This window comes from Anomaloglossus baeobatrachus, chromosome 1 (assembly GCF_048569485.1).
Source record: "Anomaloglossus baeobatrachus isolate aAnoBae1 chromosome 1, aAnoBae1.hap1, whole genome shotgun sequence".
NCBI lineage: Eukaryota > Metazoa > Chordata > Amphibia > Anura > Aromobatidae > Anomaloglossus > Anomaloglossus baeobatrachus.
The window spans coordinates 915,349,062-915,421,150 of NC_134353.1; positions in this window are offsets into that span (position 1 = coordinate 915,349,062).

Consider the following 72,089-nt stretch of genomic DNA (forward strand, 5'->3'; position numbering starts at 1 on the left):
CTACATATGTGTGTAAAAAGGTGAAAGTCTAGGACTAATAGCAGCAGTCTACAATTAGACCTTTGATTGTAGTTCCATGAAAAAAAAATATTATAATGGCTTTCTGGATTTTGAAGGTTTCTGGATTATCGACGGCCAACGGAGGGGGGCGGCAAATTTGACGACTGCCCCGGGCGGCAAAAGCAGTACCTACGCCACTGCCAGCACTCCTCCCATTTGGCACAAATGTAGACTGGAGGAGCAGAAGGAGGCATTAGGCTGTGTGCGCACGTACATGCTGAAATTTCTGCAGTGATTTTGTCAGCAAATGTGCACTTCAAATCGATGCAGAAACAGTGCGTAATGGATGCATTGTTTCAGCAGAATAGATGTCGATTTCGTATGCTCTGGATGCTCCCTCTCCCATAGACAGAGTGGGAGCAGCATCTAAAGCGCACAAAAGAAGTGACATGCTGCATTTTTGAATGCACCGATTTGGATCAAAATTTCAGCATAAAACTTGCTGCGTTCAAAAAGCAACGTGCGCAAGGATTTTGCCCAATCTGATGCAGGGGATCCCTGTGCAGGGGACGCAGGATGCATGCATTTACACTGCAGTGCTAGACGCAGCGTAAATGCATGCAATACGCACACGTGCGCACACAGCCTTACTGCGCTGCCCGTGACAGGAAAAATACAAAAAAAATGTTCTTGTAAAATAAAAGGAGTGATTTTATTTCTACGTGTTTCAGGAGTCTGAGCCCCCTTCCTCAGGAAATGAATCATTGTGATGCATATCAGAGTGATTCCATTCCAGAAGAAGGGGGATCAGACTCCTGAAACATGTAGAAATAAAATCACCCCTTTTATTTTACAAAAAAATTGTTTGTATTTTTCCTGTATGAGCATGCTTTGCTTAAGGCTGCTTTACACGCAGTGACATCACTAGCAATGTGGCTAGCGAAAGCAACCGCCCCCGTCGTTTGTGCGTCATGGGCAAATCGATGCCTGTGGTGAACAATATCGCTAGGACGCGTAAAACGGACTTACCTTCCTAGCGACGTCGCTGTGAGTAGTGAACAACCTCTTTTTTAAGGGGGAAGTTCGTGCTCCGTCACAGCGACGTCACACAGCAGCCTGCCAATAGAAGCGGAGGGGCGGAGAGCAGCCGCATTAACGACACGACCACCTCGTTGCCAAAGGATGCAGGAACGCTGTTGTTCGTCGTTCCCGGTGTGTCACACATAGCGATGTGTGCGGCCTCAGGAACGACCAACAGCCTGCGTTAAGCACCAGCAATGAAATTTTGAAAATGAACGACGTGTCAAAGATTAGGTGAGTATTTTTGATCGTTAGTGATCGCTCATAGGTGTCACACGCAATGACGTCGCTAACGAGGCCGGATGTGCGTTACGAATTCCGTAACCCCAGCGATATATCGTTAGCAATGTCTCTGCGTGTAATGGGGCCTTTATTTCTACTCTGGTTTGTTCAAGGATAAGACCCTATTGCGCCTTTTGTTTTCCAGCTTTTTCCTCTTCAGAATTCCCATTTGACACAGGTATTTTAAATTAATTCTCTATCTCTGTGTCAGTCTACTCTGTGCCTCTGGGATTCTATTCTTTCTCTTCCTCTCTCTCTCGGAATTGGATAATCTGCATAAAAATGGTCAAAATACTAACTCCCTAATAATTGTGTACACTACTATATTACTGGTCATATTTACAATACAATATCGCTATAATATTGCTTTCCTAGGTATAAAGCAATAACTTTTGTAACATTGCTGCTTGATACTGTACTTTACAATAATATATCATCTATATAATTCTCAAATTTATGAGTATGTAGAATACTTTACCAACAATAATACAAATCGCTATGTAAAAGATTTGGTGGACATGGAAAATAGAACTTGTTCATTAGATTATATATTTTTTCCGCTGTTTATCCCCGAGCTTGATCAGTTTTTTCTAAGCGCTGCACATTTTTCGATGAAATCTTTATCTTCTTTCCCAGTCTCTAGTAATGGTGAACTTATCACAAAAATCATACATACCATTTTTAAAATTAACTGAAGTAAAAATGCTTTTTGTTCTTAGCAATACTAAAAATAACTAATCTGAACCCGAGTTCATGCGGCAGGGTGTTAAAAAAATCTATTCAGCGTCTCTGCCTGTGCTCATGAAATACTATTCAATAAGCACAGTACAAGGCGTCAGCCTCACAATCTATAGCATTATTTTCATGAAATTAGGTGTATTTGTCTTGATGTTTATTTGAGAACATTGCATTTTGCTGGCTGTTTTGGCAACCTACGTGCCATTCCTTTAATATTCAGTGACATAACTGCATTGAGGTATTCGCTCCAGTCACTGCACTATATGACTTGTTCTTATCATAGAAGATTAAGGTTTGTAAAAATGTTGATAACAGCAGAAAATCATATGTTCCCAGACACCTCCAGCCATAGTAATTCTGGGTTGTTTTAAAAGTCTGTATTATTTCTTTAGCATGGTCAATTGTACTGGGTATATGGTGTCCATGAGATGTAAAATTGGAAATGCAATACTTCAATATTACTTATTTCCAATTTATACTGTGGCTTTATTATATCAACATTATTCTACATTATTTCTGCAGCTCTGGTACTGCTATATTTGTTGCGTCTATCTATCTATAGCAAAAAAGAAGGTTGCTGGGATGTGGCTGCTGGACATGTATTACAATGGCCATTTTAATATGCTAAAGACCTTAAAAAACTGTTCACTAAGTCATATTTGTGCCATAATATTTGTGCGACTGTTTTTTTCTCTTTATCTATCTTTCGCAAAAAAGTAGGTTGCCGTGACGTGGCTGCTGGGCATGTATTACAATGGCCATTTTAATATGCTAAAGACCTAAAAAAAACTGTTTACTAAGTCATATTTGTGCCATATTATTTGTGCGACTGTTTTTTTCTCTTTTTTTATCTTTATCTATCTTTCACCAAAGAGAAGGTTGCTGTGACGTGGGTGCTGGGCATGTATTACAATGGCCATTTTAATATGCTAAAGACCATAAAAAAAAAGTTTTTAGGAAGTCTTGTTTCTGCAATAATAGTGTGTGACTGTTTTATTCTCTATTTTTTAACGTTATCTATCTATATATCTATCTATCTATCGCTAAAAGAAGGTTGCCGTGACGTGGCTGCTGGGCATGTATTACAATGGCCATTTTAATATGCTAAAGACCTAAAAACAACTGTTTACTAAGTCATATTTGTGCCATAATATTTGTGCGACTGTTTTATTCTCTTTATCTATCTTTCGCAAAAAAGTAGGTTGCTGTGACGTGGCTGCTGGGCATGTATTACAATGGCCATTTTAATATGCTAAAGACCTAAAAAAAACTGTTTACTAAGTCATATTTGTGCCATATTATTTGTGCGACTGTTTTTTTCTCTTTTTTTATCTTTATCTATCTTTCACCAAAGAGAAGGTTGCTGTGACGTGGGTGCTGGGCATGTATTACAATGGCCATTTTAATATGCTAAAGACCATAAAAAAAATTTTTTAGGAAGTCTTGTTTCTGCAATAATAGTGTGTGACTGTTTTATTCTCTATTTTTTAACGTTATCTATCTATATATCTATCTATCGCTAAAAGAAGGTTGCCGTGACGTGGCTGCTGGGCATGTATTACAATGGCCATTTTAATATGCTAAAGACCTAAAAACAACTGTTTACTAAGTCATATTTGTGCCATAGTATTTGTGCGACTGTTTTTTTTCTCCTTTTTTATCTTTATCTATCTTTCACCAAAAAGAAGGTTGCCGTGACGTGGGTGCTGGGCATGTATTACAATGGCCATTTTAATATGCTAAAGACCATAAAAAAAAACTTTTTAGGAAGTCTTGTTTCTGCCATTATAGTGTTTGACTGTTTTATCCCCTATTTTTTAACGCTATCTATCTATCTATCTATCTATCTATCTATCTATCGCTAAAAGAAGGTTGCCGTGACGTGGCTGCTGGGCATGTATTACAATGGCCACTTTAATATGCTAAAGACCTCAAAAAACTTTTTAGCAAATCATGTTTCTGCCATAATTGTGTGCAACTGGTTTTTTTCCTCTTTTTTTTTCCTCTTTATCTATCTATCTAAAAGCCAAGTAATATATCAGCACACTCCATCAATTAAGATCTATACAAAGGTTCAATATGTGAAATATAAACTACATTGCTGCCATATAGACTAGACTTTTAAAATTAACCTATTTACCACAAAGTGGCCTATTTGTGAGAGCCCACCAACCACAACAAGACAATCTTACTGTAATGGCACCCTGATTTCATATTTATGAAACATGCCTTGAAGGGACTAAAAGCCTATCAATTTTAAGAGCATGCTGTGATGCGTTGTTCTACGTTACACTCGCTATGTGTTATTGCGGCGTCGGACTCTGTTCACACTGCAGAGACCGATAACCTGCCTGGGATTCATTAGTTGCACGGCTATCATGGGCATTGGCTGCTTCTGGCTTCACTGCTCTCCAGCACTGTGGGAGTTAATTTCTGCTGGCCTGTGATCAGCTACTGGGAGCTCAGGCTACTGGTCACCATTTCCAGCCTTTATAAGGTTCTGCAGAATGGGGCTCTATGCAGGATGTAGCTTATTACTTCCTGGTAACTTTTGCTATCCAGTCCTATGGTGATCATCAGTTTGCAGTTCAGCGTGGTGTGTGAGTCCTCAAGTTGTGTATTTATTTCCTACCCCTTTTGCATTACTCCTCACTCAGTTCACATACTATCCCCTTTCATGTTTGAGTGTGGTGTGCACAAGTTTTCATTTACCCTTGTCTGTGATTATTTATGGGGTTTTGGTTACTGGGTTTCCGGTCTGCTCACTGGGTGAGGGGAAGTAGTATCAGGGCTTGGACAGGAGACAGGGTCATGATGGAGGCTCAACCCTGACTACCATCATGTCTACCTTAAGGATACAGAACAGCACAGGGGTCCCAGTCTTAATGTCAATCTGGGATCCCCTGTTCCATCCATACACCCCTGTGAAACATGTAGGATTAAGCAATAATTGAAAACAGCAACTTGACCAAACCTTCAGGTATGCCATACATGGTGGCTTGATAGACCCTACCAGAAGCAGGGTCTAGAAAGTGCAACACTGACACATATAATGCATTGCAATGTATTACACCAGTGATCAGAGTTATAAAAGTTAAAGTTCTGTAAAAGGCCTAAGTACAAAAGGAAAAGAAAAAAAATGTAAAACTGTTTTTTAAATATCACTAAAAAATGAAAAATATTCCAATAAATATGTATATTTATGTTAAACCGATAAAAAGTACATATTTTTGTTGTTAGCTTGTCCAGAAAGACCTAATCTATAAAACTGTTACACTATTTAATCAATTACGTGAGCACTGGAAAAAAATAAAAATAAAAACCCTGCAAAATGCTATGCTTTTTCATCATATCAAAGAAAAAAGTGGAATAAAAAGCAATCAAAAAGTTGAACAAAAATTAAAATGGTATTGATTAAAATGACATATTGACCCGCAAAAAAACAAGACACATATAGCTTTGCCAGAGGAGATATATAAAAGTTACAGCTCTCAGAATATAGCAAAGGAAAAAAACAATTATTTTTCTATAAAATTGTTTTTATTATGTAATAGTGGCAAAAGATAAAAAATCTATATAAATATGGTATCGTTGTTAACTGCTAACCTAAAGAATAAAGCTATCTTATCAAGTTTCCCACACGGTGAATGGCATAGAAATAAACAACAAAATAGTCCTAAATTGTTGGGTTTTGTTCATTCTCCCTCCCAAAAATTGGAATAGAAAGTGATCAAAAAATGTGATGTGCCTGAAAATGGTATCAATAAAAAAAATCAACTTATCTCTCTGAAATATAAATATAGAAAAATGATAGCTCTGAAAATATGTTGAGGAAAAAACTTTGTTTTTTTAAAAAAAAAGAAAACATTTTTAGTTTGTGTTAATATAACCTTAACAAATCCTATAAATCTGGTATCACTGTAATCACACCGACCCCAAGAATAAAGCCGTCTAATCAATAGGACTCAAATCACATTTATCCTGCGCTCTATGCTAAGCACTTACATTGGGGTTTACGTGTAAATCTTTAAAATATGTCATCCAAATAGAATCCCCAACAAAACATTCCTTATAATGAAGCAGATGGAGACACTTTGAATTTTGAATGTCTTAAGATCTGGCAGTGTTTGTCTTTTTAAGCTTGCATAAAAGTGCGGTCGAGCACACTTTTGTGCACTTAAGAAAAGAAGGACACTACTGAAAAGATACCAGACAGAGTCCAGAGTAACTCTGCTGCCTCATTATAGTGAACGGAAACCTTGAGGGTTTCATTTTGAATCTGAGTCATTCGGAGATTTAGAAGGAAAACTCTGAACATAGTAGAGCACAGAATAAATGTGATGCAAAATTATATGTAAAATGTCTCCCATAAAAGCTTCAATTCATTCCACACAATAACCAAGTCCCCACTCTGGTCTGTCATTTGATAATGGTAGTGTAAAAGCTCTGGAAAAGTGTTGTGGTTCCTTGCCCCTTAAAAGAAATGCGTCACTCTGCGCCTAAACCACATTTAGTACACAACAATACAATAGGATAAATAGTTGCACACAAGTCACAATGTATATAGGAACGATGAAAAGCAAAAAACTGCTATGGGAATACTAGACTGAAAAATACAATGAACTATCTGAAAAAGTGAAAAAATTGATCAATACAATGGCTAAAACATCTCTCATTCCTATTATTCATAGCAGTTATGCATATACCATTTTCATGTTTTTCATTTTTTCAGATAGTCCATTGCATTTTTCAGTCTAGTATTCCCATAGCAGTTCTGCTTTTCATCGTTCCTATATACATTGTGACTGGTGTGCAACTCCTTATCCTATTGCACAGTTATGGTTTTTGAGTCTTGCATTGGTGTTCCAGACATACATTTTTTAGTTAAACCACATTTATTTTCCACCCGTTTGGAATTACTGTAGTGAGGAGAGCCCATTTATTTACTGGGTATTTGTTTTCAGAACAAGCTGGGCACAATGTACTGGGCACAACAATGGTTGATTTGCAATTTTCACTTAGCAACATCCATTGATTATTTCTGGAAAACACTCATGGAGTTAAAATTGTCACTACCCCTGTAGATAAATATCCAGAGGAGCATAATTTCCAAAAAAAGGGAAATTCTGCTCTTTTGTCAATTAGGAGATTTGTATATGGAGCCTGCAAACTATTCCATGAAAATCTGTCCTCCAAAAGTCAAATAGCGCGCCTTCAATCCTTAGGCGGGCTTTGCACGCTGCGACATCGGTAACAATGTGTTACCGATGCTGCAGCGATAGTCCCGCCCCCGTCGCACGTGCAATATCTAGTGAAAGCTGCCGTAGCGATTATTATCGCTACGGCAGTTTCACACGGAAATACCTGCCGTGCGACGTCCCTCTGGCCGGCGACCCGCCTCTTTCCTAAGGGGGCGGGTTGTGCGGCGTCACAGCGACGTCACACGGCAGGCGGCCAATTGAAGTGGAGGGGCGGAGATGAGCAGGATGTAAACATCCCGCCCACCTCCGTCCTTCTCATTGCAGCCGGCGGCAGGCAAGGTGAAGTTCCTCGCTCCTGCGGCTTCATACACAGCGATGTGTGCTGCCGCAGGAGCGAGGAACAACATCGTACCTGTCGCTGCACCGGCATTATGGAAATGTCGGAGGCTGCAGCGATAATACGATAACGACGCTTTTGCGCTCGTTCATCGTATCAAAAAGGATTTGCCCGTTGCGATATCGACTGCGACGCCGGATGTGCGTCACTTTCGATTTGACCCCATCGACATCGCACGTGCAATGTCGCAACGTGCAAAGCCGCCCTTAGTCTTTCCATGAGGCTAAACAGTAGTATAGAGTCACATATTGGGTATTTTCACTTTTAGGAAAAATTGTGTGACAAATTTTAATGCCATTTTTACCCACTTCCCTATTTGAAAATGTAAAATCTGAGGTGTAAATGTAAAATTTGTGATAATTACTTTTCCTTCACTTCCAAATGGTCTAACATTCTGTGACACATGTGTGGTCTCAAAATGCTCACTGCGGCCCTATATGAATTCATTGAGAAGTGTAGTTTGTAAAATGAGGTCACGTATGGGGATTTTTTTCTGTCATGGCACCTCAGGGGCTCTGCCAATGGTACATGGCACCCACATACCATAGCAGCAAAATCTGTGCTAGAATGTGTTCCCTTCTGAGCCTGAAATCTAGTTTGTCATTATCTATAGGGTATTGGCACATTTGGGAAAAATTGCTCAGCAAATTAAGCAGTCTTTTTTTTCCTATTAGCCATTAAAAAAAATAAAAACTTTAGGTTAAAACAAAATTTAAGAAGAAAAACTTTAATTATGTTTTCTTCACCATGGTATATAAGACTGTGAATCACATGTGGTGTCAACATGCTCACTTCACCCTAACTTAATTTGTTGAGGAGTGCAGTTTGTAAAATGGGGTCATGTATAGGGAGTATGTTTTTCTGGCATGTCAAGGGCTCTTCAAATGTGACTTGGTGCCCTCAACCTATTGTAGCCAAAATGTCCCTCCTTCCAATCTAAGCCATGCTGTGTACCCAAACAGTAGTTTTTTTTATCCCTTATTGGGTATTGTCATACTGAGGAGAAATTGCACAATACTCTTTTGGGTCCATTGTTTCCTGGTACATTTATGAAAATGAAAATTTTGGGCAGAAACATTATTTTTGTGAAAACAGTGTGCTTTTTCATTTTTACGGATCAACGTTAAAAAATTATTTAACAACACTTGTAGATAAATTCTTTGAGAGGTTTAGTTTCAAAAATGGTGTCACTTGTTTTGGGTTTCCACTGTTTAGGCACAGCAGGGTCTCTGAAAATGCAACATGGCATCTACTATCTATTCCTGCCTATTCCTTCCCTTTTGAGCCCTGCTGTGAGCCCAAGCAGTAGTTTTCCACCATATATAGGGTATTAGGGGTGCTTCACACACAGCAAGCTCGCTGCCGAGATCGCTGCTGAGTCACGTTTTTTGTGACGCAGCAGTGACCTCATTAGCGATCTCGCTGTGTGTGACACTGAGCAGCGATCTGGCCCCTGCTGCGAGATCGCTGCTCGTTACACACAGCCCTGGTTCGTTTTCTTCAAAGGCGCTCTCCCACTGTGACACACAGATCGCTGTGTGTGACAGCGAGAGAGCAACGAAATGAAGCGAGCAGGGAGCAGGAGCCGGCATCTGGCAGCTGCGGTAAGCTGTAACCAAGATAAACATCGGGTAACCAAGGTGGTTACCCGATATTTACCTTAGTTACCAGCCTCCACAGCTCTCATGCTGCCTGTGCTGCCGGCTCCGGCTCTCTGCACATGTAGCTGCATTACACATCGGGTTAATTAACCCGATGTGTACTGTAGCTAGGAGAGCAAGGAGCCAGCGCTAAGCAGTGTGCGCGGCTCCCTGCTCTCTGCACATGTAGCTGCATTACACATCGGGTTAATTAACCCAATGTGTACTGTAGCTAGGAGAGCAAAGCTAAGCGGTGTGCGCTGGTAACTAATGTAAACATCGGGTAACCATACCCGATGTTTACCTTAGTTACCAGTGTCTGCAGCTTCCAGACGCCGGCTCCGTGCAAGCGCAGCGTCACTTGCACGTCGCTGCTGGCTGGGGGCTGGTCACTGCTGCATCGCTACATGGTCGCTGGTGAGCTGTCAAACAGGCAGATCTCACCAGCGACCATGTAGCGATGCAGCAGCGATCCTGACCAGGTCAGATCGCTGGTCGGATCGCTGCTGCATCGCTAAAGTGTGAAGGTACCCTTAGTGTACTCAAGATAAATTGCACAACAAACTGTATGGTTCACTTTATCTTGTTATCCTTGTGAAAATTAAAAATTTGGTGTTAAAGGGACATTTTTGTGGGATTTTTTTTCTTTTAGCGCTCAATATTAAAAAAGATCAGTAAAGAACCTGTAGGTTCAATATGCTCACCACATGACAAGATACATTTCTTAAGGAGTAGAGATTCCAAAATGGGGTCACTTGTAGGGGTTTCAACTTTGGGAAGACCCCATGCAAAAGTCAGATGACACTCATTTTCCTGTCCTGACATGTGATCAAACATTAGTTTTTCACCACATATAGGGTATCAGTGTACTCAAGAGAAATTGCACAACAAATTTGTGGGTCTATTTTCTCCTTTAACCCTAGTAAAAAAATTTGTGGAAAAATTTAAATATTTTTTCCTTCCATCTTGCTTTAATTCTTGTAAAGCACATAAAGGGTTAATAAACTTATTGTATATGCTTTTAACTAATTTGAGGGGTACAGTTTTTAAAATGGTGTCATGTTTATATTTTTCTGTTGCATAGGCCCCTCAAAGTCCTTTTAGACGTGAAGTGGTCCATACAAAATTTACCAATCCAAATTTTACCAAAATTTGGTTTGGTAAATTTTGTAGGAAAAATAAAAACAGATAAACTTTTAACCCTTTTTACTTGCTTACAAAAAAAAATGTTTAAAAGTTATGCTGATGCAAAGTAGATATGTACTGAATGTTATTTATTGTCTATTTTGCATGGAATAAATCTGGTTTAAGGCCATAAAAATTAAAAGTTTGAAAACTGATAAAATTTTCACATTTTTTGTATTTTTTAAAATTTTCATAAACACAAATCATATTGACCAAAATTTACCTCTAATAGGAAGTATATGTCAAGGAAAAACAATCTAAATCATTGGGATATCCTGAAGCAATTCCCACGCTTCGGCGCCAATGGCCACCGTCTCCCCCATCACCTTCCCGGGGCCCGTTCCACTTGTGGGGAGCAGAACCACCCTTGCTGCAACACCATCAGCCCCAGAGGACATCACCCACAGCGGCGGCTAATCCCTTGCCGCGTACCACAGGTGGCGTCACGAGAAAAACATCAAATCCTTCACCATCATCACCCCCAACCTTTCTTTATTGCACATCTCGGGGCCACAAAACGGCAAACGGGCTACCCGTGACATCCCCAGACCCGACATTACCAGACCCGGAAATGAGTATTTAACCCCTTGCCCCGTGGGTGCTACATTTGCAGTATATTTGCTTCCTTCCTTTGTTTTTCTGACTCTTTTTCCCTACTTAATTATTTCCTTTAACCCTCTTTTCTTCCATTTTTTTAACCCTTCCTCCGTCCCTCCATTCATTCCTCTCTTTTTCCCAGGATTCCACCTCATTTACACAACTCACCCTGCTCCCTCACTTCAACCTATCCTCCTTCCCTTCCTCCCACTATTCATTGTTCTCTCCTTCCATTTTTTTCCTTCCTTACTCATTATTTTTTGTTGCTTTCTCCCACCCACCTTTACTTCTTTCATCCCTCCCTTCCTATCTGCCTCTTACTTTCCCTCTCTTTTCTTTCTTTCTTGCCTTTTTTCTTTCTCTTTCTTTCTTGCCTCTTTCCTCTTTCTTTCTTTCTTTCTTACCTCTTTCTTTCTTGTCTCTTTCTTTCTTTCTTTCTTGCCTCTTTCCTCTTTCTTTCTTTCTTACCTCTTTCTTTCTTGTCTCTTTCTTTCTTTCTTCTTGCCTCTTTCCTCTTTCTTTCTTTCTTACCTTCTTTCTTTCTTGTCTCTTTCTTTCTTTCTTCTTGCCTCTCTTTCCTTCGTTCTTTCTTTCTTTCTTTCTTTCTTTCTCTTTTCACAATTACTGCTATTGAAATGGTTAAATACAACTAATATCTTCAGTATGATTCATTTTGAAACTATCACTTCTTGCTGTAGACATAAGAAATGAAATACACAGTCATTGATTTCAGTTTCAATATGTTGATAAATATTCTTCTTAACTTAACGTTTTTCTTTGTTTCCTTCTTTTGTGTTATTATTTTGTATTATTTATGAAAAGGCTTTTTATATAATATATTCTGTAATGTACTTTATTTCCTTGCTTAGATAACAGCTGTGTCATGTATAATAAACACTTTTCTACCTCTCCCGATTGACGTTTGCATATTTTTTTCCCTCAAGTTTAAGTAATTGAGCTTAGGGTAGTGTCCATAAGATTGGATTTATGGAGCTGCCTGAAATAAGTTACCTTCTCTGGGGACACTCTAAGTTTTCAGTGTTCTGTTTTTTCCCAGTGAAATCATTTTTCCCATATGAAAGCTTTCTGTACTTCCCTATGAAAAATCACATTGCGAGCCCTCATTTATAGAAGGAAATTCTGTAAAAGCATTACAGATTATAGAATGATATGTAGAGCCATTAGGAAGTGAATTATTGAGCTTCAGCTAAATCCTTCTACCAACGAGGCAACTGTACTTGAAGGGGACAGTGGGATATGACAGGGTGATATTCAAGACATCGTTTTGTACAGATTGGCAAAAAATAAATAAAATAAATAATGAGAATATTTCAACCAGTAGAATGTCAATTTTAAGGATATTGTTGATCACGACCTACAATCCAAAATTGGGCTGGTCTAGTCACTGAATTATACATAATAATTTACAAAAATAATTTTTAATGGTCAATATGTTTTAAAACATTGTCCCATAAAGGTAAACAATGTCCAGATTAGACACAGATAAGACACAGATATGTCTAGGTAAGGTCCACTATTTCAGTGAGATTTAGTTTGCTCATAGTTTCTGCCCGATTTGATAGAGTTTTTAGCTACTGGGCACATGGATGGTGAGATGCTCTCTCAGTGGTGCAGGCTTCAAAGACATGGCACCCGGAGTTGGTGCATACGCAAATTAAGCTATCAGCTCAATGACAAACCGAGATCTCATCTACACATGTGCTACCTCAGGGCGCTATTTTCCTTAAGTCTGCTGACGGGAGATCAATGGGCCAGAGGTGGTGTGGGTGCAGAGGAGATCTTGAGCCGAGAGATCCATCTGCGCATGCGCCGACTCCGGTAGCCATTATTTGAAGCCTGCACTGCCGACAGAGCATCTCACATGCCGCACCGCCCTGCTCCACACAGCCCTCACTGCAGTCAGCGCAGCCTTGTACCACCGACAAGGCATCCCACCCGCCAAACCACCCTGCTCTTTAAAGCCCCCACTGCAGCTAGCACAGCTCCCACCACAACCAGCCCAGTCCCTACCACAGCCAGCACAGCCCCTACCACAGCCAGCACAGCGCTCATTCTGCACTTGCTATATGCGCATTATGACACACCCCTCAGCTTCCTCCCAAATTTTTGGATGGAAAAATGCGTCTTATAATCCAAAAAATATATGGTACCATTTTTCCATACATTATAGGATTCTATGTAGGATATGTAGAAGATATATGGATTTAGTTTCAATAATTAGTTTTGCAACATATTTATTTTCATAAAATGTTGAAACTATATACCGTATTTTTCAGAATATAAAATGCACCGGACCATAAGACGCACCCTGGTTTTAGAGGAGGAAAATAGGAAAATAAAATTTTAAGCAAAAAATGTGGTCATGACACATTGTTATGGGGCGAGGATCTGCTGCTGACACTGTTATGGGGGTAATGTCCCCAAATTCTCTACTGTTACCCCATCCTGATAATGATCCTCCTGCCTTTTATATGATCCCCATCCTTGTATATATGTCCCTCATCTTGGTATATACCCCCATCCTGCTATATACCGCCATCCTGGTATATGCCCTTATCCTGCTATATACTGCCATCCTGCTATATACCCCCTCCTGCTATATACTGCTATCCTGGAATATGCCCCCATCATGCTATATACTCCCATCCATCATGCTATATACCCTCATCCATAATGCTATATACCCCCATCCATCCTGCTATATACCCCATCGATCCTGCTATATACCCCCATCCAGCCTACTATATACCCTCATCCTGCTATATACCCCATCCATCCTGCTATATACCCTCATCGTGCTATATACCCCATCTATTCGGCTATATACCCCATCCATCCTGCTATATACTCCCATCTTGCTGTATACCCCATCCATCCTGCTATATACCCCCATCCTGCTATATAACCCATCCATCCTGCTATATACCCCATCCATCCTGCTATATACTGCCATCTTGCTATATACCTCATCCATCCTGCTATATAACCCCATCCTGCTATATACCCCATCCATCCTGCTATATACTCCCATCTTGCTATATACCCCCATCCATCCTGCTACTGCCATCCATCCTGCTATATACTCCCATCTTGCTATATTACCCCATCCATTATCCTATATACTGCCATCCATCCTGCTATATACTCTCATGTTGCTGTATACCCCGATCCATCCTGCTATATACTGCAATCCATCCTGCTATATGACCGGCTACATGTGGCACACAAAAAAAAATAAACGTTCATACTCACCTTTCCTCGCTCCATGCAGCACCGCTCCTCCACCGTCAGTGCCGCTGGAGTGTGCAGCCGTCCCCGTTGCCCTGAAGCATTGCAATCTCCTCCTGTCTGTCTGTCAGCTGTCCTGTGTGGAGAGTAGACTAGCGGTGCGCACAGCAATGACGTCATCGCTGTGCTCACCGCTTCTACACAGATCAGTTGGCCAGCAGACAGGAGGAGATCGCGATGCTGCAGGGAACGGGGACAGCTCTACACTCCAGCGGCGCTGACAGGAGGAGGAGCGGTGCTGCAGGGGAATTGTGACGGGTGAGTGTACTGATTCATTGCACCCCGCGCTGATGATGATGCACGGGGGGCAGTGAATACAGCCGCACATGATCATTCCAGGCTCTAGTTGTTAGGGGTGATCATGCGGGCCAATCTTTATATGCGCGCACCCCCCGCCCATCATTCCGCCCACTAGTCACCACTGGCTTCAGCACTGAGAGATGATGGGCGGGAGGATGGGCGTGCATATTAAATGAGCAGGCCTACATGGTCATGGCAGGCGCTGCTACAGCCTGCTCGTGCACCCGATGACCTGCGCCACCGCAGCACCCTCATTCCCCGCATCATGCCCTACATTCAGATTATAAGACGCACCCCCCACTTTTCCCCAATATTTGGGGGGGAAAAGTGTGTCTTATAGTCTGAAAAATACGGTAAATACAATTATTATTATTATTATTTGGAAAGTTGAACTTATGAATGACGTTAACTACAGACAAGCATGCAAAAAATTGCATATTAATTGATTGATAGGAAGTTTGGTAATGCAGTGTTAATGTTTTATATTTTTTCCTATTGAATAATATTATATTATTATTATTATACATACTTTAGAACCCAGGTAGCACAGCAGATCATTACATATGAGTAGATCTTTGGATATTGAAATTCCCTGTCTTCACAAAAAAAAAGATTTTTTACAAAATTTAATTTGAATACATTTGAGCAAATCTCACCACTGTAAAGCTGATTAGAAGAACATACACTCTACAGGAGAGAAAGAGGGAATACTCCACTGACCATAAGACCCAGTGAACCATCTCAGTAGGTATTGCTACTATAAGTGCCTGCTAAAAGTTTACCAGTTAACCATCGTAATAGATATTGGTAATTTTTATTGCCCGCTAAAAAATTGCCAGTGAACCATCTAAATGGGGATTGCTACTTTTAAGTGCCTGCTATTTTTTTCCCAGTGGACCAGCTCAATAAATATTGTTTCTGTTTAATGCCTGCTAAAAATTTGGCTGTATCCATCTCAATAGGTATTGCTACTTTTAAGTGCCTGCTAAAAATTTACCAGTGAACTCTCTGAATAGATATTGGTACTTTTTAATGCCCGCGAAAAATTTGCTGGTGAACCATCTAAATAGGCATTGCTAATTTTAAGTGCCTGCTAAAAATTTGCCAGTGAACCATCTCAATAGGTATTGCTGTATTGCTACTTCTTATTGTCTGCTATTTTTTTTCCAGTAAACCATCTTAATAGGTATTGATACTTTTTAGTGTCTGCTAAAAATTTAGCAGTGAACCATCTCAATAGGTAGTGCTACATTTTAGTGTCTGTTAAAAAATTGGCAGTGAACCATCTCAATAGGTATTGGTACTTTTTAATGCCTGTTAAAAATTTGGCAGTAAACCATCTCAATAGGTATTGCTACTTTTTGTTGTCTGCTAAAAATTTACCAGTGAACCATTTAACTAGGTATTGGTACTTCTGTGGGACATGCCAGTATTGCCAAATCAGCCAAGAAATACAGAATTATACTTTTGTGTCAGGTGTCTGACAGTTGTGTGCCTCGGGTTGTAAAATATCTGTTGTAAAGGGGAAGGGTACATCAAACATGAGTGGTAAATCACAAGGTCATGGTGGAAGAGGGAATAGGCAGGTTGTTCAAGCTTTACATGGGGGAGGTTCTTATGTTAGTCAAAGCTCTACTGAGCAAACACCGGCTAATCCTATCCCATGAGAACTGAGGACAATGTCCATTACTGTTAGGCTATGTGTCCACGGTAGAATGTACCTGCGGACTTTTCTGCCTGAAAATCCGCGACTTTCGCGGCAAATCCGCACCCGGATTTACCACGGATTTGCCGCGGATTTTGATGCGGATTTTTTTTTTTTTTCCCATTCTATACCCAAATCTGCACCAAAATCCGCAACAAACAATTGACATGCTGCAGATTTTTCCGGATCAAAATCCGCGGCAAATCCGCAGCGGAAAAATCCGCAGCATGTACACAGCATTTCCAAAATGCCATTGAAATGGCTTCTAGAGATAAGGAAACAAAAGGCGCAAATAGGGTCTTACCCGGCAAAAACCGTTTAGAAAAACACGAGTAAAAACACTCACCTGATGCGGTTGTGCCAGTCACAACCCCTTGTACAGCATGTGAGTGTCAGCGTGGTTCCAAGCAGCGGCCCCGTCATGATCGTGGTAAAGATTTTTATATATGTATATACATATATGAGAAACGGGTTTGTGCCGCGCTAAAGAATCACTGTATCCAAGGAATTTACTTTAGATCTCTTTTTTTATTACAGTTCCAACGCGTTTCAGAGACATATACCGTCTCCTTCTTCAGGGAAAAGAGAAAATGTACACACAGTATGCAGACCAGATGGTTATATAGGAGTCCATTAAAGACACGTTGATCTCAGTGACGTCAATGCTCTCATGGTAACAGAGTGACTCATGAGCACGTGGAGACTGCAGAAGAACTGTGTTAGCATTTAAAAAAAAAAATTTTTTATATATACAAGCATCTGAACTTTTTTAAACCATAAATGACTGAAAAATAAAATAAAGAATAATGAATAAAAGTGATAAATAAAAATTTTCATTTATATACCGTATATTTAAAAATGTTTGGTTTATTTCTCAAAGCGTATAAATGTGATGATGGACATAAAACTGTTAAATGTGGTACTAGAACCCCAAAGGGAGGAGCATTTCCTTGAGTTCTGACTCAGAGTGGCTTGCAATCATCCATTGCTCCATGGCTGGCTGCTTCTTGGAGATGGCAAATCAAACAGCTACTAAACGACCCCGCAGTAAGGGGAATCAAAAAGGTGTAAAATCATAACGTGCAAATGCGCTGATGTAAAAAGATGTGTATGTAGATGCCAAAAATATTAATGTGTAAATAAAAATAAAAATAAAATGTGTCGGTTTAATGAAAGAATGTGCATTTGAAATTGATACGTAAATGACTAGTGTGTCAATTTGATAAAGGAATGTGCATTTGAAAACAGAACATGTGTATATAGATACTGGTGAAACAAGAGACTTCCGAGAGATTCCTAGAAAGCAGAAGCCGTGAACTTAAGGTGAAAGAAGAGCACCTGCGCAGAGACACTAAGCTAGTTCTCAATGAAACCAGGGTGAAATGAGTTCAACCCGTGGGAAAAAAGAGACAGCGCATGCGTGAAAAATACAATGAAGATAACTCGGGTGCAAATGCCGCACCAACATTCTGAGTGCGAAAAAACAGGCGTGCAACACATATTGAGAAAGTGGATATATGAATAGAATGGAAAATATAGTGCAAAGATTATTGCTCAACAGATATATATATAAATAAATAGATATGAATAAATAAATATGTATAAATAAATAAATAAGCACCTCGTGTAGTTACAGATGACTTGAATGAAAGATATATACATCATAATAAATATACATATTTATATGAAATATATATATAGACATATATAGATGTAAAATATATGTAAAGGATATAAAACTATAAAAAAAAAATTTTCTATATAAAAAACTTTTTTATATCAAAAAATTTTTTTTCTGGATTCAATCATGTAATAATTTATAATTAATAATTAGTGAAGACTGACGTTTAAATGAAGGAGAATAAGTCCGTATGACATGGAAACGCGCTGGGATATAAACTCCAATAAAAAAACAAAAACAAACATTCAATAAAATTCAAGTGATTATACTTGAAATGCATAAATAATATTCATATCACATCAAATATAAAAACATATAAATATATAAAAAATTCATGAGAAAAAAGGAGAAATTAATGCTGATCTCCTTAAGAATCATATTAAAAAACATATGGGGAATATATTTGCCCGTTAATGAGAAGAGCAATAAAAACCACAAATGGAGAAATATATAAAACTCAAAATTAAAATATAAAGGTTGGTGTTAGCTAAAGAGGATGAATGATGGTGTTATTGCCCATAAAACCTGATATCTAGCAGTTAATAAAACAAATCTACAACTTCATTCAATCCAAAGGGGGTTAGCGTGTTTAGTTTGTGGATCCAAAAGGTCTCCTTGCGACTAAGCATCTCTGATCTATTATGAATCAGGGGACTGATCTGCTCAATTGGGGTGATCGTAAAATCCAGATTTCTGTTGTGCTGGACTGTGCAGTAAATTCCTTGGATACAGTGATTCTTTAGCGCGGCACAAACCCGTTTCTCATATATGTATATACACATATTGAAATGGCTTGGAAGTGCCGCTGCTGCAGATTTTCGGCAAATCCGCGGTAAATCTGCAGCGTGGGCACATAGCCTTACACTCCATTTTTTTGGCAGCAGCACATCACTCCAACTTGTAACTGAGGGCCAGAAAGAGCATGTACTCGAGTGGATGACAAGCGCTGCATCAAAGTGGCCTCTCCTCCTCTTTCTGCACATCAACATCACACACAATTCATTCCTCAGAGATGCCACCCCAATTACACTTGTTTACCCCTGCGTCACAACTCTCCAACTACCCAACTGACTGTGGGGAACCACACATGGGCGAGTCTGCAGAGCTTTTCATACATTCTTTCCCATGGGCATCACAGGTCTACTCCAAAGATTACTGACTGAAAAGGAAGAAAGCATCTGCACTGATGTCCAAAATTTTTGTCAGTTGGATTCGAGCCCGGATGAAGTCGAGTCCGAGCAGGATCCAGACCCTCATCAGACGTTAACTCAATGGGTGGAAGTGATGATGATGAGACTGAGATACCTGAGCCAAATGCATACTGTAATGTGTCAGGTCAGGAAGAGGAGGAGGGTGACTGTCAGGGTGAGGAGTGGGACAACAGAGAGGATCATGATGAAGTTGTAGATCCCACTTGTTGTGAACACAGAGAAATGCTGCTGAGTAGCTCAGCAGAAAACTTGGAGGAGGAGGAAGGCAAGGTGCTTCTTGCACAGACACAGTGATACCACCAGTACAACCACTGCATCCTCAGCCACAACTCTGGCTGTGTCCGGCATCAGTGGCAGGTCTACATTTTGCATGGGTGGCAAGGGTTGCCTAGCTTGGGCCTATTTTGCAACCAGAATGGATGACCCAACTCATGTTCTTTACAAACTTTGTTTAAAACGACGTGTTAGTCTCGAAATCTTACTGTGCAAACATGTAACCTAGCAGGAAATCCAAACCACGCGACACTCTGTTGACCAAATCGGATGCTTCTTCCTCTTCCTACACCATCAAAACTGTTCTCACCCAGGTCTCAGCCTGCAGAACCTCCTCTTCTTATTAACTACAGTCACGGTGAGTGAAAGCCCATCAGTTGTTATGGAAATTGACATGCCTGTGGATTTTGACCACTGTCACAGACCAAACATACCACATGCTTCAAAATCCATCATAACATCTCTGCATGCTCCTCCCTCGAAATCCACCAGATTGACATATAGAATCTACTCCGCCCTCTCTTAGCACACCAGCCAGCCCTTGGTCCCACAGTTGTGGTCATGGAAAAGACTATTTTCTCTTGCACATGCCAAAGGTAAGAGCTTGAACTTCACCATATCCAGTCTGTTGACAACGGAAATGCTGCCTTTCTACCAAGTGGATACAGAGGGTTTCCAAAAGCTGGAGGCCATGGCAGTCCTCCAGAACCAGTTGCTCAGTCACCATTACTTCTCTAGTAAATCTGTGCCTGTGCTACACAATCATGTGGCAGACATTATCTTTTCCTTGAAAAACTGTTTGTCTCCCATGGTGCACGACTGACACCTGGACAATCAAGCATAGCCAGGGGTGTTACATCTCACTGACTGAGCACTAGGTTACGCTAAGGGCTGCGAGGGCAGGTTAGGAAGGGGCTGCTTCCTAAGTCTTGAAATCTCCAAGGCTTGCGGGACAAACCTCTAGATCTACTGCTTCCTCAACTGTATCTACTTCCTTAACCTCCTCTAGGGCCTCCACCTGTGCCCTCAATATTTTCCTTAATGTAACACATGTTCCAACGGTACAGAGTGAATCACCCCACTTCCGTAAAGCTCAGCCAAGGCTCAATGCAATCAGGCAGTGCTGAAATAAATATGCATTGGAGAATGCAGTCAAACAGCTGCAGAGTTGTGGACCCCTATCAAGGCCGAGTTTGATTAATGCCTGTCTCCACAGAACCTGGAGCCAAGGAAGGACGTGTGCGATAATGGTAAAATCCTAGTGGCGGCACTATGCCTGGATGACATCACATGGCATTGCATGGATCACAAGTTCAACCTGGATGTACAGAAATTTCTAGGGCACTATTACGGCCTGGATGTGCTGCTGCAGAAAACATGGTTGTTGTATGCTCACTTTTTAAAATGGAAATGTCAGGCCACATCCTGTGTGTTGCATGGACCAAAGTTCTCTGCTATGCAAACACATTATTGGGAAATGGGGGGCAATTGATGTCACTGTCCTGCTGTCTGCCTTAAAGGTTTTGAATCTCAAGACTCCAATATGGGTCTCCAAATTGTTTTTTGTATGTATTGCCAGGGTTCTCTGGGCAAGACGCCTACACCTGTCACTCATGCACCTATTTATTTTTAAAAATTTAAAAGCCAGTCCACATCCTATGTGTTGCATGGACCATACGTCTCTGCTGTGCCAACACATTATGGGAAAATGGGGGGGAAATTGATGCCATTGTGCTGTCTGCCTAAAAGGTTTTTAATCTCAAGTCTCCAAGATGAGTCTTAAAATTCTTTGTCTGCATTGCCAGGGTTCTGGGAGCAAGTGGCCTAGGCCATGTGCGATAACGGTGCAAACCTTGTGGTGGCCCTACGTCTGGAAAATGGCTCACGTCCTCAACATGGTTGTACAGAAATTTCTAGGCCACTATCCTGGCCTGGATGCACTATTGCAGAAGGCACGGTCGCTGTGTGCTCACTTCCACCATTCATCCCCCACGACTAATCAATTTCCATCACTACAAAGGTCTTTTGGCCTACAAGTTAAAGGGAAACTTGTTGGGTGCATTATGCATCTAAAACCACTAGCAGTTCTGAGTGCATACTCATAATCCCTGCCTAACTGTCCCTGTATCTAGTAGCATAGATGAAGAGATCTATAGAAAAAGTATTTCTAATGATCTTTTAGGATATGCTAATTAGTGGAGGGACTAGTCTCAAGGGTGTTCGTTCCTGCGCTCATTCCACCCTCTTAGCATAGTAGCACGCCCACAGGGGTGTGCTTACATGCTATTCATTGCCCATTGCCCAGCGTCATTATCAACAGTGATGTGCGTTCCTGTGCCTATTGCACCGCCTCATATTGCTGGTCATAGGGTTAGTGCACATGATCAGAAGTTCCCGGGACTTTCTTTCATTTGCATTACACCAGTTTGAAGCTGGGACACATACACCTGGCTTCATAGTGCGTATGACCAGAAGTCCGGGAATCATGCGCAGTGAGGCGAAATCCAGCACCGGGTGCAGTGGCAGCAGAGGTTAATGTGACCATGACTCTGCGCAATCATTAGCTTGTTAGCTTGCCCACAGGGATGTGCTTACATGCTAAGGGGGATGACTTGCCAAGGGAACTAATGCACTTGCGGCTAGTGGCTGGCCTCATTAGCATATCATAGAATATCTTCAGAAGTACTTTTTCTAAAGATCTCTTTATGTATTCTACTAAATTCAGGGACAGTTAGACAGGTACTGCTCGTGGTTCTGGGTGCATATTGCACCTGACAGGTTCCCTTTAACCGGTTGATATGTGATGTGCCGACACAGTGGAATTACTCTGCACATGCTGTAGCAAATGTGGCAGCAGCAGTGAGCCCTGGTGCACTAAGTCATGATGCATAGCCTGGGACACCGCAGTCAGAATGTGGGGCTAATCATGATTCTGGAGTGGGTACATATAGAAACAGACAAACTGGTAGTGAAGGTGCAGGAGCCGAGAAACAAATGGAGGAGGATGAGCTGATGGGTGCAGAAAACCCAGGAGATGAAGATATTGATTCCATCTCTTTTATTCGTGGTTGGTGGGAGAGGATGAAGGAGTCAATCTTGAGCATTCCCCCGCCACCAACACAACATGGACTTGGACCTCGTGAAAAGTCCAACACATGAGCGCCTCCTTACTGCACTATCTGCAACATGTTTTTCTGTATTGTTAGAATTAGAAATCGTGCTGATTACTGAGTCACCACTCTGTTAGATCTGTCATGGTGCATGACTAAATTTAGCAAGATGCTTCCCCCCTGGAAAGTGATGCATGGATGCTGGAGTACTGAGACACACTTGTAGTCCATCTTAACAGTAATTTCCCTAAAGACAGCAGTGAGGCACACAGTGTGCATTGTACTTCTAGAATTCCAACCACGGGAATATCGCCTCATCATCACAGAAACATTATCAGCAGCAGCAGTTCAAGTGGCAGAAGCAATTTCTGTGTGGCTTTGCACACATTTTTATACCATCACATGCCACTAACAGAAGAGAGTAGAAGTCTGACACTCGGTGAACGACTGGACAGCATGCTGCAGGAGTATCTACAGCTCAATATTGATGCCATAAGGGTGATTGGACCCTTTTGCATTTTGGACTTAGCTCACCAGTAACGTCTTGGAAGTTTTGGCCTGCCTAGTACCCAGTGTTCTCTCAGAATTTGTCTTCAGCGCAGATAGATAGGTGCACCCGACTGTCCCCTGAAAGTGCAGACTGCCTAAGTTTCATAAAGATGAACAAGTTGAGGATGTCCAAGTTGAGGATGTCCAATGACTCTACCACCCGAGTCCCAGACTGTGAAGTCTAGGAGATGGTGTAGTGCCAGGGGTCTGTCATCTTGCTGTCTCTGGTGCAGGTTGAAATGCTGATTCCGGCCTTTTTATAGAGCTGTTCCCACACATCCATGTTGTGGCGTTTGACTATTTGTAGTCTGTGCCAATTGTTGCCACTTTTTGTGTTGTCTGACCTTCATTTTTGGAAATGTGTAGACTCCAAATAGCGTCTCTAAATTGTCTTTGGCCAGGGGTCTGCGAGCACCAGCCTATGCTTGTCTGTCATCTCTGGTGAAGGAAGAAACACTGTTTCAGACCTTGTTACAGTGCTGGTCCAGTGCATCTATATTTCTTTTTTGGACTATTTGTAATCTGTGCCAATTGTTGCTACTTTTCCTGTTGTCTGACTTTAATTTTTAAAAATCTGGAGACTCCAAGTAGGGTCTCCAAATTGTATTTTTCCTGTACTGGCAGGGGTGTGAGAGCAAGAGGCCTACGCCTGTCACTCATCCACCTCTGGATTTTAAAGCTGAAAATACCAGGCCACATCCTGTTTGTTGCATGGACCATACCTGACTGCTGTGCAAAGACACTATGGAACAATGGACGGGGGCCTAATTGATGCTACTGTCCTGCTGTCTGCCTGAAATGGTTTTAAAAATCAAGACTCAAAGAGAGAGTGAGAGAGTGAGAGAGTGAGAGAGTGAGAGAGTGTGAGAGTGTGTGAGAGTGTGTGAGAGTGTGTGAGAGAGTGTGAGAGTGTGTGAGAGTGTGTGAGAGTGTGTGAGAGAGTGTGAGAGAGTGTGAGAGAGTGTGAGAGTGTGAGAGAGTGTGTGAGAGTGTGTGAGAGTGTGTGAGAGAGTGTGAGAGAGTGTGAGAGAGTGTGAGAGAGTGTGAGAGTGTGAGAGTAAGAGAATGAGAGAGAGAACCCTGCTGACCATCAGAGCTTACACTCTACAGGGGAAGGAGAGGAGGTAATCCGCTAGATGTCATATCTACAAGGCATTATGGGGAGACCAAGCGGCAATGCAAAATTACATTATCCCGCTTTAATGCTTCAACAGTATGAGAAATGGTACGGGGGAAGTTTTTAATCTTTTGATTGCGAACCATGAACCAAATGTCAAAATACTTGAATTTGCAGAATCAGCAAATTTCAGGAAATTCGACTTGAATTTAATCCTCCGCAGATTCATTTCTACAGATTACACACAAATGATCATCTGTTTCCGAGGAGAAGAGTAGAATTATAAATGCAGCTCTCGATACTTTTTGGGAAAAATCTGGTGACAAGACTTCAATATCCTGGCATTGCCACCATCAAAGATTAGTCTGCAATGCTTTAACCATCAAGAGAGAAAGCCATCTCCAGCTGCACTCTATTGTGGCTAATAGACAAGCGTCCTGAATGGGAACTTCCCTTTCTAAAATCAGAATCAATGGATAATTCATACATCAAGACGGGCATTAAAGATCCCAATAGTCACTACATTTTGATACCAGCGATACATTCCGGTGTTATGTAAATATATGAAAGTACATCAGTCTATCTGACTTCACTAAAGCTACAAACTCTTATTAACATAGAAGCTTTTTATTTTCTTAGGATTTTTTTTTTGTCTGTCTTTTTACTTGATGAGTTCATTATAGTCAATGATGCAATTTAAATTTTGGAAGGAAAGAATGAAAATCAGTCCTAGGAGTCATATGGTACAACAGCTGGAAGATACAATTATTTGGGATGCTAGGTAAAAAAAAAATGGGTAATGTGTAAAATAAGCACATTAGGGAGAGCTGTAATACCTCTGCTTCATGCTGTGTTTGCCCTTATACTGAGAAAAGGCTGTAAATCAAGAAATAAACGATATCTGCATAGTCTGGAAGTGACCTAGAATACGATAAGCAGCTACATTTCTAATATTTACATAATGATAATTTTTATAGTTATATATCATTCATAAATTAATAATATATTTGACTGGAAATGAACTTGAATATTATAAGAATCTGTATTTATCTTTTTTTTCCTTTTCAATTCGCTTCCATATAGATTTAGTAAAATGGCGGTAGCTGGCCAGTACTTTTTTTGGTGTTATAGGTCATCAAAAGTTTAGAAAAAAAGAAAAACAAAATATTGCATATTCTGATTTGTAAGACGTACTTTTTTCCCCCAAAACTGGTGGAAAATTGGGTGTGCGAGTTGAAAACCGCATATAGCTTACCGGGGTGGCACAGGGTCAGCGATAATGCAGGCTAGTGGGGTGTCACAGCGGCAGGCACCATTGATCTGCCGATGGGCTCGGAGGTGAGGGTGTTGCAGTTCAAGAGGGTCAGTGTGCGGCAGTGGGGGGTCGGTGATACTGTGGGCTCATGGGGTGTTGTGGCAGCAGGCGACATTGATCCGCGGAGTGCTTTGAATCGCCTGCAGTTGACAAGGTGGACTTCAAGAAAATGGCCGCGCATGCACAGATATGACTCCGAGGGCATTTTATTGAAGTCCATTGCATCAATCTGGCCATGTGCCGCATCGGTGGCCATTATCTTGAAGTCTGACGGTGATTAAATGGAGCCCTTAAATGGAGCCCGCAGTCCACTGGCAGATCAATGGTGCTTGACGCAACGACACTCCTTGAGCCCACAGTTATGCCAGCCCTCCGCTGCTGCACACTGACCGTCTTGAGTTGCAACACCCCTTCTCTGAGCCCGCTGGCAGATGAATGGCGACCGCGACCGTGATATTCCACAAGCCCACGGTATTGCCGATCCTCCACGCACTGACCCTCTTGAGCCATGACACCCCCTCCTTTGTGCCTACAACATTGCCTACCCTGCCTCCTGTGACCTTCCTGAGCCGCTTCACCACCGTCGCTCCCCCTGATGAGTTGATATAAGAGGCACTAGGATTATAAGCAACAATGGAGAAAGGGAAAAATGGACCCAGCACTGATTCCAAAAATATAATAAAAAAATTTCTTTATTGATACATGGTTAAAAATTTATATGAAGACCATGATGGAAAGTGTGATACATAGCATTTAACGTGTTTCGGACTCCATAAATTAAAAGCAAAAAAACTAGTCCTTAATCATAAAAATGGATCACTTATGACTAACGACTAGTTTTTTTGCTTTTAATTATATGGAGTCCGAAACGTGTTAAGTGCTATGTACCACACTTTCCATCATGGTCTTTATATAAATTTTTAACCATGTATCAATAAAGACATTTTTTTATTATATTTTTGGAATCGGTGCTGGGTCCATTTTTCCCTTTCTCCGTTGTTGCCTGCCAACTGGCTTGGACTTACCAGCAGACCACGTGCATTGCTGTGATTTTGCGGCTTTGGGTGTCAGGTGAGCTGAAAACTTTTTCTTTTTCCACTAGGATTATAAGACATACCCTCATTTTCACAGAAAATATTTTTTTCATATTTTCCTCCTTCACATTTGGGGTGCGTCTTATAATCCAGTGCTTCTTATACTCACCTTACTGGTGACCTATCCGGCACCTACACTGCTCAATGTCTCCCGACTAGAGTTGAGCGAGGTTCGAGGTTCGCCAATTTCATGTTCGAGTGATTTTGGGGGTGATCGAGATCGAACTCGAACGCAAGCTTTTTGCTAAAAGCTCGAGAGCTTGAGTTACGTTCGAGAACGGTTCGATCAGCAAAAAGCCTAGCTAGTTACTAGATGGCTTTTCACTGTAATAGTGTGAGTCACTCTGTGATTCACACTATTATCAAATTTCAGCGTATAGTGTGCGGGGGGCACGTTTAGATCAGTGTTGCTGGGATAATGGCGACCGCCATTTTTTTTTCTTTTTTTTCCCTAAGCGCGCGTGCAGTGGGGCAGGCCAGCTAAGTGGACTTTTTTGCCAGACAAGCAAGGGCATGTGTCATAGGCTGTGAATGTCACGTGTCCTTGCATTATAAATACGGCCATTTTCCCTCACGGCGCCATTATCTGCTTTCTGCACACAGCGCTGTACAGATTAGGGACAGAAGTTTATTTCAGCCCTTTTCAGGGCTGATTTCCTGGGGCTCAGAACCATAGGTGACAGACAGGTCCGTGGAAACGCTGTATACAGCTTCAGATAACAGCGTCTGTGTACCTAAGCTGAGGGAATTCATTGCTGCATTTCCCCATTAGGAGGGATAGAAAGTGAGGCTTCCTTTCCTGTCCACTGACCCAGAGAACCCAGCCACTGTACCTACCTACCCACTTTTGCCACGCTATTTTTATAGCAAACAGTGCTGAAACTTAGTGGCATCCAAAAAGTGGCTGCTATACTCCATTGTTGTTCCACTGGTGCCAAACAAGTTCCAGCACCTCTGCATTCAACCCTCTTGCACATTTTGCTACGCTATTCTTATAGCAAACAATGCTGAACATAAGTGGCATCCAAAAAGTGTCTACTATACTAATTTTGTGTCCCACTTGTGCCAAGCAAGTCCCACCACCTCTGCATTCAACCATCATGCACATTTTGCTATGCTATTTTCATAGCAAACAGTGCTGAAAATTCGTGGCATCCACAAAGTGTCTGCTATACTAATTTAGTGTCCCACTGGTGACAAGCAAGTCCCAGCACCTCAGCATTCTACCCTCAGGCACATTTTGCTACGATATTCTTATAGCAAACAGTGCTGAAAATTAGTGGCATCCACAAAGTGTCTGCTATACTAATTTTGTGTCCCACTTGTGCAAAGCAAATCCCACCACCTCTGCATTCAACCCTCATGCACATTTTGCTACGCTATTTTTATAGCAAACAGTGCTGAAAATATGTGGCATCCACAAAGTGTCTGCTATACTAATTTAGTGTCCCACTGGTGCCAAGCAAGTTCCAGCACCTCTGCATTCAACTCTCATGCACATTTTGCTGCACTATTCTTATAGCAAACACTGCAGAACATAAGTGGCATCCAAAAAGTGTCTGCTATACTAATTTTGTGTCCCACTTGTGCCAAACAAGTCCCACCACCTCTGCATTCTACCTTCATTTGCTACGCTATTCTTTTAGCAAACAGTGCTGAACATAAGTGGCATCCAAAAAGTGCCTGCTATACTAATTTTGTGTCCCACTTGTGCCAAGCAAGTCCCACCACCTCTGCTTTCTACCCTCCTGCACATTTTGCTATGCTATTTTTTTTATAGCAAACAGTGCTGCAAGTTTTAGGGCCATAGTTGCATTGTCAGGGATAGTCAGTGTTGGTTCTTCAGCTGTCAATAAAGCTAGACCACCTCTGCAATCTATATCACCTCTCAATTTTTGCTACCACATTTTAAGTGATTAATCTTGTTGCTAACAAAATGAGTGGCAAAAGGACAGATGCTGGTGGAAAGGGGAACAGGCGTGTTGGAAAAGGAAAAAAAGTTTGTGTCCGTGGGGAAGGTGGCAACATTAACATCTGCTGAAGATAAACCATCTTCCAGCAAAAGTAAGATGTCTACTACTTTCCGTGGACAATCCGATGTGCTCCCTTTTTTACGGACCTAAACAACTGTAAGAAAGGTAGATGATGCACAAAAAAAGAACATGCTTGAATGGATCGCAAGTGCTCCAACAAGTGCCCTCTCCTCCGCCTCAACTACCACATAAAAAAAAAACAGTCCTCTGAGTTGTCATCCCAATCACACTTGCTTTCTCCCAGCTCTGAAGTCTCCACCCGGCCTGCACAGTATGGTGTAACAGAGATGGCTGATTCTGCAGAGCTGTTCAGTCACACTATAGCCTGGGAATCAGAGGTCTGCTCCCAAGCTACAGTGAGTACAGACCAGGAAATGGTCTGCAGTGATGCCCAGATGCTTTGTGACTCAGATTCAGGCCCTGATGACCAAGTTTATGAGCATAATGTAGACCTTCATTCACAAACTGTAACACCTGTTGGTGTAGACAATGAGGAACATACTAAAGACGATGAGCTGCACATACCAGATTGGGATGACAACTTAAATATTTGGTCAGGGCAGGAAGAGGCTAGGTCTGAGGGCGAGGGGAGTGCAAACGCAACGCTTGATGATGAAGTTCTAGATCCCACTTACTGTCAACCCACAGTTAGGCACTTGAGGAGGTCAACAGAGGCGGTGGAGGAGGATGCAACTGACGACGAAGTTACCTTGCGCTTTGCTGGACCGTGTCGGAGTACTGGTAGCACGTCTACAACTGCATCCTCAGCCACCACTCTGCCACTGAGCAAAAGTCGGGGTGGCTCTGCAGGTCGCATGTCCTCTAAGCCTTGCCTAGCCTGGTCCTTTCTTGACCTTGCAAAGGATCTCCCAAATCATGTGACACGTAAAATTTGTCGGGAATCTATAAGTACAAGCAAAAAGCTCACCAGTTTGACAATTTCTTCCATGAATCGTCACATGAATACCAAGCAAAATTCCCAGTGGGAAGCTCACTGTGCTGAAATGTGGCCTAGCGTAGCGGGCCAACCACCGCCTGCCCCTTCCAGTGCATCCGCGCGCTCTTCATCTTCTATGACTGTGGGGACAGCTGTCACACCTGGTTTTCCACGCACACCTTTCAGCACTGTACCCGCAAAAGGCAGTTTGCTTGGTAGTTCGTCAGTTAGTTTGGAAGGGGAAACAAGTGCGGGTGTACAGCTCTCTCAGACATCGATAGCACCAACGTTGGATGAAGGCAACATCATGTCTCCGCCTGCACTTTCCTCACAAACCTGCATTTTTCCAGGGACACCCTACTCACTACCTTCTACACACAGCAGCCAGATCTCTGTCCCTCAGATTTGGACAAATAAAAGGCCATTTCCTACGACCCATGACAAAGCTAAGAGGTTGACTTTATCCCTCTGTAAGCTCTTGTCTACCAAAATGCTGCCTTTCCGCCTGGTGGACACACAGGATTTTAGAGAACTTATGTCCGTCGCTGTGCCCCAGTACCATATGCCCAGTCGCCACTACTTCTCTAAGAAAGGTGTGCCTGCGCTACACCAGCATGTCGCACACAACATCACCGCTTCCTTGAGAAACTCTGTGTGTAAACGGGTGCATTTCACCACAGATACTTGGACCAGTAAGCATGGACAGGGGCATTACATGTTGCTGACTGGGCACTGGGTAACTATGGTGATAGATGGAGAAGGGTCTGCTGAACAAGTCTTGCCGTCCCCACGACTTGTGCGTCAATCCTCTGTATGTATAAGTTCCTCCAACGCTTCTGCCTCCTCAACCTCGTCTGGGTCCTCCACCTCCGCCCCAAGCCTGCCTGGTCAGGCCACTAGCGTTGTAACTGCGCACAAGGAATCACACACACCTCCTTACTATGCTGGCAGCAGAGCGCAACGGCATCAGGTGGTCTTTAGTTTCATAAATGGTTGTCTCCACTCAACCTGCAGCCAGGTAAAGCCGTGTGCGACAATGCTGCAAACCTGGGTGTGGCCCTTCGCCTGGGCAAGGTGACACACGTGCCTTGTATGGCTCACGTGTTGAACCTTGTTGTCCAGCAATTTTTAACACACTATCCCGGCCTAGATGGCCTTCTGCATTGGGCACGGAAACTGTCTGCTCACTTCCGCCGTTCAACTGCCGCAGCTGACCGACTTGCATCGCTCCAGAAGTCATTCAGCCTGCCGGTTCATCACCTGAAATGCGATGTGCCGACACGCTGGAATTCGACTCTCCACATGTTACAGCGACTGTGGCAGCACCGCCGAGCACTAGTGCAATACGTCATGACGAATAGCCTGGGCCAACGAGATGCAGAGGTGGGGAAGATCACCCTGATGGAGTGGTCTCAGATCAAGGATCTATGCACCCTTCTGCACAGTTTCGACATGGCAACGAATATGTTTAGCGCTGACAATGCCATTATCAGCATGACAAATCCAGTCATTTTCATGCTGGAGCACACGCTAAACACTATTTGGTGTCAGGGGATGGTTTAACAGGAAGGGGAGGAAGTACAGGAGGATTCATATGCGCAAGGGATAACAACATCACGAACGTCCAGACGTTCATCATCACCAAGGCGGCAGGCATGGGATGATGGGGGAGAGAGATTAACAAGGGCGCATGGTAGCAGGCGAAATGTTGAGGATGGTGCAGGAGAACATGAAGAAATGGAGGACGAACTGTCCATGGACATGGAAGACTCAGCGGATGAGGGAGACCTTGGTCATAATTCAGTTGAAAGGGGTTGAGGGGAGATGTCAGAGGAAGAAAGAACGGTTAGCACCTCTATGCCACAAACACAGCAAGGACTTGGTCCGCATGGCTGCGCATTACACATGAGTGCCTTCTTGCTGTACTACCTACAACATGACCCTCAGATTGTCAAAATTAGAAGTGATTAGGACTACTTGGTTGTCACACTATTAGATCCCCGGTACAAGTTCAAATTTTGTGAAATAATTCCAGCCATAGAAAGGGACGCACGTATGCAGGAGTATCAGCAAAAGCAGTTACTCGATCTTAGCTTGGCTTTTCCCCCAATCACCTGTGGTGCACAGAGTGAATCTCCCAGTTGTAACTTGACAAACATGGGACGGTCTCGTCATCAACAGTCTAACCGTACCAGCAGCACCGTATCTGGTGCTGGTAACAGCAATTTTATTGAATCGTTTCATAATTTTTTTAGACCTTCCTTTGCAAGGCCAACAGAGACAAGAAGTCTGACACATAGTCAACGGCTGCAGAGGATGATACAGGAGTATCTCCAAATGAACATCGATGCCATGACTTTGCAACTGGAGCCTTGCTCATTTTGGGCTTCAAATCTTGAAAAATTGCCTGAGCTCTCCACTTACGCCTTGGAGATCTTGTCGTGTCCAGCTGCCAGCGTTGTCTCTGAACGTGTCTTCAGTGCTGCTGGGTGTGTGCTGACAGATAAGCGCAAGCGTCTGTCCAGTGACAATGTGGACAGACTAACGTTCATCAAGATGAACAAGTCATGGATCCGCAAGGACTTTACTACCCCTGTGTCATCCTGGGGAGAATAAAGGCTTGTGGATTTGGAATGTGCTTGATGCAAATGTACCTGTCAAGTTTGCAACTGGGGCACAAGTGCTGCCACTGAAGGGGTGTCTGTGTGGCCCAATTTTTGGAATAAAAAGGGAGACTCTGCTTGGAGTCCTTCTGCTGTGTTTTTAAAAATGAGCCAAGATGAACAAGTCATGGTTCAGCAAAGACTTTGCTACCTACCCCGATGTCATCCTGGGGCAGTTAAGGCTGGCGTATTTTTGAATGTGCTTGATGCAAATCTACCTGTGAAGTGTACAACAGGGGCACAAGTGCTGCCACTGAAGTGGTGTCTGCGTGGCCCAATTTTTGGAACAAAGGGAGACTCTGCTTAGAGTCCCCTTGCTGTGTTTTTAAAAATGAGCCAAGATGAACTAGTCATGGTTCAGCAAAGACTTTGCTAGACCTATCCCGGTGTCATCCTGGGGATAGTTAAGGCTGGCGTAATTTGAAATGTGCTTGATGCAAATCTACTTATCAAGTTTGCAACTGGGGAACAAGTGATGCCACTAAAGGGGTGTCTGTGTGGCCCAATTTTTGGAATATAAGGGGAGATTCTGCTTGGAGTCCCCCTGCTGTGTTTTTAAAAATGAGCCAAGATGAACAAGTCATGGTTCAGCAAAGACTTTGCTACCTATCCCTGTGTCATCCTGGGGACAGCTAAGGATGGCGTATTTTTGAATGTGCTTGATGCAAATTTACCTGTGAAGTGGTAAACAGGGGCACAAGTGCTGCCACTGAAGTGGTGTCTGTGTGGCCCAATTTTTGGAAAAAAGTTAGACTCTGCTTGGAGTAACCCTTGCTGTGTTTTTAAAATGATCCAAGATGAACAGATCTAGGATAAGCATAGACTTTGCTAGACCTTCCCTGGAGTCATCCTGGGGACAGTTAAGGCTGGTGTATTTTTGAATGTGCTTGATGCAAATCAAAACATCCTGTCTGCAACTAGGGCACAAGTGCTGCCACTGAAGTGGTGTCTGTGTGGCCCAATTTTTCGAACAAAGGGAGACTCTGCTTGAGAGTCCCCTTTCTGTGTTTTTAAAAATCAGCCAAGATGAACTAGTCATGGTTCAGCAAAGACTTTGCTAGACCTACCCCGGTGTCATCCTGGGGACAGTTAAGGCTGGCATATTTTGGAATCTGCTTGATGCAAATGAAAACATCCAGTTTGAAACTAGGGCACAAGTGATGCCACTGAAGTGGTGTCTGTGGGGCCCAATTTTTGGAAAAAAAGGGAGACTCTGCTTGGGATCCCCTTGCAGTGTTTTTTAAAAACGAGCCAAGATGAACAAGTCATGGTTCAGCAAAGACTTTGCTACCTACCCCGGTGTCATCCTGGGGACAGTTAAGGCTGGTGTATTTTGGAATGTGCTTGATGCAAATCTACCTGTCAAGTTTGCAACTGGGGCACAAGTGATGCCACTGAAGGGGTGTTTTTATGGCCCAATTTTGGGAAAAAAGGGAGAGTCTGCTTGGAGTCTCCTTGCTGTGTTTTACATGACTTTAGAAGGGCATGCCATGCCTATATCTGTGTCTCCTCCTCTTTTTCCTCGTACAGCTGTTTAGTTTTTGCATGCATATTTGTCCTTGTCACTTTCCCATGTGTTTCTTTTGTCTTGGGAGTTGTTTGTCACCTTTTGGACACCTTTGAGGGTGTTTTCCAGGTGTTTTTAGGTGTTTGGGATTGCCTCCCATTGTTTTCAATGGGGTTCGAGAGGTTCGTCGAATGGTTCGTCGAACAGGGCACCGTTCGACGAACCGAACTTGAACTCTAGGGGGGTGGCTCATCTCTACTTCCGACCGGTCCGTGTCTCATCTTCTTATCTGCGCCACAAACACTGAATTCCCTGGCAACTCATGCAAGTTTGCGACTTCCAGCTCTTTTGAGCCCACGATGGGTCTTTAAATTCATGTGCAAGATCATGTTGCACATTATGACTACATAATGTTTTAATCTGACGCGCACTTGGGCAGAACCTCCTCGTTCGTATCAGTGATAAGAAGATGTGGTGATGGCCAGAAAGAGGATGATGAGAGGCAGAGGAGCTGGAGAGGTCTGCTGTGAGTATAAGTAGTTTTTATATTTTTTTACATCTTACATTTATTATGTTGTGTGGGTCTATGGAGATCTGACGGCATAATAAGGGATATGAATTTAGCAGAAAAGTTTTCTCTCATATGAATTTTCTAGGAATATCCGACTAACAGGAGCATTTAAATTTTGCCTGACCCTCTTATCTCTACAATTTTGCCTTGTTTAATCACTGCCATATGAATTTCTTATGAGATTGTTTTCTAGCTCTCCCCTGACCACAGCACTGTGCCTAGGAGGAAATTAATGAAGCTGCTGGTATCAAAAAGATTGCAGCAAAGTTCTCAAGTGGTTTGCATTGTATCTTTGTAGCACTGTGCCTCTGGGCTTGAATCCAAACAAGAATGATTTCTACAGAAGGTTTGCTTGTTCATCCAGTGCTCAATTTTCCATTTTCCTTCTAAAATTGGTTCATGTATATGCCGGACAAAGTGTCTGGTCTCGCATTCTAAGTTTTGGCGCTTACAAATGTAGCCAAGCACAATATTGTAACCCAATAAAGTGTGGTACCTTCAAGCTGTATTGTCTGTGTAGTATTCTGCCAACAGGGAAGGAATCGGGATGTTTAGTGGGATCAGTCCTGGTCCGTGCAGTCTTTTTAAAGACAACCAGCCCATGAATAAGAGCACCCATTGACCCTCATGCCTCCACAAATAAACTCTTAAACTTAAACTCTTATGCTTGACATATGTGAGTACCACTGAGTAGAGATGAGCGGTTCCATTGAGGCTCAGTTTGCAGGCAGCAAACTAGCCTAGCTCCACAGGCTCAAGCTTGACCCGCTCCCCAGATCAAATCACTGATTGGCAGTTTGAGTCTCCGCCTACATACAGCCAGCCATAAGCAGATCACTTCCGGGGGAGGGAGGAAGGGCGGGATTTTTCAAACTTTTTTTTTTATTGCACACTACATCCGAGCATGTTGTTATTATCTCCAGTGTGTGCCGTTCAAACACTGTACGCGGCTCGAACAAGGCTGAGCACCAAAGCACCAAGCATACCTAAGCACAGGATTGCTTGCATGTTTTTTTTCACACGTACAGCTTCCAATCCATGAACTCGAACCATGATTTTAAAATTTGGTGTTCAGTTCGAAAACCAAAACTCAGGTTCGCTCATCTGTACCACTGAAGACAAGATTGAGTGATAGCAATCTATCTACATTTCTTCAGACTATGCTGATGATATTTAGACAATGGAAATAAAAAAGATGTGTCCAATACTCTAATGGGCATTAAAAATTATGCAAAGGTGTTTTTTGGTCATTTTTTTCCACTGATGTAGCAAATACCTCTCATGCCCAAGTGTTGCAAAAATCAAATTATTTTTTCTAAGTTGGTCATTTCATTCTACACATTTCATGATTTCTTTAGCAAGAAGAAAGTTGAGTAAGGACACATCTGTAAATCTGTGTTCTCTCAATGATTGATGGGAAAAAGGAACAATTGACATGGAGGGGTATCATAGAAAGATTGAGAAGAAATGCTGGTTTTGTAATGCAGTGGTCATCTTGGAGACAATGATTTAGGAAATAATGTGCAGCAAAGATCAAAACCAAGGTTAATTTAAGGGAGAAGACACTCTTTGAGTTTTCAAACCTCAGTTTACCTTACACCTGTTGATGTTATAAAGGGTATAATCCCCATGTGTATAAAGGTTGCCATAAGCAAAGGGGTTCAGACAATCACTTCTCAATTACTCCCCAATAAAATTGCAACAGCCTATACGCACCAAGTGTAATCACCATTCTAGCAAAGCCAGTTCTTGTTCTCCCAGGGCTCGTGTGACATTGTTACGTCTAGATCACAAGGCCTTTCACCACTGTGACAAGTGGTGGAGCTAAGGACCAGGCTATCCCTCCCTAAAGGAGGCCCACCACCTCGCTTGATAAATAAATAGGTGAAAAAAAACAGTGGGAGATAATAAATTGGATTCCTTATTTTTTGGACACTCGTGTTTCTTTCTCGCCTTCTCTCTACTGTAGGACCTTATCTGAATAACTCAAGACAATCTTTTTACACTTGTGCGATTGCTCCTTTTTATATCTTATGGTGATATCTACTGTACATACCAACTGCTTAGTTTTTGGGAACAAATATATCTTTTTGATATAGAGTCATATCTTTAAACATCTATGAGTTGACTATATGCTATGAAATGAGCTATTTACACATTTATTTATTTTCTTAGGTTTTTTTGTGGGTTCTATTTTGTGTCCCTAACCAGGGTGTTTTATGCAAATATATTAAAAGTTTATATTTATTCCTGCTCTTTTGTTAGTTATACTGATAAACAGTGAGACTGCTATTATTGCTTTGTACATATTGTGCTGATTTGGGACTTTGTTTTCCCATGTGAGCCTTAAAAACTATAAAAAGATGATTTTCTCTCACTTTCTTCAGATGCTGCTGCTCTGACTTCCCTAGAATGCTGATTAGCTACAGGCATCTCATGGCATAACAATGCCACTGGAGCAATGATGGAACGGCGGCATTGGCATAGGCTGTTGTTACCTTACACAGGAGAATATAGTATTCAGAAGAGGTTGTTTGAATAGGGAACAGCCCTATTAAGTGTCTACTGGCCTTCCAACACTCTTCTAAAAAATAATGTGTGAGGAGTAAAAAGATCTGACATTTTTAAGTACAACTCCCAATTCTTTTGTTTTGAGGAAAAATGAAACACCGCCAGTGGTAGGTTTCCCGTTTTCCAGTAAAAATAATTAATGCTTAGGCAAACTGAATGCGCATGTGTCACGCACATGACTAGCTGGGTTTACCTAGTATCAGGTAAAGCCCCAGAAGATGTTACAGCACACAGGGTACACACGCGTACCGTTACAACTGTATTCCTTGCTGCTAGGGAGAGGGGTGAGGGGACACCTCCTGAAATCACCTCAAGCTGACTACTGAGCTCCCCAGCATCCCTATACAGATTATTTCAACCTGTCGCCGAGCCGGATACCTTAGACCCTCTGCTAGCCCTACACTCATCCTGGCTAGTGCGTAGGCCGATGAGATCACTAGACTCGCCACTACAATACAGAAACAAAAGGGAAGGAATACAGACAGGGGAAATAGACATGCAGGGAAAAGACACTCCAGGCGGCATCAGTGCAGCAAACACCACTGCTGCACACAACACGACAGACTTCTTCCAGGGCAGACTCCTTCTAAAGTGGATCACATAGAAATGAGGATTCGGTTTCTATCACAGGCATCAAATGGCTCGATCACATGACTTAAATAGGGAAGGGAAGTGATACCAAAGAGCCACACTTGAGATTGGCAGCTACAGCCAGCAGCGAGGAAGGAAAGAGTGCTTAACCCTTACAGCACTATAAGCAAGGAGATGTAATCAAATACCAGTAGTAAACCTATCAGCAGCAAGGTGCTCTTACCTTCTAACACCAGATTCACTTGGTGTCTCCTCCGAGCGAGATACAGTCATGACAGCATGTTTATGGAGGAGTTAGGATGAAACAACTGAAGGTGAAGAAGCACCTTTACAATGGATAAACATTGAGGTCAGTATCATAAGGAAGAATCTTTAGTCAACAATCAGAATGGGGTAGACCAACCAAGTGTAAGTAGTATTAAAGGGGTATTCCACCAAGATGATAATTTTACATTGGTGTTGGTCACATAACTGTGGCCTCCACTCATCATTAGACTGGTGGATTGGTTTCTCCTTTTCTAGCCTAGTTCCTTCTTGGCCAAAATTAAAAAGAAATTAATAAAGCAGCTGGTCTTGCATTTTCATTCCATCATACTGACAAAGAAAACTAAAACTGGACTATCTCCAAATCTTCAGTGCCATATACTGAAGCCCCCAAGAAAGGGGCAGCAAGATGTTCCTTCCAACTGCTCCTGTCTGCTGAATTGGTGCCATGGGGGAACCATGTGAAAATGGGATATAGCAGTGGGATCCACACTGATCCAACCCTTAAAGGGAACCTTACAACACTTTTTGGACTATAAGCTGTGGCCATCACCACCGGGCTTTTATATACAGCCTTCTAACATACTGTATATAAGAGCCCAGGCCGCAGTGACAACATAAAAAACACTTTATACTACTTACCTAACGGTCGCTCTGCGGTGGAATAGGGCCTAATTGGCGTCTCCGTTTCCGCTGCCGAAGCCATCTTTTTCGGCCATCTTTGATCTCCTTCTCAAGACGGGTCCGACGTCATCCACACTCGCCGGCATTCTGGTCCTGAGCAGGCGCACTTTGATCTGCCCTGATCAGAGCAGATCAAAGTATTGTAGTGCGACTGCGCAGGACCGGCGAGTGTGTATGACGTAGCCGCGTCATGTACAGAGGCTTCAGAAAGAGAACGAAGATGGCCGAAAGGGGAAGCGCCCGCACCGGACAACGGAGATGCCCATTAGGCCCTATTCCACCGCAGAGCAACCGTTAGGTAAGTATTATAAAGTGTTTTTTATGTTGCCACAGCGGCCTGGGCTCTTATATACAGCGTTCTAACATGCTGTATATAAGAGCCTGGTTGTGGTGGCCGCAGCTTATAGTCCAAAAAAGTGGTAACAGGTTCCCTTTAACTCCTATCTGGGGGGTAGGTAATCATTTACGTAAACCAGAATTCACCGATAAGATGTTTAGGTTAGAGGGGGTAGTGCTCCATTAGGATATGGAAGATAGCAAAACTACCAAACTTTGAAAAACTAATCTTCAGCAGATTCAATAGAAGAAATAAGAAGACTTATGTTACTGTAGATTTTACAGTATCCATCTTACTTAGCATAAAACAGGGGAAATATATTCCTTTCTGAATATAAGCAGCTGGATCATGGCTGAGAGGATGAAAATGAAGAACAGCCTGAAAATTTACATATGGTATAGTCATTTGTCCATATAATTTGTATTAATTTTATCTGAGAATTGCCTGGTTCAAAATTGTCCAAACACCACTGAATAAAAATGATAACACCGGGCTGGGAAATTATTCATACATATGTTCAAATCTATTAGTTTGTTTTGTATTTTCATCTTCTAACTGCGCTAATTTTACTTTCAGAACGCAGCGGCTGCATCCTAAGCAGTAAATTATAGAGCGCGAGGCTTTACGACGCCACACACCTGCTTTATTTATCTAGACCAAAGATGAATATGGGCTTCAAATTTGCAATGGGGGAGGCTAAACGGAGAAATTAAAATACTATATCTGGCTGTAAATGAAACATTTTTATTTTTTATAAGTAGAAGCAAAAGCAAGCTCCCCGTTATATTGGTTTATATTTGGTTTAATGTGGCGTGCTGAAATGAAATAGCTTGTCTAATCAAACACCTCTACATTTCTAGGTCCTAACTGTTAAGTGGATTTCGCTGCAGCTTCAGCTGATTCGTCTATTTGGGACCTAAAGCGCTTAGGCATATTTAGTTAGTGTTCATAACACATGAACTGTTTTTGACCCTTTTTGATGCATGGGTGGGTGGTAATTGGAAGCTGCAAATGAGTTGATATAAGGATGGTTGTGAGAAGAACAAGGCACTGTGATGGTGCACCGAGGGCAAGCAGTGAGGTTAGGAACCAAATGCAAACCACATGAAACTCCGTGTGCGCTTTTTGCTGATGAAAGGGATTTTCTTTATAAAATAGAGAAATGTTAGCTAGTGTTACTTGCAGATAATCATAGTGTCACAATCCTCTTATGGCTCTGCTGTGCAGAGCCATTCTTTGTGTTTTATTAGCTGCATTTCTCTAGGGTTAGGTCCTGTGGGAAGAGCCTATTCCATCGGGACTTGTCCTGGGGTCACACTGCCTTTATCTGGGAGCTGCTTCACTCTGTGCGCTGCCAGTGATAGTTTCTGCTCTGCAGCGTGTTCCTCTGGTATTTTGTTGCTCTGATCCAGCCCACTACCCTATACTCCATTTACTGTCTTCCATCCCTCCTGCTCTACCTGACCTCCATGTCTCCCTGACTTTCTTCCTGCCTTACTGTCCCGTCTCTGCTCCCTCCTCCCCTCCCACATGTACTCCCAGCTCCTGACCTCGACTTGCTCTCTGACTACAGCTCGGCTCTCCTCTGGCTCCTGAAGATACCTCCTGGCTTCCGACCTCGGCTTGCTTTCTGAGTGTGGCTCTGTTCATTCCTTTGTACTTCCGTTACCTTCTGGCACTAACCTTGGTTTGTCTGACAACTCCATTATGGCTCCACACAGATGCTAATGACCTTTAGTGCGTAAGCGTCTAACTACACTGTAAGTCATAACATCCCTCCACAGCGTTAGTGCCTCCTGTGGTATATCACACATAGGTTATTGACCTCTGAAAGATAATTTTTTATATTATATTTATATCATTATTCCCTATGTTTCCAAGCTGAAAATTAATTGACCTCCACCTTGCTATGCACCCCAATTTGGGATGTATTCCATCTGTCTAGATTTTGGTGGTTGGTGGCTGTTCACATTGGGTCATCAGGCTTTGTCCACAGGCTATTTACTTCATGCAGCATTTGCTTGGACCTGTCCCGCCCACAGCCATGACTCAGTCATGGTTATGGGATTGAAATAGACCAGGTGAGTGCTGCTAAGAGCAGTTCTACTATTCATATGTGAGGCCGTATGGCACATTTTATAAAAATATTTTAGTGTAGGACTGCCTCAAATGAGATTTGCCGTGACGTGGCGAGGTAGCTAAAGAAATTGCAATTTTTTGCCAAAAATCTCAAATTTTTTTATAATAAGTACAGTTTGGAATGTTTAGTGCTGAAGTGCACATTTGGTGCTGGCTTTTTGTTTTTTTTCTTCATTGAATTGGTCGGTGGTTGACCTCCACCTTGCTATGCACCCCAATTTGGGATGTATTCCATCTGTCTAGATTTTGGCGGTTGGTGACTGTTCACATTGGGTCCCCATATCCCCATACAGAGTAGTTGTAAAAAATGCTCCCCTCAGATGCACTCTAATGGGTGAGAGGGAGTACACAGGTAGCTGTCAAAAATCCGTTACCCAGTGCAGATGACCAACTGCATTAAAGTGGACCTGTAAGAATTAAATCCCAGTAGGGTAAACTTATCTTGCTGGAGAACAACCTCACAGAAGATTCCCGACGCGTTTCCCCCACTTTGTTCGGGGTTCATCAGGGGATGTTACCATCTCATGACAATGCACATAATCCAGGTCACCTTTAAGTTTTCAGTGTCCTGCCAAAGGATCCCTCAGAGAACGTTAAATGGTAGTCGGATGGTCCTCCTGTCAATGCAGAATGGACCTCAGCACCTCACCCTGTCAGTATCGGGCTGAATAGGATCCGGCAATCCGTCGGGAATCTTCTGGGAGGTTGTTCTCCAGCAAGATAAGTTTACCCTACTGGGATTTAATTCTTACAGGTCCACTTTAATGCAGTTGGTCATCTGCACTGGGTAACGGATTTTTGACAGCTACCTGTGTACTCCCTCTCACCCATTAGAGTGCATCTGAGGGGAGCATTTTTTACAACTACTCTGTATGGGGATTTCCCCTATGACCAACTAATATATTTAATACTAATTAGCATATTGACTATGCACCTAGTGTGATTGAATAATCCTGACTTCAGCACTAACCACACTTTCTGGGCTTTAGGTCAATTATTGACACACAGGCAGTTCTAGGGCCTACTAGGGATAGCCGACGAGGAGCGGGGGCGCCCGAAACATTATGGTGTTTACCTCCACGGCCAGGAAGGTGAAGGACTAGGGATCTATGACCTGGCCATTTTTTAACATCTTAGTTGATATTACGATTTCTATCAAAAAGAACCTCACTGGGCTATCCTTAATCTCCCTAGTCTGATATCCCCTTAGAGTATATCTAGCTCTGCACGACTGGATGTGTGTTCACTGACCGATATAACTACATACAATGAGATATAGCTTGAACTTATAATTTTAATGTTTATAAATAAAAATTGTTTTTAGAGTAATCAGTTTTCGGTTTATTAACAGTTGAATTCTCTAATTCTTATTAAAATTGGTGTGTAATCTCCAGTCACTTGGCCTGCATCCAATCCATGAATGACTTGTCTTTTCTGGTTGAATACTCAGTGTACGGGAGGAAGAAGGAAAAGAGTAAACCCACACTGCCATGTGGGATAAGAAGATGATCATTCTACCATTATGTCTTCTCCTCCCTGTCTGCGATTCCCCGGCCCATTTGCCAGCCTTGGTCTATGAATTACAGGTCACTGCTGAGAATTCAAACCCATCAGTGATTTTGGTTTCTGAAGGAGTTCCAATATTCTGAATTACATAGAACACTAAATCACAATTTTATCTTCAAGTAGATATGCATCAGTGATTTTGGTTCCTGAAGAATGAGTTCCAATACTATGAAATGCTCAGAACAATAATTAACAATTTTATCTTCAAGTTATCATCTTCTTATCCCACATGGCAGTGCAAGTTAACTCTTTTCTTTCTTCCCTCTGTACACTGATTATTCAAACAAAAAAGGTGGGTCATTCATGGATATGATGTAGGTGGAAGGACTGGAGAATCACAGACAGGGAGGAGAAAGTCAGTGTATAGTCCGACCCTTATGCACTGAAATCTAATTATCATAGCACTTCAAATGATTAATAAAAAATCATAAAGGGGATTTCTTTACAAAAAATATCAATTTAATCAGTATTACAGGTCTACTAGAGCCATGTCTTTACATTGCAAAATTGTGCCGACAGGTTCTCTTTAAATTTAAAATTTCTACCCTAATGAAAAAAAAAGGTTATGCTACACAAATTTGTGAGTATAGAAGTATCACTCACAGATCATTATTGATTTTTCTTCTTTTAATCCATATGTTGCCCCGTACACTTTTTTTGGTTGGCACCTATTCCACTTTCTCACCAAGCTGAGAGCCTAAGGCTAACATTTACTGGGTTCTGGATTTTTAAGCTTTTTTAGGATGCCATGAATGCTAAAATATCATCAGCTAGTGAGTTTGCAAGTTGAAGAGCCAAAATCACATTCTATACCCTTCACAGTAGTTCCCCCATTACTGATATAATGTCAGCCAAAGATTTCCCGCAGAAATCATTCTAAGGCCTCTTTCACATGTCAGTGAAAAACACACAAGTTTTTCACTGACATGATAAAGGTTCGTATGTCCCTCCATGTGCCGTAATTTTGGCACACATATGATCTCCGTGTGCTATCCGTGATAATACACCGAGATCAGGCACTTATACTCACCTGTCCCCAGCACTCCTTGCTTAAGTCTCCTGCGATGCTATGTCCATCCGCTGCTGTTTCCCCTCTTCAGCTACTTCCGGGTAGGCTGTGCAGTGCATATGCATGAGTATAATCAGCCATCCTGGAAGCAGAAACAGCAATGGCTGAAGACAGCATCGCTGGGGATGGGTGAGTTTAAAAAGCTTTTTATTTGAAATACACTTGCTTTTTCTGGTATGTGTTACATGGATCACTCCACTGTGTGGTCCATTGGACATCAGTGATGCCAGAAAAAAACTGACTTTTCTCCATGTGGAGTACCCGTACACACATGTACGCCGCATGGAAGCACGTCAGTGAGAAATCAATGATTTATGCGCAGTCCCATTGAGTTTAATAGGTCTGCCTATTTCCATGATTCTGGTACGTATAAAAACAGTAACATATGTATCAGAATCACTGATGTGTGAAGGAGGCCTAAGGCAGTTAACCAAGATCCAGATGTTCCTACAATACCCCCCCAACCACTCCCACCACACTGTCCCTTCAAGCGTCAAGCACCTTCTGTGATAGATAGTATCATCCCATCTCCAGCATACTATACTTATCAGGGATGACCGAATACTTCTATTATTATTAGCGAATATTTTCCGAATACCTCGCCGCTATTCGACTATTCGCGAATATTCGATGCGCAATGTAAGTCTATGGGAAACGTGAATAACAACTATTCGGAACTATTTGGGCTTCCCATAGACTTACATTGTGCATCGAATAGTCGAATAGCGGCGAGGTATTCGGAAAATATTTGCAAAACTGAATAATCAAAGTATTCGATAATCCCTATTTATTATCTTTAAACCCTCAAGGCCAGCATATGGCCATCCAGATCTGCTCTTCTGTGTATCACTACTCAGACAATTCATCATCTGGAGACCTTTTCTTTATTAGTTTTGCTAGACCTGGTGCTAATGTACCAAGGTGGCACACAGCCGGGAGCCACACAGACTGGGCCCATGAGCACATGTGGCTTCCGAGTCACAGGTTGAGGACACCTGCTGTAGATCATCATGATAGGATTCTGTTGGCCTTCATGGACTGGTACCATTTTCAACCTTCCTAATTGTGTAAACATCTCCAATCTTTGTACTTTATGACACTGTAAGATCTGGCTTCTTTAAGCCTGTGTCTGCTTATAAATCATGGAATGAATTAATCACACTGCAGAATAAATTTCGACAAAGTTTTCTGGGCTAAGCTGAATGCTTTTAAAGGTTAAAGAGAAGGTGAAAATGCCCACTCTAATCAGGTGCACAAGGAAGTGGAAATGCATAATTAAGCAGATGTTACATAGTGTAAATTCAATCAGGGGTCTTCGGAAGGTGAGTCCCCTAATGGGACCATGTGCTTCCAAATGTGTATTAATTAGCCGCCGAGCACCCCACAAATCACCTACATGACAGGAGGCTCAAGGTGATGCACTTTTAAGCACAACAACATCAACAAGCGTTTATGTGTTGCTTCCATTAAGACCTTATTATGGAAAGTTATACAACATGTCGGCATTATTAATTTAAAGAAATCTATATATATGGCCATAGGTTGCTTTCGTAGGCATGAGATTCGTCTGCACTGATGCTTGGCCCTGTCAGAAATAAAAATCAGAAAACTGTATCGTGTATGAAAATGAATTTGTTTTTGAAGGTTATCAGGTAGGTTAATGGGAAGAGACAGCAGAATCTTTCCTACTATATCGCATCTATGGGGGAGTCCTGGATAACAACAGATGATGAATTATCTAGACATGTCAATTAGTTATATAGAAAGTTGTGGGTCCAAGTCAGCCAATCTCAGATGAAGAGCGTTGGTGGAAAAGACCTTGAGGTCTATCACAGCTTGGTGCAGTAACACAGATGGACATGGTTGTGGCGCAAACTTAATTTTTTTCTACAGATGGAACTTAACTCCCAACAATTATAGACCAAGGCACTTAATTTGGCAGTTTCAGACTTTTGTACACAGGCTAGAGGTTACTGGATAACCTCACCAAAACAACTTAAAGCACAAGGGTACCCTTCCTATGTCTGATGGTAGATTACCTATGTAATGACCCAGAAGGGACCATTACAAAAGTATGTGCATTCATATTAGTCTGTAGAATAACTTATGATTTGATGTATTGCCTGGTGTCATTATCAAATTCAATGTAAGTTGTTGCTCTGTAATACCATTGGAGAACAGCAAATGGTGGTATGTATTGGCAAGGGACTGTATTGGAGGGTGTCTGATCAATATCCTTTATAGCCTGATCACTATGTTAACCAGGGATAGATGACAATTAAGACAAGCCGAGCTGTAGGTGATGAGCAGGTTACAAGAGCGGCTAATGTCCTGCACCTCTCCAAACAGTATTATCAGAGTCCACAGCAGCAAGGCCAAACCACAATTATAAATTTTCCATAGCAGAGCACCAGTCCAGTTGCCAACTAGCCAAAGCCTGTATGAAAAGTCAGTGTCACGACTAAATGCTTCAGAAGATCAACCATCATAGAGTGGTCCAGTAAGGAGTTTTAACTGTTCATACCAAGTAGTGGTCTGCCTTATTGTTACCTACCAACCTCCTATAGATGTACTTTGGGAATGGGTTTGAAGCGCCAGGAATCAGGTAGGAGCAACGTGACACCCCAAATTGCACAACATCGTATAAAAGCCACACCACAGCTCAGCACCTACATCTAGGCCTAATAGTGCCTCCTGCACCTAATATCCAGGTGTGACATATGTTACACCTACTCCATATATCACCACATTTGTCTTGTACTGCTTCAGAACATTCTGATCCACTCTATAAACAGCTCACAAGGAAAAAAAACAAGGTGCAACACTTATACAATATGTGTACAGCCCCATTTGTGCATATCAATATAACAAACTCAATTTGGTTATTGAGCAGGCTCTAGGCTAATGTTGTGGTGGAGAGTTGTCAGTGCACACTCATGCATGTGGTCATGTTGTTGTGTGGATGTTTGACTGTTTGGATACGTTTCTTGTTGATTTTATCAGGCTTCACATAATTCACTCCTGGATGGATGCAACATTGATGATGCACCAACACATAGTAGTCAACTTTTTGGCACAGCTTGCTATCTTGCATTATGGCACTCCCATACCAAGCCATGTATACTGTTTTTTTTTCTTGGAGTTAGGAGGTCTGGAAGTTGACCAGCAGAATAGTTCTATGTTACTGTGAATGAGCCGGTGTGTACATAGTCCTCCACCATCACAAGACAAAATGTTGTAAAAATAAAAGTTGGTATACAGAAGTGCAGATAGGGTCTTACCCAAGCAGAGTAATGATATGAGGACAGATCATGGAGGCTCACAACCACTGTAAGAACATGTAGTGGCTGCTGTAGTAAACTGATATGTGCAGTCATAACAGGTCAGAGAAAGGGTTAAACAACAACGCGCTGCCACAAAGGTAGAATCCAGTCATATCTTGTATAAAAAAAGTGATTTTATTGATCTACACATTTCGGAGATTAATTTCCTTCCTCAGGACAAAGGTAATGTGATTTTGTCCTGAAGAAGAAGATTAATCTCTGAAACGATGTTTAACCTATTCTCTGACCTTTTTTGACAAGACAAAATGTTGTACACACTTACAACACTACTGACCTTCGACAAGAACCACCATGGTAGGTAAGGATATGATTGGCTTCATTAGAGATAATTGAATGTTTTGCTATGCAAACTGAATTTTTCTCCAGGTCCATTTTTTGTGACTTGCCTTGTGTGAATTCAGAAAAATTTAGGCTGGCTGGAGTCCACTTTACTGAATTGCAGAGAGCCAGTGTCATGACTGTAGCGGGACTCCGATGGGGTTAAGTCTTGTCGGAGGAGCTTGCTTGGTGGTGCCTCGTTCTGGGACTCATACCACTTTATTATGGTATGGACTCCACCGGAACACCACCAGAAATATTTCTAGGCTCTGCTTTATGCAACTGTTCCTGTCAGATTTCTCTGTTCCATTTCTGCTACCTGGTACTGTTCCTCTTGCCCAACTTGACCTCTGTTCCTCATGCCCTACCTAACTTCCGTCCTCTCTGCCCAACCTGACCTCCATTCTTCCTGCCCAACCTGACCTCCATTCCTCTTGCCCGACCTGATTTCCATCTCTCCTGCCCGACTTGACTTCCGTCCCCCTGCCCGACCTGACCTCCTTCCCTCCTGCCTGACCTGACCTCCTTCCCTTCTGCCTGACCTGAACTCCATTCCTCCTGCCCGACCTGACCTCTGTACCTTCCTGTCCTCCTGTCTCTGGTCCTGTTGTGTGTCCTCTCCTTTACGTCACCAGTGCTTACTTGTCCTCCCGGCATCTAACCTCGGCTCTGTTATCTGACTTTGGCTTGATTACTCTCCTGTACAGATGTGTCATCCCAGCATAGACTTTGTCTCCTCGACTATCCCTGTGCTTATTAACAACCTTTAGTGGGTCTCTGTATTACTGTACTCAGGAATCTATCTCTACCTAAGTCCCAACTCCCCCTAGTGGTAGCTTGACAGCCAGGAAAAACAATACTCCCCTTGCCACTCACTGGCCTTGCTGCCAGTGCCCTCCATCCTGTGCTCCATGCATCCTCTTTGGCTTTTCCCATCATCTGCACAGGGCTTCCAGCACATAGCAGAACTTAAAGATCATGATGGGCATCACCCGAGGTACTAACAACAATCAAGTCAAGGGGTACTGATAAGTGCTGGCAACCTCCCATTTTAAAATCTCTTAAATGCTGCTATTATGATAGACAAAGGCATCAAAAAGGTGCAACTTCTTTGAATCTAGCTGTTGATAGATCGGATAAAAAAAAACAGTTAAAAACTACACAATTATAACATGAACATATTCCCAACAGACTATTGCAATAACATGTATGTTTTTCAAAGCATGTGATCTTGCTCTCCAAATCTTAGGATATGTTAAAAACAAGAGGGAAGATAAGAAATGACACTTCTTTACAAGTGGTCCCACCTTTGGAACCAAAGCTCTGGAACCACTCAGATAACTGAAAGACATCGGCACAATATACTGTACATAGAACACCAGAGTTGGCTGTTAGCCAGTGTATGCATCAAGGCAAACACCAAGATACCTTGCTTCAAAGAGTAACCCCCTAAATGCTGCAGTCAATAAGAACAGTGGCATCTAAATGGGGCTCTCTCTTTAACTCCATCAATACTCCACGAAAACCCCAGCCCCAGTGGTTACCTTTGTGACCCTAAGGCCAAGTAATGTTCTTAAGGTTTTTTAGGCTCTAATATAAGCAGGGTCTAACAGGCTGTATCATTTTAACACAGACAGGTCTGGTGCACTGCAATAAAGAAGTACTACCGCGTATAAGAACTAAAATCAATGTGAAAAATATTCAAATCCTGCCGCAAAAGTTAAAAAATAAATAAGAATTTAAAACATGTATATAAAATCCCCCACAAAAGATGCAAAAACACCACAAAATAAATAAAATGTACACATACCTGGTATTGCCACATATGGAGAGGACCAAACTATAAAACTATCACATTATTTTTATTTATTTGTTTTAGTGTCCAAAATTAGCAAAACAAAAAAACAACAGTATAAAATTCTGGTATCGCTGTAGAAATACTGATCCAAAGAACAAAGCTGTTTCATAAGTTTTTCTAAATAATGTATGGTTTAAATCTAATATATAAAGCTGAATGTGTGTATATATGTGTGTATGTGTGTTTGTCCGGGATTGGCATCTGCACCGTCTCAGCTACAGCCACAAACGTTTTGCACACTCACACGTCTGGACCCCGAGAACGTCATAGGCTATGTTTTGAGGGGAAATTTTAACCCCGCGCTTTACAGTTATTTGCCAAAAAACCTGCCTCTATTAAAGCGAATGGAGCTGGGAGCCACAGTGCAGCCAGAACTTCAGAAGAATGTGCAGCCACGCCCTTATATGGAATGTTGGCGTGTCACAATGCAGCCAGGGAAAGAGACAGACACAGACAGGGAAAGAGGCAGACACAGACAGGGTAAGAAACAGATATAGACAGGGTAAAAGACAGACACAAAGAGACAGACACAGACAAAGAGACAGACTGACAGGGAAAGAGAGACAGAGAAAGAGAGAGACAGGTTAAGAGACAGACAAAGTCAGGTAAAGAGACAGACACAGTGAAAGAGACAGAGAGAAAGAGACAGACAGGGAAAGAGAGGGAAAGAGACAGACAGGGAAAGAGACAGACAGGGAAAGAGACAGACAGGGAAAGAGATAGAGAGAGACATAGAGATATATACAGAGGGGGAGACAGACATTATAATTACATTGATATCTATTTGTTTTGTGTTTTTTGTGTGCAGAATACATTTTTGTTAATACATTCTATTTTGTTAACAGCAGTTATTAACCCGGGCGAAGCCGGGTAGTACAGCTAGTAAATAAATAAAGGCAATTTGTTATTTACTACTTTTTATTCATTCAGAACCAGAAAAATTCTAAATAATAAGCAATCAAAAAATGTTGTGCACCCACAAAGGATACCAATAAAACGTCCTCATTCCACGAATAATAATTTCCCAGTCAGGTCCATCAACTTTGGAAGTAAAACTAATAGCTTTCTATATTAAACCAGGTTAAGATGGACATATTTTGCGGACTATATATGGACAATAATGCCTGGACAAACCGCGGGTCTCCAGACCACAACTTATATCTTTATATGAGGTTGTAAGTTTGGGTGAGGAGAGCCGTGGTCTGTCCATGAATTACCGTCTATGCACAGACTGTGAAGCATGACCCCTCAGAACCCAGACTTACTTGTTAGCTCAAAGGCTTTGGAAAAGTGACATGGCATCCGAAAACCAATCTAGAAAAATCTGAGCTCCTAAATCCAAATGCCCCTTCTTGTATCTGAGTCCCTCAGGGTACCTAAACCGCAGTTAGCAATCACATGTATGGCATATCTGTAGTGAGAAGAAAATTATTAATTTATGGTATGCATATCTCCACAAGCACAAGCTAGACATAATATATTGGGTACTATTATGGCATATTTGCAATTTTTACTCTGCAACATTCCTTCTATGTAGTCACTTTTGAGATTTTTATTATTTCCGGGCAACTAAGGGGTTCTGCAAATGGCACCCACAAACTACAGTCATGTCCAAAAGTTTTGAGAATGACACCAAAATTATATTTTCACATGATCTGGTTTTTAATTGTGTTTGTCTGATGTTTACATCACATACAGAAATATAATTGCAATCATATTATGAGTACCAAAAGGTTATATTGACAGTTAGAATGAGTTAATGCAGCAAGTCAATATTTGCAGTGTTGAGTTGACCCTTCTTCTTCAGGACCTCTGCAATTCTCCCTGGCATGCTCTCAATCAACTTCTGGATCAAATCCTGACTGATAGCTGTCCATTCTTGCATAAGCAATGCTTGCATTTTGCCAGAATTTGTTGGTTTTTGTTTATCCACCCGTCTCTTAATGATTGCCCACAAGTTCTCAATGGGATTAAGATCTGGGGAGTTTCCAGGCCATGGACCCAAAATCTCTATGTTTTGTTCCATGAGCCATTTAGTGATCACCTTTGCTTTATGGCAAGGTGCTCCATCATGCTGGAAAAGGCATTGTTGGGGACCAACTGCTCTTGGACAGTTGGGAGAAGTTGCTCTTGGAGGACATTCTGGTACCATTCTTTATTCATGGCTGTGTTTTTAGGCAAGACTGTGAGTGAGCCGATTCCCTTGGCTGAGAAGCAACCCCACACATGAATCGTTTCAGGATGCTTAACAGTTGGCATGAGACAAGACTGGTGGTAGCGCTCACTTCTTCTTCTCCTAATAAGCTGTTTTCCAGATGTCCCAAACAATCGAAAAGGGGATTCATCTGAGAAAATGACTTTACCACAGTCCTCAGCAGTCCACTCCCTGTACCTTTTGCAGAATATCAGTCGGTCCCTGATGTTTTTTCTGGAGAGAAGTGGCTTCTTTGCTGCCCTCCTTGAAACCAGGCCTTGCTCAAGCAGTCTCCGCCTCACAGTGCGTGCAGATGCACTCACACCAGCCTGCTGCCATTGCTGAGCTAGCTCGGCACTGCTGGTAGTCCGATTCCGCAGCTGAAACAGTTTTAAGATACGGTCCTGGCATTTGCTGGTCCTTCTTGGGCGCTCTGGAGCCTTTTTGGCAACAATGGAAGCTCTCTCCTTGAAGTTCTTGATGATGCGATAGACTGAGGTGCAATCTTTGTAGCTGCGATACTCTTCCCTGTTAGGCCATTTTTGTGCAGAGCAATGATGGCTGCACGTGTTTCTTTAGAGATAACCATGGTTAACTGAAGAGAAATAATGATACCAAGCACCAGCCTCCTTTTAAAGTGTCCAGTGGTGTCATTCTTACTTAATCATGACTGATTGATCGCCAGCCCTGTCCTCATCAACACCCACACCTGTGTTAATGGAACAATCACTAAAACAATGTTAGCTGCTCCTTTTAAAGCAGGAATGCAATGATGTTGAAATGTGTTTTGGGGGTTAAAGTTCATTTTCTTAGCCAATATTGACTTTGCAAGTAATTGCTGTTAAGCTGATCACTCTTTTTGACATTCTGGAGTATATGCAAATTGCCATTAGAAAAACCTAAGCAGTAGACTTTGTAAAAATTAATATTTGTAGCATTCTCAAACGTTTTGGCCATGACTGTACACTATTGTAGCAAAATCTGCATTCTAAAAAGTCAAATAGCCCTCATTCCTTCCAAGGTGGGCCATGTGCCCAAGCAGTAATGTCCAACAACATATTGAGTAGCACCGCATTTGGGAGAAACTGTGTTGTTCCTTTTTTCCTGTCAAGGCCGCTTTACACGCAACGACATCGCTAACGAGATGTCGTTCGGGTCACGGAATTCGTGATGCACATCCGGCCTCGTTAGCAATGTCATTGTGTATGAAGCGTACGAACAACCGCTAACGATCAAAAATACTAACCTTATCGTTGATCGTTGACACGTCGTTCTAATCCCAAATATCGTTGATGTTGCAGGATGCAGGTTGTTCATCGTTCCTGAGGCAGCACACATCGCTAAGTGTGACACCCCAGGAATAACGAACAACACCTTACCTGCGTCCTCCGGCAACGAGGTGGGCGTCACTTTCTTTTGGCTACTCTCTGCCCCTCTGCTTCTATTGGACGGCTGCTGTGTAACGTCGCTGTGACACCGCACGAACCGCCCCCTTAGAAAGGAGGTGGTTTGCCGGCACAGCGACATCGCTAGGCAGGTAACTCCATGTGATGGGGACTAACGATATTGTGCGCCACGGGCAGCGATTTGCCCGTGACGCACAAACGACAGGGGTGGGTACGATCGGCAGCAACATTGCTAGCGATTTCGCTGCGTGTAAAGCAGCCTTTACTCCTTGGGAGAATGAAAAAGTTTTGGATAAAGTAACATTTTGGTGCAGAAAACAATTTTTTTCATTTTCTCCCACTCATAAAGTTTTTTTAAGTATCTTTGAGTTCAAGATGCGCACCACACACTTAAATGAGATTAATAAGTGGTTTGGTTTACCGAATAGGGGTCACTTGTTTAGGATTTTTTTTATTTGACAAGTTATGCCAGCCAAATATATGCTCCAAAAATCAAATATCACTTTCCTTTTTAAGCACTGCTAATGGGAATGGAATGTGGGGTACCAGATGGAAATAAGAGGCTCCAGTCCTAAAGCTGTTATTAGCCTCTAAAAAATAGGAAGACAACCCTGAGACACACCCGTAATTCTGAAAATGCAACCTGACCTTTGCAATCTATGAAGCCAAATTTGTGCTTGAAAAACAAACAGCACTTCTTTACTTCCAAGCTCGGCTGTGTGCCCAAAAAGCATTTTTGTTTCACCACATACGGGAAACTGCCTTACTTGAAAAAAATTGTGTCAGAAACTCTAGAGTCAAATTTTTCCTATTATCTTTGGGAAAATCGAAAAATTGGAGCTAAAGCAAAATTTACTGGAGAGAATGTACTTTTTCATTTTTTATTTCAGTTTGCATTAACGCTTGTGAAGCAACTGAAGAGGTAAAACATTTTGTTACAGAAGTTTTGAATAGTTTCATATAAGCAGATTTTCTACCATATAGAGCCCTCAAAATAACTTCAAAACTGAACAGGTTCATAAAAACATTATAACATCCTAACAAGATAAAGAATGTTTGAAAAATAATGCTTGCTTAATACCGTACTTTCGTTTTATTAAACGCATCGGATCATAAGACGCACCCCAAATTTAGAGAAAAACAAAAGGGGAAAAAAATGGGGTAAGTCTTATAATCCTGTGCTGTCTTACCGGAAAGGGGGTGGCAGCAGTGGGGGGAGCAGGGTCACAGGAGGCAGGGGCGGTGGTGGAGTAGGGTGATGCTGTGGACGGTGCAGCGGGTGTGCCAGATGCTCTCTGCGAGCGCTGTAAGGCAGGAGGAGCATTCAGAAACTGTTTGCAGTGCAGGTTTCAAAGAAATGGTGCCTGGAGTCGGCGCATGCACAGATGGAGCTCTCGGCTCCATGACAAGCCGATATCTCATCTGCGCACACACCACCTCTGGGCACATTTTCCTTAAGTCCGCTGCAGGGAATCAAAGGGCTGGAGGCGGCGCATGCGCAGATAAGACCTTCAGCAGAGAGCTTCATCTGTGCACACGCCAACTCTCAGCACCATTATTTCAAGCCCGACATTTTCAGAATGGTGGCCCTTGCCTCACCGCCCGCAGCAGTACCAGCACCAGCAGTATCTTCCCTGCCTCCTGTAATTCCTCTCCACCACCTCGGGTAAGCTACATTTGGATTATAAGACACACCCTTCATTTTCCTCCAACATTTTTGGGAGCAAAAATATGTCTTAGGCCCCCTTCACACGTCAGTGATTCTGGTACGTATGTGCTATTTTTTTATACGTACCAGAATCACTGACATACGCAGACCCATTATAATCAATGGGTCTGCTCACACATCAGTGATTTTTCACTGAACGTGTCTCCGTGCAGCGTACACGCATGTCCGTGATTCTGCACGGAGACAAGTCCATTTTTTTCTGGCATCACTGATGACCCACGGACCACACTATGGTGTGATCCATGTGTGATCCGTGAAACATGTACCAGAAAAACACTGACATATTAAATAATAAACATTTTCAACTAACCTTTCCAGTGATTTGCTGTGCAGCCTCCACTCTCTGCAGCTCCTGCCTGGCTCATGAATATTCATGAAAGTAGGAACAGCCGACCCGGAAGTAGCTGCAGAGAGCGGTGGGCGGATGCTTCAGAGCCGAGGAGTTCAGCACCATGGACAGCAGGAGCGAAGGCAGGTGAGTAATGTCCATTTGCAATCATGGATCATGTATCACGGATTGCACATAGACAACACACGTGTGACGTGAATCACGGAACACGGAGGGACATGTGCGTGTTTTTCACGTCAGTGAAGAACATCTGTGTTTTACACTGACATGTGAAGGGAGCCTTATAATCTGAAAAATCTCGTAATAAATTTGTGAAAAGTTGTTTATTAGCTAGTTTGTATAGTATAAAAATCTGGCTTAATGCTATAAACATTCAATGTTAAAAATGGCAACTGTTACATTTTTTTTTAACAAATTTCACATTTCACATATTTTCATAATGAAATACAAAACCTATTCATATAAACTTACAACTCTCATAAAGTGCAACATGTCACAAAAAAAAAAACAATTTTGGCAGCACTTATATATGTTGAAGAATTCTAGAGCTACAATCACATAAAGTAACAAATGACAGATTTGAAAAATTATGCTTGGTCATTAAAGTGAAAAAATGGCTCCGTCTTTAAGGGGGTTAATAAGAACCATATTCAAGTTATATTAACAAAAAATCCATTTTACTAATTAGTTTAATTATATTTCTTGTTACGAGTCATAATGCATTTGGTTTGTTTGCTGATTTGAAATACAAAGAATAACGGAAAAAAAATATCTGCCCTCATTAATTTTTCATAAAATAAAAATTTCACACTCCAAGGTATCAATACTGTAAATGTAAATTTGCGTTTGCCTTTCCTCCCTTCAACATAAACTTGATGTTGATATTTTTTGGTATTTTTTTTTTTTCTTCTTCGATCCATAAAATATTTTTAAGCGTAAAAAAAAAAATTGAATTAAAATACATAAGCAATGCTTTTTCTTTTTCTAGAAGTCTAATTACTGTCAGATTTGCTGAGATCCTGGTGGTTAGACTGGTAATGAGGTTCCTTGCTCAAAATCGTAGTAATTGGAACTTCAAAATTCTAATGGCTCGAAATCATCGAATGATGAGGTTTGGACTTGGGAGTTTGTAATTTATCAGTGAGATGGAGGGAAATGAAATGTACAGAAAATGTTTTATTGAAATGTGTTCTGACTGTTCTCCAAACAGCAAATCACCAGTGTACATTTATACTATAGGAAATAGATCCAACGCATAGAAAGTACAGCCTGGCGGAGAAGAAAATGAGGGATTCCGTTGAAACCAAACTTTCTGTTTTTGTTACAATAATACCGTATTATTCACTTCAAGTTTTTCAGTGGTTGGAGCATAGTTATCTTAAAGAGTTTATCTCAGTAGAGGTAACCCCATGGAACTTGGATTTACTGCAGCAATCAATTGACTTTTCTAAAGAAATTTGCATAGAGTTAAACATTTTATGTGCAGATTGCAACTATTATACTACTGCAATAGTGATCAAGAATGTAAGAACTGTAATATTATCTGTGCAAAAGAAATTGCTTACAATAATACTTCCCCTATGTAAAAGAATGTAACACTATAATACTGCCTTCTAAGTACAAGAATAAAACAGCTATAATACTGCTCCTATGTAAAAGAATATTACTACTGTAATACTGCCCCTATGTACAAGAATATAACTACTATAACACTGACCCTATGTGCAAGAATATAACTACTATAATACTGCTCCTATGTACAAGAATATAACTACTATAACACTGACCCTATGTACAAGAATATAACTACTACAATACTGCCCCTATGTACAAGAATATAACTACTATAACACTGACCCTATGTACAAGAATATAACTACTATAATACTGCCCCCTATGTACACGAATATAACTACTATAAAACTGCCCCTATGTACAAGAATATAACTACTATAATACTGCCCCTATGTACAAGAATATAACTACTATAATACTGCCCCCTATGTACACGAATATAACTACTATAATACTGCCTTCTAAGTACAAGAATAAAACAGCTATAATACTGCTCCTATGTAAAAGAATATTGCTACTATAATACTGCTCCTATGTACAAGAATATAACTACTATAATACTGCCCCTATGTACAAGAATATAACTAATGTAATATGTTTTATTATGAATCTACTATAATACCACCTCATAATTACCTGAATATAATTACAAAAATACTGGTGCTTAGATACAAGAATATAACTACTATAATACTGCCCCTATGTACAAGAATATAACTACTATAATACTGCTGCTATACTGTGTGCAGAATTATTAGGCAAATTAGTATTTTGATCACATGATAATTTTTATAAATGTTGTCTTACTCCAAGCTGTATAGGCTTGAGAGCCAACTACCAATTAAGTAAATTAGGTGATGTGCATCTCTGTAATGAGGAGGGGTGTGGTGTAATGACATCAACACCCTATATAAGGTGTGCTTAATTATTAGGCAACTTCCTTTCCTTTGGCAAAATGGGTCAGAAGAGAGATTTGATGGGCTCTGAAAAGTCCAAAATTGTGAGATGTCTTGCAGAGGTATGCAGCAGGCTTGAAATTGCCAAACCTTTGAAGCGTGATCACTGAACAATCAAGCGTTTCATGGCAAATAGCCAACAGGGTGGCAAGAAGCGTGTTGGGCAAAAAAGGTGCAAAATAACTGCCTTGAATTGAAGAAAATCCAGCGTGAAGCTGCCAAGATGCCACTTGCCACCAGTTTGGCTTATTTCAGAGCTGCAACGTTACTGGAGTATCAAAAAGCACAAAATGTGCCATACTCAGGGACATGGCCAAGGTAAGGAAGGCCGAAAAACGACCACCTTTGGACAAGAAACATAAGATTAAACGTCAAGACTGGGCCAAGAAATATCTTAAGACTGATTTTTCAAAGGCTTTATGGACTGATGAAATGAGAGGGACTCTTGATGGGCCAGATGGATGGGCCAGAGGCTGGATCAGAAAAGGGCAGAGAGCTCCACTCCGACTCAGACGCCAGCAAGGTGGAGGTGGGGTACTGGTATGGGCTGGTATCATCAAAGATAAACTTGTGGGACTTTTTCGGGTTGAGGATGGAGTGAAGCTCAACTCCCAGACCTACTGCCAGTTTCTGGAAGACAATTTCTTCAAGCAGTGGTACAGGAAGAAGACATGCATCGTTCAAGAAAACCATGATTTTCATGCAGGACAATGCTCCATCACATGCATCCAACAACTCCACAGCATGGCTGGCCAGTAAAGGTCCAAAAGATGAAAAAATAATGACATGGTCCCTTGTTCACCTCATGTGAACCCCATAGAGAACCTTTGGTCCCTCATAAAATGTGAGATCTACAGGGAGGGAAAACAGTACACCTCTCGGAACAGTGTCTGGAGGCTGTGGTGGCTGCTGTACGCAATGTTGATCGTAAACAGATCAAGTTTGTCATTTTAAAATCTTGAGGTTCAAGAAAAATAGAAAAATGCAGCTTAAAATAAATATTTTTGACCTTTTTTTGCTTTTGTAATATTTTTATTTCCCCGTTCATTTGAATCTAGTGTACATCTCTGTATACTTATATAATAATAATAATAATCATCACTTTTTTAATATACTCTGTAAAACAAGCAGGAAAATAACATTTGCACTCCTGAAATCGTAGCAAATGGTACAATAGGGAAAACACATAACAGTATATTAATGATGATTGGAAAATAGTATAAAAAATGGTGATTATTTTTTTTCTACTATATTATTAAAAAACAATAAAGTGAACCTGTCATTAGGATATTATATCCCAAACTAATTGCATAAATAATGACACTTTAAAAACCCCTTCACCCTCGGGCGATTTTTCCGTTTGTTTTTTTTTTTGCTCCACTTCTTCCGAGAGTCTTAACTTTTTTACTTTTCCATCGATACAGCTATATGAGGGCTTGTTTTTTGTGAGACGAGTTGTAATTTTAATGAAATCATAAGTTTTACCATATAGAGTACTGGAAAACAGCAAGAAAAATCCAAATGCGAAAAAATTGCCAAAAAAGAGTGATGGCACAATTGTTTTTGGGCTATTTTATTCACAGTGTTCACTATATGGTAAAACTAATGTGTCGGTGTGATGCCTCAGGTTGGTACGAGTTCATAGATACTAAACATGTATAGGTTTGCTTTTATCTAAGGGGTTAAAGAAAATCAGAAATTTGTCCAAAAAAATTGTACATTTTTTGCGGCATTTTCCACAACCCGTAGCATTCTATTTTTTCAGGATATGGGACTCAGTGATGGATTATTTTTTGTGTGTTGAGCTGACATTTTTAATGCGACCATTTTTGTGCACATGCGCCGTTTTGATCGCCTGTTATTGCATTTTGTGCAAAATTTGTGATGACCAAAAAATGTTTAATTTGTTATTTTGAATTGTTTTGCTGCTACACCGTTTACAGATAACGCTAATTGATTTAATATTTTGATAGATCGGGCATTTCTGAATGTGTGATACCAAATGTGTATATATAAATATATATATATATATATTTTTTTTTAACCATTTAATTTTCAATGGGGCGAATGGGGGAATGATTTGAACTTTTATTTTTTTATTTTTTTATTTTTTAAAACTATATTTTTACAATTTTCTACTCCCCTTAGGGGACTATAAGGATCAGCAGTCTCATCACTGATTCATTTGTGTTGATCAGAGCTACACAGCTCTGATCAGAAGAATTGAAGCATTCCTGTTAGAGCCTCTGCTCTGTTGACTCTTAGGGCGGCTTTGCACGTTGCAACATCGCACGTGCGATGTCAGTGGGGTCAAATCGAAAGTGACGCACTTCCGGCGTCACTTTTGACATCGTAGTGTGTAAATCCTAGATGATGCGATTAACGAGCGCAAAAGCGTCGTTATCGTATCATCGGTGTATTCTCCGACATTTCCATAATGCCGCTGCAGAGACAGGTACGATGTAGTTCCTCGTTCCTGCGGCAGGAACATCTCCTACCTGCCTCCTGGCTGCAATGAGAAGGAAGGAAGTGGGCGGGATGTTTACATCCTGCTCATCTCCGCCCTCTCCGCCGCTATTGGCCGCCTGCCGTGTGACGTCGCTATGACGCCGCACGACCCGCCCCCTTAGGAAGGAGGCGGGTCGCCGGCCAGAGCGACGGTTGCAGAGCAGGTGAGTGCATGTGAAGCTGGCGTAGCTACGCCAGCTATCACAAGATATCGTACCTGCGACGGCGGCGGAGACTATCGCACTCGACATCGCAGTCACAGCTTGCGATGTCGTAATGTGCAAAGCCCGCCTAAGCCTGGAAACACATCTATGTGAGTAAAATCGGTCCGAGTTGGCTGAAAAAAACTCGGCTGATTTTAGTTCACGTTAGGTTAGTGTGCAATGCAAGTACGTTTCTTTTTTTTTCATTATTTCAAGGATAACAGAGCGCGTGTAATGCGTGTTTGATGCGTATGGGATCCGTTTTTACTATGTCATCTGCCATTCAGCTCTGCTACATGGCCGCTGACAGCAGACACAGACAGCCATGTAGCAGAGCTGAATGGCAGATGACAGCAGACACAGATAAAGCAGCACGATCAGAATGAACTCGGGTGAACTTCACCCGACTTCATTGTCATGTCGCGGCTCTGTCTGTGTCGCGTCCTGATTAGCGGTCACCTGTGAAGGACTCACCGGTGACCGCTAATATCCTGAGTGACTGAATTGAGCAGCGCGATTAGCGCTGCTGTCACACAGGTTAACCGCGGCTAGCTGTATTCTCCCCCCGTGACCGCAGCCCACCGGTGACTTCATCGCTGTCACTCTGGCGACTTGCTGTCACTGTTGGAGAATCCAGCGGTGTCCGCGAGTAACCTGACTGACATCATCAGCCGATCGCGATACTCACCTCAGTTGCTGCATGGAGCTGTCAGGAGCGGCGGTGTCTTCTGCCGCTCCTGTCACCTTCATGTAGCAAAGCTGGAAGCGACGCGGGACCTCCGTGGATTACGTCAGACATGGATGGGTTTTTTGGGTACTTAATAAAGTGGTGAACGGGGGTCTTTGTTATTGTTTATTATTTCAAATAAAGGATTTTTTACTGTGTGTGTTTATTAACTTTAATTTACAGGTTCATCATTGGGGGTGTCTCATAGATGCCTGCAATGATTAATCTAGGATTTAGTAGCAGCTATGGGCTGCTGCCATTAACTCCTTATTACCCCGATTGCCAATGCACTAGGGAAAATCGGGAAGAGCCGGGTACAGTCCCAGAACAGTCGCATCTAATATATGCGGTCATTCTGGGTGGCTGCTGGCTGATATTGTTAGGCCGGGGGGCTTCCCATAACGTGGAGCTCCCCATTCTGAGAATACTAGCCTTCAGCTGTATGGCTTTATCTGGCTGGTATTAAAATTGGGGGGGACCGCACGCCGTTTTTTAAAATTATTTATTTATTTATTTTACTGCACAGCATAGACACGCCCACCGGCTGCTGTGATTGGTTGCAGTGAGACAGCTGTCACTCAATGTGGGGGCGTGTCTGACTGCAATCATAGGCAACCAATCATAGGCGCCGGTGGGCGGGGAAAGCAGGGAATACGAGATTGAATAATGAGCGGCCGGATTCTTTAAAAGAGGAGAAGCCGCCGGAGCAGTGTGAACGCCGTGCAGTGCCGCGCTGGTGATCGGGGATCGGTGAGTATGAGAGAGGGGGGGAGAGGGATAGACCGACATGGACAGAGAAAAAGGGACAGAGATAGTGACTGACCGACAGACCGACCGACAGAGAGAGAATAGAGACCGAGAGGGATAGACCGACTGACAGAGAATAGTGATTGACAGACATTGTGAGACCTCACTCGTTTCCAGTGTTTTAGGAAACATGCGAGAAATGTATTTAGAAAATCGGATGTCACTAGGATGGTGTGAGTGCCCGTCCAGTGACATCCGATTATTTATACGCTCCCATAGACTTGCATTGGAGAGACTCGCAGGAGAAACTCGCCAAAACGCAGCATGCTGCGATTATTTTCTCAGTCCGATTTGTACTGAGAAAAAAATCGCAGATGAGAGCTGAATCATTCACTAACATGTGTCCGAGTGCAATGCGAGATTTTCTTGCATTGCACTACTGCGAGAAACTCGCAAGTGAGAAGCCGGCCTAACTGGAAATACGGCGTGATAGTAAAAGGAGTAATCACATGGCCCGTTGCTAATATGGCAACTATCGGCTCCTCGTGATCACGTCACAGGGCCACCGATGGCAGCAGGGAAAGGGGATTTCCCCACCACGGCCATTTAAATCACGCTGTCACATTTTGACAGCTTGACCAATGGGTTAACAGGCATGGGTGGATCGCAGATCCACCCATGCCAGTTAACCACACATGTCTGCTGTTCAAATTAGCATACATGTGTATGGATCATTGGCATCTCACCGCTGCAGCTGGGGGGATTACCGTTTCATGATTTAGAACATACCCGTACGTCCTCGGTCATGAATGAATTAATGCTAGCTAAATGCTTACCTTTTTTGTACAAATCTTTTTTATGATTTAGAGAAATCTATGGTTAAAATTGTATGCTAATGAGTGGGAAGTGCCGAGGGCAGGTGCTTTCCTTACAGCTTTTCTGTTCAGTATTCATGCTGCCTGCCTCTGACTGATTGGTCACTCATGTTTCCGTGACCTGTCAGTCAAAGGCAGAAGGCAGAAGGCAGGCAGGGAAAAGGCAGGGGAGCAGGAGAGCTATAAGTGCACTTTCATCTCTTTAACATCTTTAACATACAATTTAAATTATGGATTTTTCTGAAACTGCAAAATGGATTTTCACAAAAAAAGGTGAGTATTTAGTCAGCATTAAAGAATATTTACATGCTTGCCATCAGCTTGGGGAATAAGATACTAACGAAAGATTCTCTTTACAACTATTTTAACACTTTTATACCTGTTTGGCAAAATGACAGTTCAGAAAATGACAACTCTTTCCTTTCTTATATAGTGAAATGTATGTGAAAAAAATAAATGGCTGTTATAACTATGAATGAATAAACAAAAAAAATAATCTAGTCACTTGAACTAGGGCATTACAATATATATATATATATATATATATATATATATATATACATATATATATATATATATATATATATAATTTATGTATATATATATATATATATATATAGTACAGACCAAAAGTTTAAACACACCTTCTCATCTCTAGAACATCTGTTAAGAGGAGACTTTGTGCAGCAGGCCTTCATGGTAAAATAGCTGCTAGGAAACCACTGCTAAGGACAGGCAACAAGCAGAAGAGACTTGTTTGGGCTAAAGAACACAAGGATGGACATTAGACCAGTAGAAATCTATGCTTTGGTCTGATGAGTCCAAATTTGAGAACTTTGGATCAGCCTCTCTCCTCCCAGCATCAGCCTCTCTACCCGCAGCATCAGCCTCTCTCATCCCAGCATCAGCCTCTCTGTCCCCAGCATCAGCCTCTCTGTCCCCAGCATCAGCCTCTCTCATCCCAGCATCAGCCTCTCTCATCCCAGCATCAGCCTCTCTACTCCCAGCATCAGCCTCTCTGTCCCCAGCATCAGCCTCTCTGTCCCCAGCATCAGCCTCTCTCATCCCAGCATCAGGATCAGCCTCTCTCCTCCCAGCATCAGCCTTTTCTGTCCCCAGCTGATGCCTTTTCGGTCCCCAGCATCAGCCTCTCTCCTCCCAGCCTACCCCAGCCTCAGCCTCCCCCAGCATCAGCCTCTCTTTTCTCAGCCTCCCCATCCCAGCCTTCCCCAGGATCAGCCTCTCTCCTCCCAGCCTCCTCCAGCACGCCGTGCTCCTCTGCCGACACTCACAGATCCGATCGCATACACTCACACACACCCACACACACCCGATTGCATACACTCACACACACACGATCGCATACACTCACACACACCCGATCGCATACAATCACACACACCCGATCGCATACACTCACGCACACACACCCGATCGCATACACTCACGCACACACACATTGACGATATTGCACATACGCGCTCATACTCACAACATCCGAAGATACCACATGCTTCTGGCCATGTGATCCTCCGGCAGGTCCTGGAAGCTCACAGCACAGTATCGCCACCGAGAAGCAAGCGATATCCCAGGATGTTGTGAGTATGTGGATGCGATGTGATGTGTGTGTGAGAGTGAGTGTGATCTGATGTGTGTGTGTGTGTGTGTGTGTGTGCTGTTATGTGTGTGCGTGTGTGTATTTTCCACCGCTGCAGGACCTTGATGCGCTGGTAACTATGCTACCATGGTTACCAGCGCATCTCGTCCCCCGCTCGCACGGGAGCCCACACCAGCATACGCCGGCCAGCCCCAGCAATGCAAGGGTATGTGTCGGCTGGTTTGGCGGCGTACGCTGATGTGGGCTCCCAGGGGTACAGTACTCACCTGGTAGTCGTGGCTCCGTGACCGTGTCGGTTCGGGGAATGCGCGGGGGGGCGGGGCCAGAGCTAGCGTGCATTGCTTGAGGGGGGCGGGGCATGGCCGAGTTGCCAATGCCTGCAGTGTGCCGGGGCGAGAGGCCAATCTGTGGGGGGGGGAGCCTGGGCGAGCGGCCGGCCAATCCGTGTGGGGGCGCAGCCTGGGCGAGCGGCCAATCCGTGCGGGGGGGCGGGGCCATGGCGAGCCCAGCGGCCAATCAGCTTTGTGTCACCGTAAGGACACAATTTTGGAGCAAGACAGACAGACAGAAAGAATAAGGCAATTATATATATATAGACTGAAGGCATACAGAACCAGCATGGCTACCACAGCATCTTGCAGCGGTATGCTATTCCATCCGGTTTGCGTTTAGTTGGACCATCATTGATTTTTCAACAAGACGATAACCCCAAACACACCTCCAGGCTGTGTAAGGGCTATTTGACTAAGAAGGAGAGTGATGGGGTGCTACGCCAGATGACCTGGTCTCCACAGTCACCTGAACCCAATCGAGATAGTTTGGGGTGAGCTGGACCACAGAGTGAAGGCAAAAGGGCCAACAAGTGCTAAGCATCTCTGGGAACTCCTTCAAGACTGTTGGAAAACCATTTCCGGTGAATACCTCTTGAAGCTCATCAAGAGAATGCCAAGGGTGTTCAAAGCAGTAATGAAAGCAAGAGGTGGCTACTTTGAAGAACCTAGAATATAAGACATATTTTCAGTTGTTTCACACTTACACACTTACTTCACACTTACTTACTAATAGTGATGAGCGAGCATGCTTGTTACTACTCGGTACTCGCACGAGTATCACTGTACTCGGTCTACTCGGCGGGGACCGAGTAATCTCGCGATACTCGTGCTGTACTCGTGGTCTTCATTTCTGCATGTTGGCGCTCTTTTGAGAGCCAGCCCTCATGCAGGGATTGGCTGGCAGACCACTGCAATGCCACTGCCCTGTTAGTTGTGGAATTGCAGTGATTGGCCGGCCTGCACAGCATGACCGAGCCTTTATACCGGCGGGCGCGCTGTGCTCTGCTCACAGCTATCCAGACAGTCAGTGCAGGGAGAGGGTCGCTGCTTCAGGGAAAGGTTTGCGGCCCTTTATAGCTATTTCCGTAGCAGGGCTGCAAACAGTGTGACCAAAAGTCCTTCTCAGGACTATTCTAGTTGTATACAGGCAGGCAGGGTATAGCCAGGTCGGAGTACAGTAGCAGAGTCCTTCTCAGGACTATTGTTGCTGTATACAGGCAGGGTATAGCCAGGTCGGAATACAGGCTAGAGACCAAAAGAGTCCTTGTCAGGATTATTGTAGCAGTATACAGGCAGGCAGGCAGGGTGTATAGCCATTCCTAGTGGTGACCGTATACCAGCCTTCATCATATCTGGGGCTCGTGTACACAGTCTAAAACAGTCCTGATAGTGTCAGACTTCTCAGTAATTGTCGCTCCTAAAAACCTGTTAGGTTCTTATTGCGTCCGTGCTTGCATTTAAAAACCGCACGTGTGTGCCTGTCGGTGGCAGCGTACAGGTGCACTTGTGTGCGTTTTTCACAAACTATTATATAACGCACAAGTCTAGTGTATAATACACGTCAGTCAGCAGTGGCTGATAGTGTCAGACTTCTCAGTAATTGTCGCTCCTAAAAACCTGTTAGGTTCTTATTGCGTCCGTGCTTGCATTTAAAAAACGCACGTGTGTGCCTGTCGGTGGCAGCGTACAGGTGCACTTGTGTGCGTTTTTCACAAACTATTAAATAACGCACAAGTCTAGTGTATAATACACGTCAGTCAGCAGTGCCTGATAGTGTCAGACTTCTCAGTAATTGTCGCTCCTAAAAACCTGTTAGGTTCTTATTGCGTCCGTGCTTGCATTTAAAAACCGCACGTGTGTGGCAGTCGGTGGCAGCGTCAGGCTCCATATTGTCCCTGGATAGAGACGTGCATGATGGCCTGTAAACATGAAGTGCCCATTGTAAGGAAGTGGGTCTATTGTAGTATAGCCCTTAGGCAGGGCGGCCAAAAATTTTTAGGCTCCACATTGTCCCTGGATAGAGATGTGCATGAGGGCCTCAAAACATTGTTCCCATTGCAAAGGAGCGGGTCTCCTGTCGTTGTAATGCCCATTCTGAAAGAATGGGCGAAAAAATTTACCACCGGGGGTATACCTGAAACAATGGCTTAACTATTGTAACGGTCATCATGATGGCGCATGAGGAGAAGGAGGAGCAGTCCAGCGATTAGCCAAAGTCCAGAAGTGTGTTACCATGGGTGAGTGGAGGTACATGGCAAATTCCCGTTACAAACTTTAAATTCCGCTGTCATTTGCTGGTGGTGTGGTGAAGTCTGGCCCAATCCAACTCTTGTTCATCTTGATCAGAGTCAGCCTGTCAGCATTTACAGTTGACAGGCGGGTGCGTTTATCTGTAATGATTCCACCTGCGGCACTAAGAACACGCTCTGACAAAACACTAGCGGCAGGGCAGGCCAGGACTTCCAAGGCATAGAGAGCCAATTCATGCCACGTGTCCAGCTTGGATACCCATTAATTGTAAGGCACAGAGGAATGTCGGAGTACAGTTGTTTGATCTGCAAGGTACTCCTTGAGCATCTGGGCAAACTTAGGATTTCTTGTGGCACTACCCCTCACCTCAGGGGCTGTGGTATGTGAGGGGCTGAGAAAACTGTCCCACATCTTAAAGACTGTTCCCCTACCTCTGGCGGATTGGACTTGTGCCCCTCTCGGCTGTACGCCTTGGTTGTCCACTGATTCCTGACCTATGCCGCTAGCGTTTTGTGAGGGGAATGCTTTGCCTACTTCCGTGACTATGGCCTTCTGGAACTGCTGCATTTTGCCTGACCTCTCCGCCTCGGGAATAAGAGACATAAATTTCTCCTTTTCTCCTTTTCTAACAGTGTTACCAACCAGTAATGATTGTCGGCCAAGATGTTCTTAACGCGAGGGTCACGAGACAGGCAGCTTACCATAAAGTCAGCCATGTGTGCCAGACTCTTAACAGCCATCACTTCAGTATCCTGACCAACACGATGACTGAACATGCTGTCCTCCTCCTCCTCCTCCTCATCATCTACCCTGTCCTCTGGCCAGCCACGCTGAACCGAGGATATGACTGCATGTCATATCCTCAATTTGGCCAGAGAGTTGCTCCATGTCTTCATCCTCCTCCTCGTCATAGTCCTCCACTGCACGTTGTGATGAGACGAGGCTGGGCTGTGTGTTATCACCCACACCCACTACTGTTTCTTGCTCAAACTCATCGCGCTCCGCCTGCAATGCATCATGGTTGTTTTTTGAGCAGAGACCATTTTAGAAGGCAGAGAAGCGGTATGGTGACGCTAATAATGTCGTCATCGCCGCTCACCATCTTGGTGGAGTCCTCAAAGTTTTGGCGGATGGTACATAGGTCGGACATCCATCTCCACTCCTCAGGTGTTATGTGTGGAGTTTGACCCATTTCCCGACGGCTTAGGTGATGCAGGTACTCAACAACTGCCCTCTTCTGCTCACATATCCTGACCAACTTGTGCAGAGTTGAATTCCAACGCGTGGGGACATCACACAGCAGTCTGTGAGCCGGAAGATGCAAACGGCGCTGAAAGCCGGCAAGGCCGGCTGAAGCAGTAGGTGACTTTCGAAAATGTGCAGACAGGCGGCGAACTTTTACCAGCAGATCAGACAGCTCTGGGTATGACTTTAGAAACCGCTGAACCACGAGGTTGAGCACATGGGCCACGCATGGAACATGTGTCAGCTGGCCTCGCCTCAAAGCCGCCACCAGGTTCCGGCCATTGTCACACACGACCTTTCCTGGCTTTAGGTTCAGAGTTGTGAGCCAGTGATCTGCCTGCTGTTTCAGAGCTGTCCACACCTCTTCTGCATTGTGGGGTTTGTCACCTATGCAGATTAGCTTCAGCACTGCCTGTTGCCGCTTCGCCGAGGCAGTGCTGCAGTGCTTCTGTGTCGCCCTGGACAAGCCAGGGGCCACAGAGCACAACACTTAAACACCCCACACTCCCTGCAGGCATATCATAGTCAAAACACAAAATCCTTGTTGCCTTCCCCAGGGGCTGTTGTCCACACCAGGGTGTGGAGCCAGGCGGTTGGTCTCCACCCACCAAGGAGGAGGGAAAACACAGGCAGTGAGAGTTAAGCTAAGGAAGTGGAAGGAGGAAAGTAGTAGAGAGGAGAAAAGTGACAGCAAAGAGCCTGAAGTTGGTCCGGGTGTGTGGCCCGGACAGGACAGCAAGGTTGGCAGGATGTGGTGACCGTTTGCAGTGGAGGCCGATTGGAGTCTGCCGTAAGGACCGTGGACGGGTGGTGACCCGGCCGTACCGGACCGGTATACAAAGAGAAGCCAGCACCATTGGCAGAGGACTTTCGGATCCCGGCAAGGCTTGGTGTCGCCGTGAATTTGCCAAATCCGTTAGTGAAGGGGACCTCAGGGTTTCCAAACAGCCAAGTCCCGATAGAAGGCAACCGTCCAACTGTGAAGGGGAGACACCGCCACCGCCAAGGGCAACCGTCTCCCAGGGCCAGCGCCTGTGGGCAAAAGGGGCTCCTCCGGCCCATATCCAGGTCGGGGAGCGGGTTACCGGTGGGAAACCATCACTACCAACACTGAACTTAGGTGCAGGGAGAGACAGTCATCACTAACCTGCAGGGAGGAACAACCGCAGCCGTCCGAGGGACCCGTCCATCCAGCCACTTGTTTTACCGTGAACTGTGTCATCATCATTGGGCTGAGTGAGTACCTCCGTGCCGTGCGGCACAGCGCTGACCCTGCGACCCTGCACCTCATCAGGCCCCGCAACCCGCCTGTCATCCATCTCTACCCCATCACCGGGCCCCGGGACAACTAACCCCCCTACCCACGGAGGGGAGAAATAACAACAAAGCTGCTCCCTGTCACAGGCTCCCGGGATCCCCGTCCAGAGCAGTGGTGGTGTCCACACAATCACCACAACCGTGGGTGGCGTCACGGACAATATCCCCAAAACCCAAACCACCCCTTTTCACTCACGGGCGAGTAGCGCCGCTCGAGTCCCCGGGATCCGGCCATCGCTCGAGCCAACGAGCAGCAGCAGCCATAGAGCAGCGGCAGCCGGACCCGAGCAGTGGGAGAGCGCACCGTCCCCTCCTCCGCCCGCGACACTTCCAGCTTGGGACTGGTGTGGAGGGTAAAGTGGATCAGGATGCGCAGGAGGAGGAGGAGGCTGAGGAGCATGACATTCCGGAGCTGTAGAGTGTGGGTGAAACCCTGACTGAGGTAGGGCCTGCAAAACTTGGTGTGTGAAGGACGTGTTCCGTCCCTCGCTCAGACTGGATCCCAGCTTCCACAATATTAACCCAGTGTGACGTCAACGAGATGTAGCGGCCTTGCCCACATGCACTTGTCCACGTGTCTGTGGTTAGGTGGACTTTGGCTGAAACAGCGTTGTTCCGGGCACGTGTGATGTTTTGTGACACGTGGTTAATGGTTATGCAATGCGGGGACGGCACACCGGGAGAAATAGTGGTGGCTGGGGACCGAGTAACGTGGGACAGCTGCCACCATCAGGTCGCGGAATGCTTCTGTCTCAACCAGCCTAAAAGGCAACATTTCCAGCGCAAGCAGTCGCGAAAAGTTAGCATTTAGAAATGTGGCATGTGGGGCGTTGGCAGTGTATTTGCACCTGCGTTCAAAGGTTTGCTGAATGGATAACTGAACGCTGCGCTGGGACAAGGACGTGCTTGATGATGGTGTTATTTCTGCGTGGGTAACTGCAGGTGCAGGGCCGGAGGAGGCTTGTTCGCAGGCAGCATGGACAGGGTATTGGCTCGCATGCACAACCAGCGAAGACGTAGCAGTGACATCAGCAAGCACTGCTCCTCGACTCTGTTGTACTTCCCACAAAGTCGGGTGCTTGGCTGACATGTGCCTGATCATACTGGTGGTGGTCAGGCTGCTAGTTTTGGTACCCCTGCTGATGCTGGCATGGCAGGTGTTGCAAATGGCCTTTTTAGAATCATCTGGAGCCAACTTAAAAAACTGCCAGTGTCAGAGTTCCTGGTTTTCCAGTTTTCTTTTGAAAGAGCTTGCCCTTTGTTAACATGGAGTTTTCTGTTCTGTTGCCCTACTTCCTGTCCATCTGTTTAAAAGCCGCCCCTAAAGCTTAGTCCAGTGCCTGAGTATACTGCTTCCTGTGTGCTCCTGCCCTGCTGCTTTTGGTTCCTGATTGTTATTCGGATCCTCTTGGAAAACAACCGACACCGACTCTGGACTTCATCTGGTAATATCTAGCTGTGCCCGGACTCCGTTTGCCGTCTTTGGTCGGCACTTCTGCCCGGTTCCTTCTGTTTAATACCACTCTGGACTCACATCACGTACGGACATTTTTGGACTTACCTATTGCCCTTTTGTGTCCCGGCTGCTGCGCATTTAGGCCTTCTGGGGTGATTGCCAGACAGTCCCTGTATAGGGGTTCGCTCTTGGTGGTCTCCCTGGGGGAGTCCGGTGCGCGGTCCCGTGAATTCCCTTTCGCTCCGTCCCTGGAAGGTATTTCCTGTATTTATGTTCTACTGTGTTTTTGTTCCGTTTATGTACATATTTGCTGGTTGCATATTATAAACGTCTTGCACCAAGAACTCGTCTCTGGTTGTCATTGCCCTAACGCAATCGAAATCCTCAATACATACAATAGTATTACAACCAGACTCGGGAAGACCTAACATTTGTACAGGCACCTTGTGTCGTGTTGTTCCGGGGAACAGTTGCCTGACGTCTGCCTGGGGCCACAACTCTGCTTCTTACTGCCTGTTGGGATGCTACGCCTCCCTCCCCCTGTGCACTGCTGTCCTCGCTCTGCATATCCTCCTGCAAGGTTGGGTCAGTTACTGGATCATCCACCACGTCGTCTTCCTCTTCCGCACCCTGCTCCTCCTCCTGACTTCCTGACAATTGTGTCTCATCATCGTCCACCCCTTGTTGAGACACGTTGCCAACTTCGTGAGAACGTGGCTGCTCAAATATTTGGGCATCTGTACATACAATCTCGTCATGGCCCACTTCAACAGGAGCTGGCGAGAGGCCAGAATGTGTGAATGGAAACGTGAACGAACAGCTCTTCTGAGTGTCCAAGTGTGGGATCAGTAATGTCCGTGGACGTGTACTCGGCCTGGTGGTAGGAAGGAGGATCAGGTTCTGAAATGTGCGGTGCAGTATCACGGCTACTGACACTTGACCGTGTGGAAGACAGAGTGTTTGTGGTGGTGCCAATCTGACTGGAAGCATTATCCGCTATCCAACTAACAACCTGTTGACACTGGTCTTGGTTCAAGAGCGGTGTACTGCTGCGGTCCCCAAGAATTTGGTACAGGACGTGCGAGCGAGTAGATGTGGCCCTTTGTTGTGGCGAAATTGGAGCTTGCACACAACCTCGGTCTCTGCCTGCACCACCATCACGTCCACTTCCTTGTTCGTTGACAACGCCCTTGCGCATTTTGCAATGCTGTGCTGATGTGTATTCACAAGACTTGTGCGTTATATCCAAGTTTTTGCAAAACTCACCCAAATGCAGCGGAAAGCTGCCACCAACAGGCACACACGTGCGGTTTTTAAATGCAAGCACGGAGGCACTAAGAACCTAACAGGTCTCTATCCAGGGACA